This window comes from Aricia agestis, chromosome Z (assembly GCF_905147365.1).
Source record: "Aricia agestis chromosome Z, ilAriAges1.1, whole genome shotgun sequence".
NCBI lineage: Eukaryota > Metazoa > Arthropoda > Insecta > Lepidoptera > Lycaenidae > Aricia > Aricia agestis.
In genome coordinates this window covers 40,186,144-40,239,119 of record NC_056428.1, presented here as the reverse complement: position 1 = coordinate 40,239,119, position 52,976 = coordinate 40,186,144, and the positions used below count along the sequence as shown (strand labels likewise).

At 35.8% G+C, this 52,976-nt stretch overlaps 1 protein-coding gene across 2 annotated transcripts; it reads right to left on the bottom strand.

The window, feature by feature from the left end:
* Nucleotides 1–6,956: 6,956 nt before the first annotated feature.
* Nucleotides 6,957–52,675, bottom strand: LOC121738420 (proton-coupled amino acid transporter-like protein pathetic). Of its 2 annotated transcripts, XM_042130457.1 has the most exons (6): nt 52,443–52,675; nt 11,116–11,201; nt 9,602–9,742; nt 9,091–9,363; nt 8,368–8,925; nt 6,957–8,124 (listed from the first exon to the last, which is right to left on the bottom strand). In XM_042130457.1, exons 1-6 carry the CDS (start codon nt 52,500–52,502, stop codon nt 7,710–7,712), a joined length of 1,533 nt encoding a protein of 510 aa, XP_041986391.1. In that variant the 5' UTR covers nt 52,503–52,675; the 3' UTR covers nt 6,957–7,709. The 2 variants fall into 2 exon arrangements, with proteins under 2 accessions (XP_041986391.1, XP_041986392.1); XM_042130458.1 differs by lacking the exons at nt 11,116–11,201; nt 52,443–52,675 and adding an exon at nt 10,558–11,105.
* Nucleotides 52,676–52,976: the final 301 nt, after the last annotated feature.

Genomic DNA, 52,976 nt, shown 5'->3' with positions numbered 1-52,976 from the left:
GATTCATTTTTTATTGGAAAAACTTCATTAGCACTTTCTATCAAGACATCTGTAAAAACGAGAGCATCAATAGAGTCATCTTCATTTGGAAATATCTGTGACAGTTTTACATCAACTTTACTACTGAATTTCTTCCAACATTTATCGGTGACATTATTGAGGTTATACCTGGGAAATAATCTGACATTTTGAATAGGAGCCTGAGAATTATCAAAAGGAGGGGTAGTTAATATGGGGAAGTGATTGCTTCCAAAAGTGGATGATAGAACCGAAGATGTTAATTGTGTTACAAACTGTGGGGAGCAAATAGTCAAATCAACAACGCTTTTGCCTTCTGTTGGACTAGTGCTCTGGGCTCACCAGAATTTATAACACATAGATTATTCAGATCTAAAACACTTAGCAGCTTGTTGCAAATAAAATCTTTGAAATCTTTGAAAATCTTTGGATATCTTTAATGTACAGAATTGTCATTTCTACAGTTTTATTATATGTATAGATCACACACACAACAGGTAATGTAATCTTTGCCTACATTTCAATGGTAGCCGCCCCGCTTGACGCACCTTTCAGCTGCTAAAGTGTTATACAGGCTGTTCTTATTTTTAATGTTGTAATAGTATGAGTTACTTGCTATTAGATTCACTAGATAGTTCATCAGAAGATGATTCGAATTGTAATTTTGATGCGAGCATTGTTACATATTGTGCCAAAAACAGAATGATGTGGATTGAAGATATTTGATTGAAAATATAGGCTCTGGGGAACAGACTGCCTGCAGTACCTGCTGTGGAGTGCTGTGCTAAGGTGGCAAGTGGCAACACTGTGTGTATCTGTCTATCATACATATGTATATAATATAATCACAGAAATTTTTGAACACCCTATGAAGAGAAGAGATGTATCGTAATATACAGAAATATATTGAGATGTATTTAGATGTATCAAAATATAAATTATGTATATTTTCATATATCATAATTTATATTTTGATCGGTATCTTAAGATACGAAGATGTAAAAATATACATTATAGCTGCTGTGTGTGGTCTCCTGACGATATCTATAGGAAGATGTATTGAGATGTAGGTACTTTACATTACCTGCTCTGTGTGTGACAAGCTTTATCGTTTAGACAGATCCGAGACATTTCAATGACATTTAAAAATTCTTTCAAAATGGTTCAGCCCTTAGAGGGCGACTAAAGCAAAAAATCAAAATCTCTCTTCACACTCATTTCATATGCCAGGTGGAAAAGGACGACGCGGATTCATCGCCAAATTACTTTTTTCTCAATAACTCGATAATTAATACTCGTATACTTAGAACATTTAAAAAATCCGCTAGGTGAGCTAGGTCAGATTCTCAATGATAGAATTATAAACAACTAGCTGTTGCCTGCGACTTCGTTCGCGTGGACTTTAGTTTATAGTTGTTCCCGCACATCGATTGAGTCGTTTACGCGCAAATCAGAAAAGTATATTGTGTGGGCACCGCACATTTTTCCGGGACAAAAAACATTCCTTGTCCCAGATTCAAATTAGTATCTCCAATCTCCATGCCAAATTTCATGAAAATAGATTAAATAGTTTGGGCGAGAATCATTAAAGTTTATTGTGCGGGAACCGTATATTTTCCAGGATAAAAAGTATCCCTTGTCCTTTCCTGAGACTGAAAGTATTGCCATACCAAAATTCATTAAAATAGATTGAATAGTTTAGGCGATAATCATAAAAGTTTATTGTGCGGGAACCGTACATTTGCCGGGATAAAATTAGTACTTATTCCTTGTCCTTTCCCGAGACTCACAGTATCTCCATACCAAATTCCATCAAAATAGATTGAATAGTTTACGCGCAAATCATAAAAGTATATTGTGCAGTTACCGTACATTTTTCCGGGACAAAATGTACGATTATATTAATGTACGGTATCTTATGTTCTTTTCCGGGACTTAAAGTATCTTTATACCAAATTTCAGCAAAATGGGTGCATGCACGCCATGCAGATGTCGTGACCACGCGAAATATAACGTTCCACGCAGCTTATATAACCTATAGCCTTTTTCAACAAATGGGCTATATAACCATGAAAGAATTTTTCAAATCGGACCAGTAGTTCTTGAGATTAGCGCGTTCAAATAAGCACTTTCAAATAATGTCCCCCGTTTTTTCCACACTTTCCTGTATTTCTTCGCTCCTATTAGTATTAGCGTAATGAAATATAGCCTATAACCTTCCTCGATAAATAGGCTATCAAACACTGAAAGAATTTTTAAATCGAACCAGTAGTTCCTGAGATTAACGCGTTCAAATAAGCCCTTTCAAATAATTTCCTCCCGCTTTTTCCACACTTTCGTCTATTTCTTCGCTCCTATTAGTATAAGCGTGAGAAAATATAGCCTATAGCCTTCCTCGATAAATGGACTATCTAACATTGAAATAATTTTTCAAATCGGACCAGTAGTTCCTGAGATTAGCGCGTTCAAACAAACAAACTCTTCCCAATTATAATATTAGTATAGATGTGTTCAAATATTAACATAGTTTAATGTACGGTTATGGCAACATAAGAAAAATACGTGAAAATTAGATAAGTATATGCATCTTTTTGATTTTTTTCTATCGAGAAAATTTTAAGATAATATCGTGTTTTCGCTAGGTCGGATCCTCGGAAATATAATGTAGTATCTATGCTTGGAAAATGAAACAATTCGGGGCTTATTTTTAAGTATAAAAATGAATTATTAAACCGACAATTTAGAGTTAGTCGCCCCTTAAGGAGGAGTTCAGTGACGGACATACGTACAGTAGAATCACTTACTTACATTAGGATAGGAAAAAAAATTAAACTCCGCTAGTACCCTTATAACTGATATATTGTTATATTTTAATACTGTGACTAAACAATCACTACACCCTAAGGTATTTGGCATACCATAAAACAGCATCATTATAATTATTCATACTTAATAGGAATGATTTTCTTACAACAAGAAAACCTAGACACTCTTTCCATTTTAACTAAAAACATGATTTATTTCAAGAAAATAAATAGTTATTACAGTAAACATTTCCAAAATATCGTTATAAATTGACTCACAAAATCTTTCGCATAGTGGCAGTCAAATTTTTAAGAACAGTTTTTGTAAGTATACGAAAATAGAATATTCATTCAACCACTTTTAAGTTAAATTGCCAAAAGGGCTGATCTTGGAGTACTTGTGTTTACGTTTATTGTAGGTTTACTGATTGACAAAACATTTTTTTATATAAAAGTTTTGACTTAATCACAGCTGACATGTAACTTACTCTAAATTTATAATAAAATATCTAAGGCTACGAATAATAAAAACGATATTATTCGTAGGTCTAAGGTGTACTCAGGGAATCGAGACATTAGCGGTCATTGACTCTCTGTCAAAATACATTTTCTATAACCGCGATTGACAATGTAGTGTCAGATCACAGATGTTCCTCGATACTTTTAGTATTTTGCATACTCGATGTGAACTGAATAATATGAAGCATATCACTTCGAACTCTTAAGAAGTTGGAGTTTATCATTCTACGAGTTACCAAGAGGATTCCCGATGAATCTGTAATAATCTGTCTTTTTAGGAGGTCAATTTTATTCTTAAATATTCTAAAATATACAGTGCGAGCATTTTTCTTTTAGCGCCTAGACTAATAAGGTGAATGACCGCTACCGCCATGTTTCGCCGAGTACAGTATAGTTAGTAAAATTGAACAGAGCAAAGAGAAAAAGAGAAGGAACCACTTTCACGCATGTAACTAAAGTCTGACTGATTTTAATCATCTTTTTACCTAATATAAGTATTAATTAATTTTTGTAAGTCAAAATTCAAATAGCAATTCTTTTACGTTTTGATCGAGCAAGTCTAAAACCGCTTCCTTTTTTGAAAGTGGGAAAATTAAATCCGGTAGAGCCGTAAGTCTCTGACCATAAAAGTTATAATAATTATGTGTACTCTGAAGTATCTATCAATAATTGATGTTAACTTAATTTTTAAAATATGAAAAAATGACAAAAAATCTAAACTAAATTAATTGAACTAAGTAAGTAATTTTTAACTTTCCAAAACAACAGTTACTTAAAGGTATGTAGGGCAATTCCATATGTGACTGACTCTACATTTGATACGACTTGCGTTTTATTTTGTCATATATTATGGCTACTATCATGTAATTGTTAGTATCAATTTTAAGATGGCTTTGTAGCAGATAAAACAAGTTAACTTATGTAGAAAGAATGGTATACACTGTTGTTTTCAAATAGCATTTATTTAGTCAAACATAAACGTTACCGAAACTACATGCAAAAGGAAGTCGTTTCCGAGAGTGTTTGTAAACACCAATAATCTTCCTCTCTGTGTACTAAGTAACTCTACTTAGTATTTTTATCGAAAGTGCATGAAACAATCTGTTATAAAATGGTTACCTATAACCTGTAAGTTATTTAAAAAAATATTTATTAGCAAAAGAAATTGTGACCGACACTACAGCCCAAAACGTGACCGACACTACACAGATGTGCAGATAAAAGTCGGTAGTTTTACAATAAACTTTAAAATTTATGTATCTCAGCACGTACAGTACGAACTCTAAAAGTACCTATATAAAAGCTAATCAGTAGGTAATTAGTTAATTCATTAAAATGCTTTTTTGAACTTAAACGTCACAAAAACGAAATCACTAATAATTAGTCAAAAAATAACTCAACACGAAATCTTCTCAAAAACTATTACATAATGACCCAAGAGGCAGCGATAGGCAGACTTTCGTCGATTTTTTTAAGCTAAAAATTTTCCATTATATGAGCTCTATAGAGGTAAGAACGACCAGACACTATGGAGTTTCGGTCGCTATTACTTTAGAAGGTTTCCAGTTCTGCTGGTCTATCTTACGTTCAATAAAGTTTAAAAATCAATAATTTTATCTTATTTTCTTGCAATTACTTTAATAATCTCATATCCTACTGCCAGATTTTTGTGACAATTGCTTCCCATTTCCAGACATCGCATAATTTTGGATTTTATTTGACTTTGAGGTGGTCTGGCAGGTTCTCTCTCTGCTTTCTATAGCTGTTTTCGCCATCTATCAGAAAAAATAACAAACAAAACGCTACTTTTAGGCGTGATCGACTCTGTAATGTGACTGATACTACAAAAATATTTTTTAGAGTTTAGGTGCTATAAAAAAGATTACAAATTTTTAATGCCGGTATCATTTGAGTAACGGCGTCACGTAGGAAAGTTTTTAATTTTGTTGATGTAAAAGTATTTTTACTGTAGTTATAGACAAAAGTAATGATTTTTATGTGACCGACACTACAACTCGACACTGTGATCTTACAAGCCTATTATATCTTTATAAAAATGAATTTTCCCGAATTTAAAAGGCTATATCAGTATTTAACTGTGAGAACAATCAGTGTGTAACAAAATATGACAAGAATTTAAAATACATAACGTGAAAACTAAGTCAGAACTTCATCACGCAAAACCACACTCAGCCGAGCTCACGACATCATCTCATAAATGGCAGCTTTGCTAGAAAAGTAATGCTTAGAAATTGTTGCTTCTATAAAATCTTAATAGTTCCATAATGTTGTGACTATAATTAAGTATTTTTAATACCAAAATCAGGTATTTGTTTTTTTTAGTTTATGGTAGACTTTTACATGGAACTGCCCTGTAGATCATTTAACAATAATGTGATATGATTTTAATTCTTAAAAATAAGTGATTTGATATCTACGATCAAGTGGTCACAACAAAGTAGCGTTAAAACATACGTAAAGTATAACTTAAAACTTACGTTACGAAAAAAACGTACAATACTTAAAAATATATGTGTGGACAAAATTCTTTCTCGACCAGTTTCAAACCTATGAATGCGCGTTAAGGCACAGAATACATATTAGTTTAATAAAGGTTAAGGTTAATTTGTAAATACTAAGGGATACTGAAAGTATTCTTGAATTTAAATAAATTGGTATACCTATTAGGTACTTTGGAAACTTATGTCATGAGTTTAATGAATAAACAAAAATAGGAAATTAATAACTGCCCGTACCTCGCTACGCCCATGGTCTACAAGGCGTCTGGTCGAGAAAGAACTTTGCCAATAAAACTGTTCGCATAGCTTCTAGTAGCGTACCCAGATTGTTTAGGACAGACCTTTAAAACTAATTAAAAAATAATATAAACACGACAATATAAGTTCTTACTTCTAAATTAATGCTCGAATTCAAAATTTAACAAGCAGAAACCTTTAAACTTGTTATTAGCCAAATACTTAAAACAGGGGTACGCAGGTTTCTAATGTACTTTCATTTGTGACATTTTTAAGCATTTCGTCTAGGTATAATATTTAGCAGTACTTGTACCAGTTATAAAAATTATGGGGTCTTTAAATTACGGTTGCTTCCGAACCACACAACCACGTGTAAGATAAAGAGACCCCAAAAAGTTTTGATATCGCGCTCCCTACACCAGTACTTTTGAGACTACTTCTCAATGAGACTCCATGAAATACCTGAACGTACCCTTGTCTAGCCTCGTTAACTTAACGTGGCAGCCGTGCGGCTCGTTTTAGTATAGAAGTCGCGCGGCTGCCGCAATACTCGCGACTCAATGTGAAGGCAGCCTAAGAGTGAATCGTAGAAGGTACTCGAACGAGATTAGAGCATCTATGTCTTGTGGAATCCAGGCGACGCTACTAGTTTCTGTAGATTCACAGTCTAATACATAATATTAATTTGTATCTAATCAGAGGACAGCTTTGATAGGCAAAATGATAGAGACTTACGTAATAACTTACATACCTACATATCCAAATACCTATGGCGGATTTTATCGCGCCTCAACATAAAACTGAAATGCGATTCGATTTTGGGTATTTAATGGCGTCCACGCCAATATTAAACGCACTATAAAAATACACATTTTTAATGTATTCATAAATAGCATAAATATTAGATTACGTCCTCACTCAACATTCTAAAATAATCTTACTCAAGTACCTACCTAAATCACGAAGGTACGGTAAATGCCATTTTCCCAAACCTCGATATGGTTTAATACTATAAGCTGCTGTTATGTTTGGATACTGAAATGCCATCGTGTGCGAATCCCAAATATGGGCCGTTTCATTTACCAAAGATGTATTATGCCCAGTTTTTAAACCTTACGATGATTAAATGGCTTATTTTCCGATCATTATAATCTAACATTTTATCACATTTCAATAATGCACTAGAAATATTCTCACACTTGTAAAGATAGGAAGAAAGAGGCGGCATCTATCACGAACTATCACAAAACTTGCTTCTGCACAGGAAACAAAGCTTTGAACCAAAATTGGTTCAAGTTAATCGTCATTAAGGCCGCCTCCAAACAGATATACTTACATTATTACATATTATCTTACTATATTCCTTACGACTATAATATATTTAATGCAAATGTCTACGGAGATTCGGGGCTAAAGAAAATTCTAACAAAACAACCCGCGTCACACTCACTAGCTCGTTAATACTAATCTCAAACAAAAATATTTGAGCATTTTCAGAACTCAAAAAAAAATTAGGAATCTCTACTATTATAACAGTATAAAATGGTTATAAGTTATAACGATACCAAAAGCATAAATAGGCCTAAAATTGAGCCTCTGTCTAGTCTTTTGCTTAATCTTCACCCTTGATTATATCTAAGATACTGACGTATGAACCGGTTAGGAAGCCAACGATACCGAAGGCGATCAGGAAAATATTTTTACAGAGAACCCAGTTGAAGCGACCGAGTCCGTTGGGGCGGTCCCAGTAAGTGACAGTTTCGATGACAGCGGGGAAGATGAGTCCCAAAAACGAGAGACAGACGGCACCGACAAGGGAAATGAACGGTCCTAGATTTGGGATCGCGATAGCCGTACATAGGGTCATAATGATAATAGCAATTCTAATGCTGTATTCAGCGAGGTTCTTCTTAGCTCCGAACCAGTGGCGGACGTTCTTCCAGATAATTTCCATCGGGACGTAGAACTGGAGACTGTAGGTGAAGAAGATAGCGACCGCAATCATCAGCTTCACGCATTGACCCAACCTGAAAATTATATTGTACTCGCATTAATTTAGGCTAGATAAAAACAAGTAAACAGAATGATAAAACTATTAGCTTATAAAGATAGTTTGAAAGGTTTGGATCATGTTACCGAGGTAATAAAAATATTGCTTGACGGTAAGCGGTGTCTAAACCGCATTGCAATGAGTATTTTTTTCATATTTAACTTTTTTATTTTAACAAAGTTACATAAAGTATATGTATAGCTATAGCTAAGCGACTTACACTTCATCTTGAGGAAGATTTAGGGTAATACTGCCCGAAGTAGCGTCTCCATATTTAAGATAACCGAAGAATCCAACCAGCGCGTACAGGGAGACGACAAAGAACATTCCAGTGTTGAGTACACCAGGGCATCCGATAAAGTGGGTGGGAGTCTTCATGTTGTTCTCCAACGGCATGACCACGCCAATACCTTCCAAAGCGAAGATGGCCGTTCCGAAGAATGTGGGAAGGCGTGCAACTTCCGCCATCGGCTGTCTCTCGCTCAGGCTCGGAATATCTTGGAAGAGGTAGTACAAAGTGATACCCATGCCGGTTCCAACCAACAGGTTGGCGATCATTGAGAAAGGAGCCAAGTATTTGAGATTCCTGATCAGGTTCATAGCAATGAGGAATGGTAGGAGCACAGCCATGTATATCCGAAGATTCATATCATGAGGCAGCCATTCGCTCTCTTTGGCGTGGTAGTCCACGACTTGCTTCACGTTTCTGGCGACAAACACAATGTACACGCAGCAGCAGCCCAGGAGATCAATCACCAGGAACCAGTTGACCATAGCCCTGAAAATAAATAAAAATACATTGAATAATTGTAAAGATGCTGTATAAGTCAAATTGTTATTGTAGAGATAATTGCGAAAAATGTGTCATCTTGTTTAATTACTTTGTCGTATTATTGTACTACTTTGATGTTTCAATAGTCTTCAGCATTATAACAAAACTTACTTAGCAAGTCTAGAGAATTTGTGCACAGCTGGTGGTCCTGCGAGGAAAGCCGCTTCAGCAGTCTCGGCGAATCCCAGGGATGGCTTCTGTATCCTTCTGCAAAGCTCATGGGAGGTCTTCACTAGTACGTGGACGCAATAAGTACAGATGCCGCCTATGAGGAATGTCGCAACAAGACCGAAGTATAGACCGGCGTTCATAAACGCCATTGGCATAGCTAAGATACCGCTACCTAGTGAACCCTTAAGTAAATGGATAAGAGTGTCCATGTCCCTGGAATGAAGAAAAATTCGTTTTAATTTCAGATTTATCAGAGATATAAACTATAAAGCTGGATATATCGTGTGTCTTATGGGATTTGTCTATTGGAGGTCGTAAGAGACAAGAAGGTGACCAAGTTAAAAACAAAGTTTAAATCATGACCCACTTATGGGTGCATAATTCAATGTGAGTAGGTGTATCAAATGATAAAGGTAACTCTGTGATTAAAATGATAAAAGTGTCAACTTACGAAGTAGGATGAGCAAGTTTCCTGTGCTCAAATGGATTGTAATCCTCATCAGCCTCGATATCCCGGCCCGGGATCTCCATGAGGGGCAGGGTGGACCCCGCCTGTTGTTCCACAGGGATCTCATTGGGATCAACTTTGTATCTGAAAGTTTTGTCATAAACACTGTTATAGCGAGCGCCAACACCCAAAACAAACTAATGTATAATGTGGATGGTTTAAAAGGTGAGTGATCAAAGTGTTTTCAATCAAACGCTTTTTTCAAGCAAGAAAATGGTAGCCTATTGTGAATAAAGAAAGAAGCACATCAAAGCGGACTGGTGAAACGATTGTGACCCGATGTGTGCACGCGCGCGACTCTACATGTCTTTACTCTACTCTACTAACTAGTCTCATACTGAATTTACATCGTTATCAGTGTTAATATGTAAGTGTATTGAGTGAAGTGTGATACATTCATTATGGTCTCCAAAAATGTATAATTTTTTAAGTACGCTTCACTCTGTTAAGACTCGGCATTTACAAATGAGTGGCCCAATCTTAAAATTTAATGCAGCTTTACGTGGGAGTTACGGACGCGGACGTTTACTTGAAAATTTTGAAAACGATCGCTCATAGAGTAGATTTGTTTCTCTACGAACCGCCTGGGGTAGTAATATGATAATATCCCACCGAGGAGGTAGAATGTTTCGAAGTCTGCGAAATCGAATCTGTATTTAAAAAATTATAATCGAACGAGAATAAACATAAAGCTAGATCAAATTTGTACAAAACTTGAGATCGTGGGCCATCCCGAGCCTGAACAGAGATGGCGCGAGGAGGTCGCGGCAGCTGGGACCCACACGTCGCAGTTTGCGCCGCGGCCTCCGGAGGTTCGTAGACTAACTTAAATGTTACCAGAACCAACAAAATATAAAACAAAATAAACAAAATTGAAACCATAAAATGGAATGATGTACCGGTGTATGAGTCCATTGCAAGTTGATCAAGGTCGTCGTACGACTTTAATCTGGTGAAAGCAGCGCACGTCTTCCCGGATCGTCTCCGAAGGCTTCGAGCGATAATTATAGCTCGAAATAAGGAGCGAGTACTTAACAGTCAACATACAATATAAAATACCATTTTAACGACAAAATATAAATGTAAAATAGAAAAAGCCTGGGCCGAAGCGACCCCACGCTCTGTCGAGCGGTATTCAAAGCTCACGTTCTAAAGTAATGTCGTTTTACGTGAAACATTTTACTGTTAAACAACATTTTCTTTTCGAATTCCTGTTGAACAAAAATGTCATGATTATTAGTTTAAGGGCTTCGACATTGACACCACACAATTCAATTCAGCTTGCCAATTAAAGTGACGAAAAGCTGTGATACATGCTTATTGCTTATCATTATTTAAATAACTATGCAGTACAGAATGTTTGATGTGGTATCGAAACAAAATATTTATTAACACAACATTCAAAGCTGGTCGACTCGATGAAGGAGACGGTGAATATCGGAACATGTATCACTTACTTGACCATAACGACATCAGACAAGTCATTTTTGACTCCTTTTTTCCTGGGGTCATACTCGGCTATCATAGGCCGCATTTGAGGTTTCTGTAAAGAAGAAAAAAACTTTGTTAAAAATTGCTTAAAATAACGATTAAGAATTGCTTGAAATTCTAAAAATTGCTTTAATTTATCAATGAAATCGCACAGCAGATCATCGCAGTTAATTTTACAAATGTGTGACATCACATCAACAAACCGACCTCTTCCAACAACAAAAATGTTTTCAAACAAACGTGGAATGGCTAGCAAAATGTGCATTATCGCAAATACTTTGGCAAACCCTGAAGGTCGGTCTACAGGAAGAACTCCTCTGGCTGGACGTCACAAACTGGCAAGAATAGGGGCTCGCTAACCGCGTGATGGGCTATTTTTGGCAACAACACGCCTATAATGTGTTAGCAGTTTTCCTTTTCAATGTGTTTTGGCACATTACTTCCGAGACGCAAATGATTCTGGTATTTGTATCGGCAATGATTTATGATCAAATCGACTACAAGTTCTTGATACTGCTGTCATTTCTGGAGAGAGTTCGTTCGATCGTTTCGTTAGTTAGTATAAGGCCTCATGTAGACGTTCTAAAAGTGTTAACTTTGTAGACCTATTTAGAAATAAATATATATAAACAACTTTAACCTTAACTTTAACTTTAACCACGCCTCTGGTGCCACCCACCCTAAGACAGCTTTACTAATTATGACGCGTTAAGTACTTTATACTTAAGTAATTAGCGATCCATATAGGTATAAGTACCTTGATAGTGGGTGTGGCAGAAATGCTGAGGGAGGGTGAAATTGGGGCTCCGGGAAACACAGAAAAATAGTATTAAAGTATTGCGGTGATATTCTCCGTTTGTACTGTTCTTCTTTTTTTCATCTTCATTTAAAAATAAAGTAAGTACATACTTATTTGAAACTTAATGAGATATTTGTTTTTGCTAATCATCATGGTAATATATTTTTCATTAATATAGCGCAATAAAAAGCTTGCTGCTTGCGGTGCTAGCGTGGTGCTAGCACACCTTTAGCCAATCCATCGCAGGTGTTAGGGTACAACCCTTATGACTCACATGTTTGAATACCATTAAATTCCCCTTTACTCAACCCTAATGGAAATATTTTTAACAATTTTGAACTTTAAATTGAAGAGGTTAACGCATGTTGTCGACTGATCAATTGTACTGGAATGTTCTGGATCAAATCGGGAGCCAGTTATATCCAAGTCACAATTGTATTAGACTACAAGTACAATATACATTACACATTAGTCAATAGTCAATAGTATTTATTCCATTATTTGCAATATACAAAATTTGGACATGTCAAGATCATAAAATAAAATGAAAAAAAAACCAATAAAATACAAAATAAATATACAAAATTATAAAAATGACAAAATAATTATACTGTAGTAATTTTGAAGGCACATTTTTATTATCTACCAAGTGATATTGAAATTAGAATTAAAAACCGAGTGAAAAAGTGTTAAAAAACTATACAATAAAGTATATATATATATAGCTCATAATGCTAGAGTCTTGACTCTTGAGCCCACTGCGTTGGCCTCTTTCACTGCGCGACTTTACTACATAAAGATGTACTGTTGGAACCTGGATGTTAAATAGATTATGATTTCATATGTAATAGGAACTGTCTAGTTATAGTGTTGATAGTTTAAATACACTGACGTGTTGTTTGTATTTAAACGCGTTTAAATTGTCCCCCAAGGTTGCGTCTTCAAGACACACCTTCTATAGAGCGATCACGACTCTCACGACAAATCAACACACTACTAGAAATTATAAAACATATAAACATTATTTTCACTAGAAGTCACGAGGAACAGTGGTAACAAACTTTAGCAAGTGATTTTTTTAGCAAGATAACAGCTACGCTTATGGTCCAAAAGAACACACATTCGGTCATACAGGTCTGATGGTCTGACTTCCTATTACCTATACCTACTTATATATATTATAAATGCGAATATGTCCACCACTTCACGCCCAAACCGCTGAATCGATTTTGCTGAAAGTTATGAGATACTTTGAGCCCCGGGAAAGGACTTAGGATATGTACGGTTCCCCCGCGATAAACGTATTTTAGCGCAACGACGGAGTTTGTGGGCTTAATCGAGTTCAAAATATTTTTTATGACTCGCTTCGTAGTTTCGATCATAAGTAGTATACCTATCAGCTGTGTCCATAAAGAAGAGAAATCGACAAAAAAATCTAGCTTTGAGTTTAAAATAGACGGTAAAGGCGGAGGTCGGAGATGTTTATCTAATATAAGGCAACTGCTTTCTAGTGACCAATTCTTATAGGTACCTTGAAATTCGCTCATCCGCTCACTCGCATACCAATCTCTTTACGTCCCGGCCGCGGCCGCGGCACACCTGTGACTTGTGAGACAGACAGAGATGCGATATTCGAGTTAGAAGAATCGGGCCCCGGGGAGTTTAACAACTTAGGGTGGGTTGCACCAGAGGCGTGGTTGAAGTTAAAGTTGTGGTCAAAGTTATGGTTATAGTTAAGGCTAACTTTAACCTTCACTTTGACCACAGAATTTGACAGATGACAGCTGGTCCGACAAGGCTTCAAATGAACGTGGGCGGGGGTGCAGCTGGTAAAGAGGAACTGTCGAAAATGGCGTTTTTGTATGATGACAGCGTTAGTTCCTTATTTCGCCACGTTCATTTAAAGCCTTGTCGAACTTTATGGTTATGGTTAAATATTGCGTCCATTTTTGACTTTAAACAAAGATTTGACATTTTGTATTGTAATTATAGTTAAAGTTACAGTTATAGTTTAAGTAAGTTGGTGCAACCCACCCTTAAAGTTTTTAACATAAGTAATATCAATGTTTAAAACTTTAAATTGAACATAAGTTAAAAAAATTAAGTTAAACTTAAGTTAAAAAAAAAATAAGTTGAAACTACATTGTTATGTTAAGAAAGAAGTTAAAAAGATAGTTGTATAGTAGACGTGGCTACTAGGACAACACGAACTGTAGTCGCTTCGTTGGAGGATAAATCAATGTCTTGATAGTGCATGTATCGAATTGCATCATAAACAAAATGGAAAGTCACATGCGCATTGCAACCGCCACGTGGCTGAAGCTAGAGCGAAATATGTCTCTTTCTCTCTTACTTGTCTCTCTCTTCTTAAATCTGTCGTCTCTCTCTTGTTTAATGTTACCTATTAAAGATTAATTAAAAAACAAATCATACTTATTTCAGTTTAAAATCTTGTAACGTTTCATCTTCTTCAAAAACCCCATTACCCAAAATACTTGAAGCCGTTGCAAAGGAAACATTGTATTCAAAACTATGTTTTGAATAGTTTGAAAGTTTTGAATATTATTCAAAACTGTTTCATAAACCAATCAAAAATTCTGTTGAAAACTCGTTGAACAGATAAACTCCTGTCAAAAAATGTTTACTTCAAGACGTTTATTTTTTTATTTTTAATAAAAGGTTTTTTTGCGACCATTTTTTTTTCAAAAATATTTATTACTTCCACAATTATTTTTTTAAATATTTTTAAGTTCCTCACTGCTAAAGCCTTAATTTTTAACTACATTTAAATTAATTAAGGAATCGATAGCTATTTTATTGAGCGGAAAATAAATTTGAATACTAGGGGCGAAGGATTATGTAGGAGAAAGCTACTGCCAGATTCAATGTGCGCAGAAATCTAGACATGCGCTGTTGTGGTGACTTTCAGTCTAGACTATTGACTAGATTTAGCCTGGAGACACTAGGAGCTTATAAATCCTAAGATCAAGAAGTTAAAAAGTTTAAGATCGAAATTGGAACCATATAGATTTAAGAAAAGGTTTTTTTTTATTTCTAAGGTACTTAATTATTGAAAAATGGGAGCTTAAAACTTTTTCGCAGATTTTATTCAAAGCATAGACTCTAATTCAAATGATTATAATATTTTTATTGCCGCTGTAACTTTATTGGATTATATTGCCTAATATTGCCTAATATTGCCTATATTATTATATTTTATAAGTAGGTACTTACTTTGAGGGTAAATTAAACTATTTAGCTTCCTCATTGGCTGTCGTATCAGTTATCGCATGTTTAGTGTTTACGCGAAGTACGTCGCATCTTACAACTTAATGTTTCTTTGTTTTCAGAGACAATTAGGAGTTTCAGAATTCATTATTATGGCCATGCTAACTCGTGATGTCATGATGATAGTGCGAAGCTTCGGTCAGTGATACTGGAATGTTCTTGTAACGTATGTTGCCCTGGTATCAGCCAAGTCAAACGAGGACTAAACTAAGCATTCGTTAAGGATAGCAGGACTCAGGAACATTCTTGCCGATAGGTAGGTATATCATCTAAGTTGAATTAATATTATCTGATCGTTTTTTAATTTTGTTTGCGTAACACGGCATCAATTGGCACTGCTTTGCAGATTTATAAATGTGAATTATTGCTGTTATGGCTTATGAGTTTATGACAGAAAATAAAAAATGTAAAAATAATAAGTAGAAAACCGAGTTGGTGAAATATTTCAGTGAGAGCGTTACATTACTGATCAGTGGACAAAGCCGAAGTCTCAACTCCAGTCGGACAAATTACCCCTCAAACGTCACCAACTACATCGCCTGACTGAATTAACGCCAACTCCGCTTCAATCAGATTCAGTGACTGATTTAATAAGCGTACTCCCATTGCAAAATTGGTTAGTGTCAGTGAGCCGGATCATAGCGATTTGCCACTTACAGTAACCAGTCTGTGGGTAGGGGACAAGCAGTAGACTCAGAGAATGGACAGACCCTATCAAACTGTAAAGAAAATACGGGCAGAAAAGTGCGAGAGAGATAACCGGTGGCCGACGTCTTTGTCTAAAATTTACATGACACATGACACCCTCGTAGAGGCTTTTCATGGATACGGATTTACAAAACAGTATGTTAATATAGCGGTAGATAAGTCAAAAAGTATTAAATATGCTGTTATTAACGCTATATAATAACGCTGTTATTCTTTCTAGCGCGTGGCCAATTTAATTATCAGTCCATTCTCTAAGGGCCTGTCCACATGTCCACGTTACGATGTCGTCAACGTGGGACGATGCGGTAACGTGGCACGCCGCATGGTACGTTGTCATGACGTGAAAATTGTACGTCCCCATGCCTTGTAAAACTGCTGCATTATTCACTATTTATCTAGATATGGACCGTACAATACGTCGTATTCTGCTTCTGCTATTGTTAAGAAGACGGAGAGAGAGATTTAAGAAAAAAAAGATGTAAAATGTTGCGACAACGTGACTTGCATTTTCACGTTACACGCCACGTTACCGCATCGTTTCACGTTGACAACGTCGTGACGTGGAGATGTGGACAGGCCGTAAGTCGTAACTCTGGGACGCCACGTGCAACTGTTTAGGCATAGACGGACTCGGTAAGTCTGTACTAGGAACTCGTGAACAAGAAGCAATTAAAACTATAGTACCGTGAAATTAGTTGCTGATTGCTCGGAGAAAAGGCGACTTATGAACGGATTCTGTTTATTAGCCATTAACCGACTTACAAAAACGAGAATCTTAATTAATTTTGTTTGATTTTTATGATGGTTGCAGCGTACGTTAGTTGGTACTTAGTAGGTTTAGAACAGGGATGGGGAAACTACGGCCCGCGGGCTATCTCCGGCCCGCGAAGGTTTGAAATCCGGCCCGCGACCATCAAACAAAAACACCAAGAGAATATTTCGTATTGTTAGTTGTTAGTAAATAAAAGTTAATTTAATTACAATTTCTAATTTCTCTTTTATTCCAACAGTTATTTTGTAATATTTGCACAATAAATTAGTGTTTCAGAAAATACATATCAATATTTTTATTTCAGTACTTAATTAACATAGTCAAAAATGCAACAACTTGGCCCGCCATATATTTTGTTAGGATTATATTGGCACGCGAAGGAAAAAGTTTCCCCATCCCTGGTTTAGAATAAAGATTTTTCAAGAGCTTACGCACACATGCATAAAGCTTCGATATATCGTATATTATTATCTGTCTTTACTTCATTAAGTTGTAAGTACTTCATTACGTTGAAAATGAAGAATAACGTCTCTGAGTGCAGCTGTAAGTCACATTAAAAAAATAAAGAATTCCTAATTATAAGTTACTAGCTGTCCCGGTGAACTTCGTGTCACTTAAAAACCTTCCCTGGACTTCTACGAAAATTAGCCCAATCCGTTCAGTCGTTCTCGAGTTTTGCGCTTAGCAACACATTCAGCGACTCATTTCTATATTATAAGATACATCTGTACCTAACACTCTACCTGTACCTAAGTATTCCTACCAGTATTATTTATTATTTAAGTATCTTTTATGTGGAAATGTCTACAATCTACATCAATAACTACATGTGGTTAAATTTAGAGTGTGAACGATAAACTATAGTTGTCAACACACCGATCTGTCTTCCATCGTAAACACCGCCAAATCCCAAAATATAATGCGAAGTTTAGCTTCTTGTATAATAATAATCAGTGTGCAAATATTTTTATAAAGTACTTGAAGGTGACGCTGTTGCGGCAAGACACGTTTATCGCGAAGAACTATACTTAGATGATATTTCCGGGATAAAAAGTATACTTAAGTTATTATAATATAATATGTTAAAATATTATAAAATTTTATCAAAATCGGTTCAGTGCACGTAAAGTAATGGTACTTCATAGTGAATGACGCCACTTGGTGCAAAAAAAGGTTTGCATTAAGCATACTTACTGCCCCCTCTTTCTAATTTTATCACAATTGTTGAAGACAAAGATAGAGATAGATTTTGAAAAAAGCCTAACGCTACTAATATTTTTCAGTTGCGCATAAAATAGTCAATTAACTAAAAACTGATAGTCGGGAAACCAAAAATCTTCATTTAATTTATCTCTAATCTGTATATAGCATGAAATATGTCAAATTGTACCAGGAAGCCATAGCATTACAGCAGTTAAGAGATACAGGCACGATATAGGAGCCAATATTTTAAGAGCGAATACTCAATACAGGAGCCAAAACGAATAAAATGGTATCAGCTCATTAGATCTACTATCCGATACTATTTTGGGTTCCGAACGGACTTAAAATATGGGAAAGAAACAATCCTGATACGTCCTGATTCCTAAAGAAATGCCAACGAATTAGGTCTAAAGAAATTTTAATAAGTACTGAGCGTTTTATGGGTCAGTTTGCCCTGCAACGTGATGCGGTGATGCGCGGTGAATTTTTAAATAAGTCATTCAAATCAAAGAAGTTATAAAATATAATAAAAACCAAAAAAAAAGAGAGAAAGAGAGACAGATAGAGAGAGAAACACGCGCTACCGCACGGCTAAAACAACGATATCATTTTTGCTCTAGTTGTAAAATACCGACATTATCGACACTTTTGTGTCATGTCGTTACAACTTTTTCTGTCTAGCCCCCTTTCACATCGCGCGATAAAGAACTTCGTTCGAAAAAAATAATATTTTTTTAATTCAAAATTCACTAATATTTTCTCAAGAAGATACGCTTTTAATTGACTGACTTTCCTCTCACGACGGTGTCGCGCTGCCTAATCCAAGAATAGCTTTAATTATGAGGGAACGCTAACACTGTTTTTTCTATACAAACCTATTCCTCAATTTACTCCCTAGACAATACTTCTAGACAAATAATTTTTTATACAATTTAAGGATCTGTTAAGCTATGCCTCTACATTCGAATTTCTAAATTTACCTAAGTATAAATAAAAAAATATAACCCTTCAAAAATCTGTGATGATGATGATATTGTGATGGCAATAGTTTCTTCGTTTAAATTCTACTGCACCCGCGTTCCCTCTTAAGCCTATGAAATTGTTTCGCAACGGCCACGTTGCAATATCATGTATTTAACTATTGACCATAAGGGCCTTTCCACACGACGTATTTTTGCGCACTGACGACGCACGTCTCTGATGCGCTCGTCTTCTGCGCGTTTTCATCGCGTTTTGGCAGATATAAAGTTTAAAACGTGTCGGCTTCCTTCCGTTTGCTGAGCGTTCAACTTACGTTTGTATCGATACAAACGAGCGTAAAAAAAACGTCGTGTGGAAGGGGCAAGGGCCCTTAGACTATAACACTGTAATTATTATAGCATTATATATTTACCTATATCACACACGTCTCTCCTAAGTTATGATTTACGAGCTATAAGGACGCTATATGGTTTATAAGCGCGCGCGTTGGACGCCATTAAGCACATATATCGGAAATTTTCCCCAATCATAATACATAATATTAAATATGTAATACATTAATTTCGCTTGAGTGGTCATTTGAGTTAACTCTAATTGTTGTTTACTGTCGACTGCTCCTCGTTGCTTCCAGTAGTAACGTTCACTATATTAACAATGAAAATGTATGATCGGAGTTGTAACGATTAAACTATTATAAAACTAGACGTTCCACGCGGCTTCGCCCGCGTAAATTTAGATATTTCACAGACAAGCCTATGATCCATCACGTGGTCTACTTCTTATCTGTGCCAAATTACAGAAAAATTGCTCCAATAATTCGTGAGACAAGCCCTTTTAAATAATTTTCTCCGTTTTTCCACATTTTCCTCTATTTCTTTGCTCGTATTAGTCTTAGCGTGATAAAATATAGCCTATAGCCTTCCTCAATAAATGGGCTATCTAACAGTGAAAGAATTTTTTAATTAGGACTAGTGGTTCCTGAGATTAGCGCGTTCAAACAAACAAGTAAAATTCTTCGCTTTATAATATTAAAAAAAGTATAGATTTATACTGATTTAAGAAAATCTACAATGGCCCAAGTCACTAGGCGAGTTTCCATAACGACAGCCAGTAATAGGGATGATGACAAGGTCAAAGATTAGCGAATTTTGTTAATAAAATAAAGAAATCACGGTAAAAAATAAGTGCTCCCAAAATTTCAGTTCGATAGCATTTGTATTTTTTTTGTTATGCGCCTTCAAAGTTGGATAATCAAGTCGAATTTTTTTTCGTTTGAATTGTCATATCTTGGTGAATTTCTAAGCTATCAGAGTAATTCTTTCAGCGATGTTTCTTTTTTTTTAAGTAGTTTAAGTTTTAGTAAGCTGATTGCAGGCTATATCTTCCATAATTTTACTACTTGAATTTTTTTTATGAAACAATATGACTCGTTCTGTAGACCATACAACAACATAGCTTATAAAGTGTATGTTAATTTTAAACTTTAACTTTTGTTTTAAAATGGTTGTCGTCTTGTTTTGGAAGAAAGTTTCGAATTATAATATGACAGTGTAATATATATGTATTATACTGTGATTATATCATGCCGGCCTCTCAAAGGTGATGAACTCAAAATTAGCTTGTAAACATCGTTGTAAACACAGTTTAAATATAGAGAACAGAAGATAGCCGTGGAAAATGGCGAATCCGCGAGATGTGCCAAAACTCTATCACACATGATGTTGTAGGCTCAACTTATGTAATTATGTAGGTAAATTAGTTGGCAACGATATTATAGCAAAATATTTAGTATTTTAAGCTAACTATTTCCGAAAGTATTTCTTTGTCACTTTGTGTTTTTTTTTACTTTATGGATTGATTATATATATATATATATATATATATATATATATATATATATATATATATATATATATATATATATATATATATAGTACATATGTGGTATATTTTGTACTTAGGCACATTACTACTTCTACATAATGACATGACAGCATAATGACCTAATCAAGTTCAAGGGGCGTTTTCATGCGGATGATCTCTATGTGATTACAGTAATCCTGATACAAATCTGTCTGAGTGCTGTCGTCCGTTAGATCAAGGCTGGGAGCAGATAGCGTGACCAACCATTGTACCTCCAGGGTATTTGTTCCCCACTCGACCTTGTTCGAATTGATAGGATGTTTTTAACTAAATTGTTTTGGTCGAGACGTCATTTGAGATTCGAAATTCGAGCGTTGGCGCCATTGATTTGTTATGTTTTTTTTTTACTTTTTTATTGCTCCATGGTCAATTGATCGGCATACGCATTTGTTTTTTTTTCTACTTCGTCTTAACACGTTGAGTATCACCGACTTGCCCGGAGAGTTCACATAAATTTGATTCCAGTGCCGACGACTCGCCTGGCGAGTTCAGTGTTTTTCACTAATATTTCCAAAATGCATCCGCAAAAAAAACACGTTTGTTGTATGGGAGCCCCCCTTAAATATTTAATTTCTTCTGCTTTTAGTATATTTTGTTGTAAAGTTATAGCGGCAACAGATATACTGTATACACAATCTGTGAAAATTTTAGAAGTCTAGCTATAGTGGTTGTTGAGATACAGCCTGGAGACAGACAGACGGACAGACATCGAAGTCTTAATAAAAGGGTCCCGTTTTTACCCTTTGGGTACCTAAAAAGCGTTGTTTCAATTTGGCGTCGATGATTTTTTGCCGCACTCTAAAACATTAAATGATGATTTACTTACGAGTACTTAAGTTTGATTTAAAGATTTTGACATAATCTTCACACAACTTTATCTGTAAAAACTCTTTATTAAATTGAAGTTAAGTATTTACAATACTCTTTATTAAGAGGGCGACTAACCCCAAAAATCAAACTTCGTCCTTCTCTCTTCACAGTTCACACTCACGTCCGTCTTTCATATGCCAGGTGAAAAAGAACGACGCGGATTCATCGCCAAATTAGTTTTTTCTCAATAACTCGATAAATATACAAATTTTAAAAATCCGCTAGGTCGATCTCTCAATGACAGAATTTTATACAATGTATTAAAATATTAACTTAGTTAAATGCACGGTTATGGCAATAAATGAAAAATTCGTGAAAATTAGATGCATCTTTGTGATTTTTTTCTATCGATAAAATTTTAAGATATCGTGTTTTTGCTCAGATCGAATTCTCGGAAATATAATGTAGTATCTAATTTTAGAAACAATTCGGGGCTTACTTTCAAGTATAAAAATGAATTATAAAATCTACACTTTAGGGTTAGTCGCCCCCTTAAATTAAAGTTAAGTAATTACATATCTAGTAGAGATAACTCTGAGTGCAGCCGATATAATATGTGGACCATAGCGATTTGTAAATAAAAGGCCGATTCAACCTAGGGATATAAGTTAAAAATAACTAACTTATATTATAACTATCTAGAATTTGGAACAAGTGACATCTCGTACTATTTTCACGTGTTCGCGCCACAGACATATAATATTTCTGTGGTTCGCGCATATAAGCACGTCTAAGTAGGTAGGTATACATGCATTTCCTGGGTGACCTACACAGAATCGATTATGCATAAGAATTTTAAACAAACAATAATTACATTGTAGCATTACCTAACAAGTTATTTTAACCGACTTCCAAAAAGGAGGAGGTAATATTATGTTCGTCTGTTTTTTTTGTACGAGTATGTGTTCAACGATCACTTCGCCGTTTGTGGACCGATTTTCATTGCTTTGATAATAATTAAATAAACGCATAGTTTACGCTGTAAATTTACAAAAAAGTAAGTAATCCACACATACTTAAATCCACATTAATTATTCTCCCTGGAATGCCACTGAGCAAATTTTAATTATTATACCTACTAGGTAATTGGTAGTGACGTAGAGTCATTTTAGGGTTCCGTACCTAAAGGGTAAAAAACGGGACCTATTACCAGTCGCCAGGCTGTCTCTCAAGAATCGCTACAGCTAGATTTCTGAAATTTTCACAGATTGTGTATATCTGTTGCCGCTATATCAACAAATACTAAAAATCGGCCAAGTGCGAGTTGGACTCGCGCACGAAGGGTTCCGTACCGTTAAAGAGCAAAAATAGGCAAAAAATTGTGTTTTTTGTATGGGAGCCCCTTAATTTTTTATTTTATTTTAAAATTATTAATAATTAATAAACTAGACATACAATAGAGGCCTTCGTGAAAATAATATGTGCCTACCTGTTGCCATTACTGATATAGAGCAAAAAAGGCCGAAAAAATCACGTTAGTTGTATGGGGCCACCCTTAAATATTAATTTTATTTTGTTTTTAGTATTTGTTGTTAAAGCGGCAACCGAAATACAAAATTTGTGAAAATTTCGGAAGTCTAGCTATAGCGGTTCTTGAGTTACAGCCTGGAGACAGACAGGCGGACGGACTTTTTTGCTCAATATCAATAAGCCAACAGGTAGGCACTTGAAATTTTCACAAAGGCCTTTAATATATGTGTTCTTTAATAATTAATAATAATATTGTAATAAAATAAAAATTTAAGGGGGGCTCCCATACAAAAACACAATTTTTGGCATATTTTTGCTCTACAACGGTACAAGGTACCCTTCGTGCACGAGTCCGACTCGCACTTGGCCGATTACTTAGTTCTTAAAATAGGTAAAATCCGGTCAGCAGTGTCGTAAAGTATGGAAAAAATTATGTTTTTGTATGAGAGGATTGTGTGAAATTTCAAGTATCTACGTGTTACCATTATGGAGTACGAGCCAAAAAGGCAAAAAAATCACGTTCGTTGTATGAGAGCCCCCCTTTACCTAATATGAACTTTATTTTGTTTTTAGTATTTGTTGTTATAGCGGCACCAGAAATACACAATCTGTGAAAATTTCAGAAGTCTAGCTATAGCGGTTCTTGAGATACAGCCTGGAGACAGACAGACAGACAGACAGACAGACAGACAGACAGACAACCATACAGACAGACAGACATCGAAGTCTCAGTAATAGGGTCCCGTTTTTACCCTTTGGGTACGGACTCCTAAAATAAAAAAATTCTGATCTCACTTCCTCTTGGGCCGGGGCCCTTTTGGGTCGGGGGCTAGAGGCGTTTTGCCAGCCCTCCTACCCTATAGTTTCGCCACTGTCAGCAACAGCGTCACCCAGATGACTAAAATACTAGATTGGCGCTAAACTGCGGAAGGTACTCTAGATCACGACCTCTGATCACTTCCTACTCGCCAAGGCTATGAATCTGTGCAGATTCTGTTGACACCTAGCTATTTACAGATTTCTAATATTGGTTCAGAATGTATGTGTATTAATCCCAGAAAACGTTCAAAATCTTTCCATTAATAAATTTAAAAAAGTAGTCAAAGAGCGTTTGTGTGCTAAAGCCAGGCTAAAGCTTATTATTTGTGTGTGCGGGCTAGTAATTGTTGGGTTTGCTCTAGAGTCGGCTATGTTACAATTTCGGTTGAAACTGCCCGTTGTATTTCTGTGTGTGCCTGTGATTGTGTTGGCGCATGTATTTCTCCTGGCCTGTGGGTTGATGTGAAGTGTGTCTGTATGGACGTTGGGGTTTGTGAACACAACACACACGAAATCAAACACAACGCACACGGCGTTGTGTTTGATTTCGTGTGTGTTGTGTTGATGTGTTTGTTATTACTCGCCTTGGTGTATAGTTTAATTTGTTGTGGCCTGTGTATAACGTTGAGCCATTTGCTGTGGCTGCACTGGAGACAACTTTGCTAATGAATACCATCAACGGTTCTCTGGTGGCTTTTTCCTCCATGATGGTCAGGCAACCCTCCCTGGGTTGCCTGACTTAGCTCCATTTCCAGTTGTATTTCTAAGTCAGACCTGTTACTATCAAACCTTGGGCATTCAATGAGCAGGTGGAATATTGTCTCGTCCTTTGCGGGGTCACAAATGCAGGAGGGGCTGTCTTTAAGGTGGAAACGATACAAGCATGCTGCGAATCCTCCATGACCGGTCATGGCTTGTACGTGTGTAGGCGTTATTGTAACGTGCCTTAGTATTTCCCACGCCTTTTTAACAGTGGGGAAAAAAACTTTTGTGACCGATCCGGTTGAGGAGGATTGGTATCTTTCCTGACACTTAACTATTGTCCCCTCCCTTATTTTTCTCCGTATATAGGACATTGGCACTCTGTTGTAATCTGAGGCCGTGTTTATGGTAAGTGCAGCCTTTTTTGCCAGTTCATCCGCTCTTTCGTTTCCTGGAGTACCCACGTGCGCTTTTAGCCAGAATAGCCGCACTTTTCTGCCTTCCTCTTTATAGCTCTTAGGTCTTTTTTCATTTTGATCGCAAGTGGGTGAGTCACCAAAGGATTTCTCAGCATATTTAGTGACGATCTGGAGTCACTCATGATGTTAATTAAGCTTTCCTTTGATGTCCTTGCCAATTGGATCGCTCTATAGAGTGCATTGGAAGACTGTATTGTGCGGTTCTAGGTGGAAAGTGGAGTGTCTGGTTTCCCGGCCGTTATTTCACCACGTTAAAGCAGCTCCGGTTTTCCCCTCTATTTTACTTCCATCCGTGTATATTTGGGGGCCGGTTATTTGGTGTTCCTCGGCGGGGCTTTGGCTTACGTCTTCCAGGCATTCGTACTCAGTTATGATGAGTTGCGATGGATGTGGGTTTTGAAGTGGTCCCACTTTAGCTTCCATTTCCCTGTTTGGTGGTAGGTATTCTTGTGAGTACCCTTTTTTTATTTTAAATAGGGTTGCCGCTTCCTGGATTCTCAGGTCGTTTTTTCATTTTCATTAGTGCCGAGGTCAGAGATACCGTACGGTACGACTTACAGATTTTTTAGGCGTAACCTCTTTGCAGTGCATTCAGTTGTTTTTTTTTTTACAACTTTTCTACCGCAGGGGCCCACGCACATGCTGCGTAAAGCACGATTGGTTCGACCACTGACACATATATGGTTCTGATTATCTCCTTGTTTAGACCCCAGTTTATCCTCTCTGCACAGGCCAGCTGTTTGTATATGTCAGCTGCTTATACAAACAGCTGGCGTGTGCAGAGAGGATAAACTGGGAGAGGATGAACAGATATTTTATTGTTATACCATCTTGTAGATTTTTCATTTAGAAGAAGACTGCACTGAACCATATCGAAAAAGTAAAAATTATACATTAGCAGATTCGTCCTACAGTTTAGTTTTCGTTTAGTGTTCCTTTGCCAAGGCTTTTTGCATTGATGAAGTCAAAATAAAACATAGAATAATCGCCCAAGTGCGAGTCGGACTCGCGCACGAAGGGTTCCGAACCGGTATAGAGGAAAAATACGCCAAAAATAGCGGTTCTTGAGATACAGCCTGGAGAAACACAGACGGCCAGAGATCGAAGTCTTAGTAATAGGGTCCCGTTTTTACCCTTTGGGTACGGAACCCTAAAAATGACATAATACTTTGATCCTGGTATTTTTAGATGAACTTCAGTGTCTTCAGAGTTCAGTGCAATATTTAGCAGGTTTATAACATTTGCTTTTAGCTTATTAGTTACAGTTTAGAAGCGATAGGTATTTAGTTTTTCTGCACGTACTTTGTTGCAAGTACAAAATTACAGAGTGTCTAAATATAGAGACGACAAATTGGCATTAGTGCATAATTCACTTATGCATATTATGATATCGGATGCAACTCGTTTATGTAATAAGACAAACCTACAATCATTATCAACACTATTCAGTTATAACAGTACAAACAAATTTAAAAATGTTTAACCTAAGAAAGATAAAAGCAGACGGTGGTTTATAAACTTGTCTAGTTGCAACCAAAATGTTTGCTTGACCCGGAAAAACCATAATTATAATAAAAGCGAAATGTGTCAGTCTGTCTGTCTTTCTGTTATCTTCTCATGCTTAATTCACTCAACCGATATTGACGAATTTTGGTAAGTAGATACTTTGTGTCCTGTGACAGGACATACAATATGTAGTATCAATTTCTTTTAGGAAAATTTACGGTTCCCACACTTTGATAGCCACAATATGTTGACGATACAATAAACCTTATTTTATCTAAACTTACATTATAATGTTTTATAATAACTAAATTGATAAGGTTGTCCAACGTCATTTAATGGAAGGATTTGCTTCGGAGGAAATTAAAACAATAGCCATGTCGTAAAGACGTCATGTTTATGACATTATTGTCGTATATTTGTGAAGTTATACAATTAGGATAATAATAAGTGTCATTCACGAAGTCGGAGGCAAGTTACGCAGAATAAATGGAGACAGAAGACAAAAACTACGCCCTAAACAACGCTTCGGCCTGACAAACACAAGCCTTATTTCAGAACAAAATGTTATGTTTATAACTAATGTAAAAGAAATGTTTTAATGTATAATAATAAAAATTTATTTTACATTACGTTGTGGTTTTTTACATAACAAAGCAAATAAAAGCTGAATATATCTACTAAATAATAAATAGGAAAATAGGTTAAGATACATAATATTATTATTATTTAAAGAAAACCCCGACTCTGATTTACCCAATGTCACTCTCATGACTAAGACAAAATATTATGTTAGTTGTAAAGGTCCTAAAGCCAAAGAAACATATTATACAACACAACTATACAGAATTTTAGATAACAACCCTCCTGGCGCAAATCGATAATGACGAGAAGTGAGCTGGAAAAATAAGTTTTCCTTCTGTATATGTGTATTATGTGCAAGCGACGCAACAGCCAAACGCCATTGCTGGCGCCTGGGAAGGTCACCCTGGAGCTAACGGGAACTTCAGTCTCTATTGCTGCGTTAGTCTGTACTCTGTGCTAAACAGCCAACCTAATTTTAACCCTATTATTACTGAAATAAGCTTGAGTTAGATTAGTAGGCTAGTAGCTTCTTTTTTTTAAGGTAAATATTGGTCTCTAATGTCTAACTAAGTACCATAATGGAAGAGTAGGTGATTAAAAAATCGGTCAAGTGCGAGTCGGACTCGCGCACGATGGGTTCCGTGCAATTTAAGAGCAAAAATAGGCAAAAAAAATATTTTTGTATGGGCCCTTTAATATTTATTTTATTTTAATTTTATTATTAATTATTAATGTTCTAATACAATTTAGTATTTTGTGAATATTTCAAGTGCCTACGTGTACCCATTTTTCATATAAAGCAAAAAATGCCAAAAAAATAGTTTTTTGTATGGGAGCCCCCCTTAAATATTTAATTTTTAGTAATTTGTTGTTATAGCGGCAACAGAAATACATAATCTGTGAAGATTTCAAGACTCTAGCTATTACCGTTCTTGAGATACAGCCTGGAGACAGACAGACGGACAGACAGACATTGAAGTTAATATCCCTATTAATATTATGTAAGGGATAGTAATTTTTATTGCAACGAGGCGAAGCGATATGACAGGCAGCCTAACACCAGCACTTGGCAGCATGACATGTTCTCCCCGAAAATAAAGTACCTAATCACTGTCGGGGGTAGCCCCCCCCCCCCCCCCCCCCTAATTTCAGACTGGAACCGCGTCTGGCCTGAAAATTCCCCTTTTAACACGAAACCCAGACTTACATTATATTTTTCCCAAAGGCCGGCTCCTGGCCTCGTACATTGGCCTATATCTGGCCCAGAATAAGACGTCCTGGCGGATTCGTAAGTTAGCATTGATTTCACGACTTATTTGGCCTCGCTCTAGTTATCGTTCGCGTTTTCCGAATTATCCAACTGCTTCAGCTTGATATACTAGTGTTTTTACGTGGTGAGGTACTGAACCGATTCAGATGAATATTGGCAAAAAGTGAGAAAATAAATTGACTCTAGCAATACCGGGGTAATAGGAATAAAACATTTTAATCCTTTTTTTCCTTTAGCGGCTTATTCTATGTGTGAAACATGTAAATATAAAAATTTATCGAAGGATCAAGGATATTTTTTGAAAATCTGCCATCAAAAGCCATCAGATTCTGGTAGGAAATGCACGGTTCACGCCATGGAAATAAATTGACAATTATTTTCATCTAAGAAAACTTCGTAAAAGCAGATCGGCCTACTCGTTAGTTCTGTTTACTCTGGTAATATACAGAGTGAGAAATTAGAATATACTTAATTAAATTGTAATGACTCATGACTAAAGAGAGCCCAGTACCTTACGAAATCGAATTATTAGTAATCTATAAACACTTCCAAGTAAAATTCTACTTGTTACTGTTGCGTACAAAAAATCATCAGATAATAATTAGCCGACTGACGAGCAAAAAATGACAATTGGACAAAACCAATAATTGATCTCTATTACGTCTACAAACAATATATTATTCTCTAACTAGATGACGCCCGCAACTCCGTTGCGACAAAATCCGTTTATCGCGCGGGAACCGCACATTTTTCCTGGTAAAAAACTATCCTATGTCTTTTCCCGGACTCAAAGTATCCCCATGCTCAATTTCAGCAAAATCGGTTCTGCGGTTTAAGCGTGATGGGGTAACAGACCGACAGATGGACAGAAAGACAGACACACATTCGTATTTATAATATTAGTATAGAAGTATGGATAGGGAACGTGTGCAACTAACGGCCATTCCCAATATTTGATCTATCTCTGGTTTTGTCCTACTAGAGATAGGAATAGCTCATAATTGACATAAATGCTAATGTCTAATGTGAGTTAATCCTATCTCTAGTAAGGCAAAACCAGAGATAGATCAAATATTGGGAACGGCCGTAAGTAGCTGCGAACTGGCGCCTTCATTCTATAATTTATTTGATTTGTGCTGCCACCTATTGATTTTTATCGTTCTCTTATACGAATAAAGCTCTGCCTTCTGCTTTACAAATCTGAAAAGTGCCACCTTCACAGCCCCGGATTTCTAAATAGGCTGTACAGGCCGCGGCCTAGGGCCGGCAGATTTCGTACGTGCGGAGCGGCGGAAATAAAATGGCCTACACTCATAAAAATATAAATTCGGCACTGCCTACCACTTAATGCACATTCTCTATATATAAAATATAACTCGTTTGTACTAGCTTGTGCTGTATTATTTACTTGACTGGTGCTGCCACATGTAGTTGCAGCGCGTTCCCTATACTCTGTTTACGAACAAAAACACATACGGACAATTAAATTCTTATCTCCATCATGGCCACTTTAGTATTCAGACTTCACGGTCAAGATGCGTCATTTTATAGGACTCATAAAGATTATCGTCAAAATTTATACTCGGTTTGATTAGGGACTTGCAATGAGTATCTGCACAGATAACATCGTTTGTGTGTGTATTGGACATTTTATATGACCAGCAGATAACTTCAGCACAACTATATAATATTTAAAGATGGGATTCCCTTACAAACGATGTAAGTTTTAGGGCTCTGTACCCAAAGGGCAAAAAAAGGGGACCCCATTACTAAGACTTCGTTGTCTCTCTGTCTATTTGACTGTATCCTCTCATCCAGGCTCTTTTTTAAGAACTACTACAGTTGTTAAACTTCGGATTTTTTTACAGATTGTGTGTTTCTATTGCCGCTTTAGCAACAAATACCAACATCAGAATAAAATAAAAAATTTAGGGGGCTGCAATACATCAAACGTGATTTTTTGCTCGATATCAATAATGACAACAAGTAGGCACTTGTAATAATTTAAGAAAATAAAATAAATATTTAAGGCCTATTTTTGCTCGTAGCGGTACGGAACCCTTCATCCGACTCGCATTTGGACGATTTTTCCTATTTTTCCTTTAATGGAACGGAATCTTTCGTGCGTGATTCCGTCTCGCACTTGTCCGATTATTATTATTTAATAGACATTTCTTTCGAGGTTTTTGAACTGAAGTTTATCTCTCCAATAGAGGTTTTTCCTAGCGTCAAAATATTAACCAATCAACAATGGTTAAACTTCCGTCAAAAAGCCTCAGAAACGAGAATAAGGTTCTGTTTCACCACTTACTGATAAGTGCCGGATAGTCTATCCACAACTTAACTTGACAGATAGGTAAAGTATGGAGAATTTGTCAAATAAGTAGTGGATAGCCGATCCGGCACATTATCAGGAAGTGGTAAAACAGACCCTTAGAAATGTAGTTACAATAATTATTACTTAGTGCAAGTAACTGGTGTTAACAGCCGTGATAATAATTGCTAACAGACTTCTCGCGTGAAATTAGTCTAGACTCTAGAGTTTTGCTCGCGCTTATGCTAACAATTTTTGCGAAGGCAAGAAGTAAGAACCCATGTTTGATTTCAATAGTTTCGCTGAAAAAACTATAAAGCTAAAAACCATGTAACAACCTTCAAGTCTTTTTTGATACGTCAAAAATTCACATGACAGACAGAAACAGCAGACAAACAAACAGCAGACAAGTTTATGCAGCAGACCATAAACTTATAATTGCATTATAAGTTATTGTATTGCAGACCTATGTATTTATATTTTTAGTAAAAGCTAAAATTATCCCTTTTACTTTTTTGCTTTGAAAACTATCCCTTTTACCACAGTTAAAGGGATAGTTTCCAATATCTTCGGCCTCTGAAAAATACGACCTTTAAAAAACTAAAACAGTTGAACAATGAACTAATAAACAATTGATAAAATGATAAAGTGATAAAGTTTAGTCATAACAGGAACGTACAGTGTACACAAACAAGCATAGGGGGAAAATTCCACCATGACCTCGTCCGAAGCTGAAGTGTATTATGAATAATGATTTGACTGACTGCGAATTTGGAAACCCAACACAGAATGTTGAGTGTAAAATCCATAAATGTCAATTATGCTTGTAACAATTTTTGATGAAACAGTACCAAGTACTTAAAGTTAATTTTTAAGTTATACTCGCGGGCGGGCAAGAAATTCCGTAAAAAAAACCTAACACCCCCCACTTAGTTTATAATAAAGCTTTACCGTGGCAGTCCCCGTGTGCCACACATATTTTTTTGTACTATTTTAGAGGTTTACAAACCTATCTAGGTAGGCGCTTTACTTAACTCGATTATTATTATTGACTTATATCTTCTAGATAAAACAATATATTTTGTCATAAACTAACATTGTTTAAAACCGACAAAGACATTGCATGTATTTAATCCGTTTCCATTCTTGTAAGACTGTTCTTTATACTATTGTACAACGAAAATCAAAAATATTTGAATCCTTAAACAGAGTAGTTAATGGTTGATTATAATTTTCCGTCAATATTTTCACCAATTTTCCCATTTTAACATTCTTGAAAATTTTAATATCAAACGCGGGTTCCTTAATTCTTAAGCGCTCATTAAATTAAGGGGTACTCAAGTGTCTTTGTTGTGCAACTTATCAAAGTCGGCATATTTAATGTCTTCTGTCGATAGTGGCAGAAAAGTCAAAAGAAGAATTATTGCAATTAAATCTAAACTGTGAGAATCTATAGGCTCTTCTCTATTTTATGGTTGTCCCACCTTAGGAGCCCTAAACTGGTGTACCAAATTGAAAGCTCTTTATTTACTGCAGTAACGTAATAACTCTAGGTCGCTATACCTCAAGAGATTCCAGTTCTATTTCCATCCTACACCCTTTGAGGACAGTAGAGTCAACACAGCTTGCAGCTTTCTCGCGAGTTTCTGACCGTCACATAAAAGGTACGGCGATTGGCGAGATGATTACAGCGAGCAATCTTTAAAATTACAGTGTACGTAATGACGGCAGTATAATTTGCACCTTCCTCGCACACCCGGAAATGTAGTGATTCTGTTATAACGACCCTGTAATGACCGCAAGATTTTTTGCATTTCATTCCCCATAAATAAAACGTAATTGTGTCACAGACTTACAAGGATCAAAAGTCAATATCCTTGTAAGTCTGTGACACACCGCACACAACCGCACACACAATACCAATGTATGGAGGGGGCAATGAGAAGAGGGAATATTACGCAAAGGAGCAGAGGGTGATACTAGCACATATCAGAACATAGACAGAAAGGTTGTCAAACTTTTTGTTTATTGTCTATGTTGGTGCTGCCTCCACCGTGAAAACATCGCAGTAGCATATCCAATTAGCCAATAAAGCTGTCAATCAAAATGATGTTGGCATTTTAATTGGCAGCTCGTTAAGGCACCTCTTCACAATGATCCATGCTGGCCCACTGCAAGCCAACGCCATTGTGGGGACGCGAGACGGGCTAATGGTGTATGATGGCGGACGATGGCCAGTGGATTGCCAGGTAGTAATGACCCATGCGCCATTGTGTTTAACACCATGCAGTGGTCTACAGTACACAATGATTATGGCCCAGGATGGCTATGTAGCCAACTTAACTTTAGTTTTCATTTTTGCAAAATGAGTATGCCCGCCCTGTCAGATGACATCATAGTTTAAAATCATACTCTTTGGGGGTGAATGAAATTGAAATGAAATTGAAATTGAAAAAATGAATTGTGAGTGAATGAAATTTACAATTATATGGCGGTGTGATCCTGATTTTATAATTTTATAATTAGTTGTAAAAGTTCATCTTTCTATACGCCTAATTAGTGATTATCTAGGACACAGATGGCACAAAATAGCATTGACTTATGGGACAATTGTCAATTAAGGGGACGCCCCGAGTAGCGTTTTCCTTTTCCGAGATTTTCTTACGGAGAATAATATTATGACGAATTTTATGTCTCTGCCATTGAAAAAGCTCTTTATTTATATCAGTAATAATCAGTTCATGTTCATGTTCATCTGTTGGTTAGCGCTTCATTGATTTTGGTTTAAAGCTTGACTATTTAAAATGTTTTAGTTCGCTTTGTTAAATCTTGCTCTTATAATGTCCACTTGTCATGATTCAGAGTTTTAACCAGGATATATTTAAAACTTTAGTTAAACTATATATAAACATTATGTTATTTCTCTCCGTTCCCAAAAGCAAAAATAAAGAAAAGCATGGTACTCAGAGATATTTAATGATTATTAAACTATAATTAAATGAAAAGTTTGACTAATTATAATGAAAACATGGGGCTTATGTCAAATTCTTCATTTAATTACATTTAAGTAATGTTCGTCTCCGAGTTCGACAGTTAAAGTAGGCCTAAGTCCAGTTATATAATATATAATATTGTTTATTTTCCTGGCTTAAGCACGATCAAGTTCGTAGCCATTCACAATGTTATGGCGTCAAATGACCAATGCCAAGAGCACATCACCAAATACAGAAAACTCAAGGTCTATGTCTTAACAATGTCTCCGTTAACGTATCTTAGGAGCAGAAGCAGTGCCTGTGCAGTTGTTTGCCTTCAGCGCCCCTTTTTATCCGGCGCCCTGGGCGCTCGCCCAGCGAAGGTTAAATGATATATCCTCAAATGATATTTGGTTTATTTCTTCATTTTTATTTTATGGTTATAGATAAAACAGCCAATCTATTAGGTACTAAATATAAATATGTATCTATGAAAAAAAAAACGGAAAATGCAACTCCCACTATTTCAACAAACATTACTGATGTTGGATCTGACTGAATGAATCTCTCTGATCGAATCATCTAATGACTGACATCAAAAGTAAATTAGAATCGTCAGCAAAGTAAAAAATGTGTGATCGTGATATCCCGCACTAAAGAACCACGTGCGATGCGCGTGCGCAAGTCAGTAGAATTTACCTGCATATACGCTTAAAGGAAATTGAACCATAAATTCAGAGGTGTATAGTTCAAATTGACCAGTCCAATCAGTAGGCACAGTACGTGGCTTTGATGTATAGCTGATAAGCCTACCTGCACCTATAGCACAGTATAGCAATATTATATATAGGCTGCCTATAGGTTGTTTAGTTATTTGAGCCTATAGTCAAAAGGCCTACTAGATGGATTCACAGAAAAGTTTACGCGCCACAAAAATATTCTCCTTGAATCAGATTTTTATACAATAAGACCATTATGAGCAAACGGCTGTATGGCAAAAATATTTACAGCCGAACATTTAACATTTATGTAACCTCCTCCTGTAACCTCCCATTTGGAAGTCGATTAAAAGTGATTAAAAGTAGCTGCTGCAAAGGAATTCCAAGAAGGATCATATCTAATATCCTTGGGCAATGACGATGACGAATGATTACAATGAAAGTATAATATTTTCTAACCGCAATTACTCAATAACATATTGTAATAATAGCGGAGGCAAGGCCGCCGTACGTCATCCATTGTTCAAGACTACTGACTCTCCTACGCTGTTACAAAACTCAGGAAAGACATCCTTTTTGACCCTGTTCTAGTATAAGTTTAGTATGATTCAAATACATAATATTATAACTATGGCGAACGGCGTAGCGAGGGTTTGCCCAAATATGAAGGTTTGTCACATTAAACGCAAAAGAAACTGAGAAGTGTTAGATCTGATCTTCGAAAGCTAGGCTCTATCTACCTATTTGGAACTTATATGAGACGATGCATTTATTTCTAACATTTACTAACGAATATCGAATGCAAGTTGGGTGAGTTTGTGATCGAAACGTGATACATTCGAAGATTATAATATTATAATCGTCTAGATATGATGCGTAGAGCTGACTCTACATTTGTAGTAAAAGTACACCAATAAATTACCTAACATAATAATACAGTTTATATGTAACTATCATGAAATAAAAATTATCGGTAAAACGTGATTTATCACGAGTTTATTGCATAATAAAATATTATACATAGTTGTAAAGGTTGTAACCAATGAAATTAAAGGAAAATGTCACAAACATGAAATGAAACGCATAATACAATTTCTTTAGGGAGATCGCAGACGACAGACTTTTCGTGCGGTCGAATCTGTCGTCTGCGATTTTCCTTATCAGTTTACGTCGTATCAAAAGTTGTATTTTAGGAGCAGAGAAACATGCAGAGCAAATTAAGAACCTCCTTTTATATAGACGGTGTAAAATGGTATCAGATTTCACAAGCTCGTTAATTTTAAAGGGAGTCAAAGCACTGTTGAAAGTTTTCAACTTTTTCTGACTGAAATCTGTACAACTAATTTGAATGAAAACATGTAGAAAATATACCAACATTTTCTAAACGTTTGTCCTAATAAAAAAATCATTGAAAATTTTATTCAAGAAGGTAACAAAACAAAAGAAGACACCATAATGTTAAAATTCAAAATAAATAAAAAAATACTAATGAACAAACCCACAAAATATTCTAGAAGGAAACGAAGACGCCATGTTTGAATTCAAAATTAGAATAAATTAAAACCTCTATGGTATTGAAAGTGGAGCGATCACGTCCTCTTTTCAGCCGGCCACAATTGCCCACTCATTGTTTAAGTAATTGTTAAGACCCTCTCGAGTCTCAATAGACCACGTGCGAGCATTACTTTGAATATTTTAACGATAAACTAACAAAAGGTAAAAGTATTTAAATTTTCCGAGTTGGAGTTAATATTTAAGTTTTTCATGAATCAGGAAATGGGCAGACGAATCGCCTGATGGTAATTTATCTGTTGCCCATGGAATAACTTTGAGAAATGCCTCTATTTTGGCAAAATTCCTGCTAATAGTTTTCTATATTTAAAAATAGCCATTTTGTTGGTATTTTATTGAGTTAGTATCTGGTATATACCCATAAAGATATTGACATTTAAGCTTTTTCCAGTTAAAAAAATTATAATTAACTTGACAAACTTAGAGCGAGTTGCAACTATCGTTTTTCACGCGGAAATGCTAGTTAGCAAGACAAGCTTCGGGCCCTAACTCTCGTACTTTCGAATGTCGCGGTCGCTTCGATCGGAGGCTGCCTCACGGAAGCACGATTCCGCCTAATTTACGTCAATAAAAGACAGAAAATAAAGATAAAAAGGATATAAGGAAAAAAGAGCAAGGGACATGAAATTTGACCTTGATATATTTTTATTATGGTACAAAATTGATGTAATATCAATTACAACACACGAGACATACATCCAACCTTGACATACAATGATATACAACAATATACTTGTCTCAAATTAATGTGACATATTGGTCCACCGTCCATGGGCCGTGCTGCGTGCATCATTATTGATCTTTGAACTCAAATTTAAAATATTATGGTTTTACTACTCAAATGTAAAACATATCAAAATGAAGTATACCTAGGTATACTAAATGTTATAAATGCAAAAGAGTGTTATCTTCACGCTTTTACCGACTAAGAATCAATTTAGTATGAAAAACCTCAAGAGTTATGGGAAGGACATAATATTAGTACGTACCATACGTTTTTATTTAGAAAAAATATGCTTTTTTCGCGATATTTAAGAGCAACAATCTAGATAAGCCATAAAGACGAACATTTTTTTTAAATACAAAACTAGAGAATTATGTCTTCACAATCTGAAAAATTCGCTAGCGTTTCATATCGAAATCAAAGTGAAACTAAAATATTTTCAGAACCTAAACTCTCAGAGTCGGCCTACTCAATTAGTTCTGTTTACTCTGACTCTAGGTGTTGTAGTCAACATAAACTAGTTAAATCTAGATTAACCCATCAAGCCCCATAAGCTCACTGGTGAGCGAGCCACAATAGATTACCAAGAATTCACGATCGAAGGATTAAAAGATATAATTGTAAATTAAAAAAATGAAAACAACCGCCAATTCAAAAATTTTAAGTAGATCCAACTAAAATTTTTCAGCACTGAGCGGGTTGATGATGATGATCTAAGTATAGGTAAGAACATGCTCGATAATGTCAGTTATCAAACAAAAATCGGTCCACACTCCACCCGTCTAGATGCTACGATGCCACGGACAGACACACCACACACAGACAGACAGACAGACACGTCAAACTTGTAATACCCCTCTTTTTGTCGGGGGTTAAAAACTACTTTAATACTATTATATCGATTCATACACAAATATTATCGAAAAATCCGCTAACGAGCGCCATGGCTAAACGATTCCTAGCTGATAAGGATGTGCTAATTTTAATACAACATTACCTCAATGTTGACACAATGAGTCGAAGTTGCACCGCGCCGGGTGACTAAATCACAAGATTAGACGTAGTAAATTGGTTTTTCTATTTTATAAGTAACGTTAAAGTAAAAAAAAACAACGTGCGAATTGGACTCGCGCACGAAGGTCTGGCTATAGCGGTTCTTGAGATACAGCCTGGAGACAGACACACTGACAGACAGACCAGACTAACGGACAGAAATCGACGTTTTAGTAATATGGCGGGATTTTTTATCTTCTGGGTACGAAAGTCTGAACCCTAAAAATAGCCAACTTCGTGCATTCGAGATTTAAAGGTTTGCTGCGGTATAAAGATGAACGCAAAAAACGCACAAACTTATCGAAAGTCTACTTGCAAAGAAGTGAAAATAATTGCACCCTCCCTTCTCTTTCTTATTATTAGATTGCTATCATAATAATTACTCATTACAGCTTTACTAAAGAATAAAGTAAAGATATACCTAGATCTAAAGATACATCTCTTTTGAGAAACAAAGACTACGAGAACGTCATATTAATTTAGACAATTCTAAACTATTTATAGCACATATTGAATTGTTGATTGATGCAAGGAAAGTGAAATTGAGAGAACTGCCAATCAGCTGTGCCAAATGATTCATACGGGAATTAAAATGATATCAATCAACTCAATTTATCTCATTATGTCAATTGAAAATAGTTTTAAAGTGCATATAAATCATCATTAGATTTACCAAGTACTTACTTAAATCTAATCGGTAATTTCTAGTTTATTGATAACTAGATGATGCCGTCAACATCGCTTATCGCCAAAAACCGTGCATTTTTCCAGGATAAAATACTTTTTATCCTGGCAAAATGTATGGTTTTTGACGGTAGACTACTATCTTATGTCCTTTCCCGGAACACAAAGTATCTCCATGCCAAATTTAGGCAAAATCGTTTTAACGGTTTGGGCATTAAGAGGTAACAGACAGAATTTATAATATTAAGGATGGATAATACATAGTTTGTGCAAATGCTATCTCTTTCAAAATTCAATGTAACGAGAGAGACCAAAGACTGAAAGTGAAGCAAAAGTTGCTTAAATGGCCATTCAATGTTGCTAACATTCAAGTTTTTTTCTGCCCACAGACCAGGTAGAGAGATAACAATAAAGCGCCAGGCAACAAAAAACTCAGTGGTGGGGCAACACAAAAAATCAGCCAAGTGCGAGTCGGACTCGCGCACGAAGGGTTCCGTATCGTTATAGAGCAAAAGTAAGCCACAAATTGTGTTTTTTGTATGGAGCCTCCCCTAACATTTTTTTATTTTATTTTAATATTATTATTAATTGTTAAAGTACACATATAATAAAGGATTTTATAAAAATTTAAAGTGACTAATTATTGAAATCAAAAGAAAAAAAACCATTATTGAAATCGAGCAAAAAAGGCCAAAAAATCACGTTTCTTGTATGGAAGCCTCCCTTCATTATTAATTTTATTTTCTTTTTAGTATTTGTTTTTATAGCGGCAACAAAAATACACAGTCTGTGAAAATTTCAGAAGACAGACAACGAAGTCTTAGTAATAGGGTCAAATTTTTACCCTTTGGGTCCGGAACCCTAAAAACGAGAACCATTTCTGCCAATTTAGCCTGGAACCGTTACATTCTAATCGCCGTACACGAATTGGTTCTAGAACCTACGAGAACTGTGTTTATGACAAAAGAACCATGTTTAGTAAGAGCCATAATAGAAAACAATGCTCTTTGAATACAAGAAATTACTTTTAACAGACAATGGACCTGCTGCCAACATAAGACAAATATTTCAGAGTAGTTTTGACAATTTGTGGCACCGAAAGAGATTTTAAGCTATTGCACAGCTTTTAGGGCCTTATCACACTGGCGATTAGCAAGCGATTTGAAAGCAACGCGACTGCGAAGCGCACACGCCGCGATGACGCCGCGATTGCGCGGCGTGCACGCAGCTTGCCTTCGGCATTTTGGACACTCAGCAGCAAAATGGATTCTGATGTCACTCCCTAGACGAGTCTAATATATATATAATAATAATCTGTGTAGACGAGTGTACAAAATGGCGTGCACGCCGCGCAATCGCGGCGTGTGCGCTGCGCAGTCGCGTCGCTTTCAAATCGCTCGCTAATCGCCAGTGTGATAAGGCACTTATCGCGGGCTTTGAACGCAGTTATCGAATCAAGAAAGCCCGGGAGTCCGTTTCTACGCAGTATGGCAGTGGTAGCTGGGTCGATGCTCTGAACCCCTCTACTTGCATCGTCACGGCAAATTTTGGTGGGTTTTCCTGCAGCAGTGACATGCGCGATGGCCTGGTATATGTACCAGTGTTGAAAGAGATTGTGCTCTTAAGAAATTCCATAGCGAAAAAACCTAACACATCCCATTCCGCGTCTGTGCGACTAGACGTATGCGAATTATAATTGTATAAGTTGATAAAAAATGCTATGCAATTTTTATCAACTTATGCAATTATATTATATACCGCGGATGTCAACGAGTGCCATACATTTTTGTAGTTTACACGGAGAATACTACATTATCGAAATCATCAAAAAAGTCGAAACCGAGTGTTAAGTCAAAACGTATATATAATATATACCAGTTTCGATAGCGAATTTAGATGTCAAAGATATAATTTTGCGCCATGTCAAATGATCAACTGCCATACATTTTTGACTTACTAATTATATACTCTATTTTATACTGCTTTAGCAGAAAAGTTTTGCAGAACCAACCTACAGTCAAGATGTGCGGACTGCGGGGCGGGCGCAAAATTAGAGAGCACAGTACAATTTCTATAACCCAGTGTTTGTCAACCTGTGGGTCGCGACCAACTGGAGGGTCGCAAAGCTTCTGTCGGTCGCCAGAAGTCGAGAGAACTACTTCAGTAAAAACAATAAAGATTGATGTTATAATAAGTACGACAATTTTAACAACGAGACATTCATCAACATACATGATAAATAATCGGCCAAGTGCGAGTTAGACTCGCACACGAATTTCCGTACCATTAAAGAGCAACAATAGTAAAAAATTGTGTTTTTTGTATGGGAGCCCCCCTTAATTATTTATTTTATTTAAATTTTATTATTAATTATTAAAGTATAAATACAGCTGAGTATTTTGAGTACATTTCAAGTACCTAACTGTTGTTATCATTGACACTGAGCAAAAAATGTTTGTAAAATCACGTTTGTTGTATGGCAGCCCCCCTTAAATATTTAATTTATTTTGTTTTTAGTATTTGTTGTTATAACGGCAACAGAAATACATGATCTGTAAAAATTTCAACTCTCTTGCTATTACCGTTCTTGAGTTACAGCCTGGAGACAGACGGACAGACGGACAGACAGACAGACATCGAAGTCTCAGTAATAGAGTCCCGTTTTAAACCTTTGGGTACGGAAACCTAAAAAGCAAAGGAAGGTCGCGAAATATTATTTTTCACACCATGACGGGTCGCGTCACAAAAAAGGTTGAAAAACACTGGTATAACCCATGTGTTCATGTCGCTGTAAGCCCGCGGTGTGCCCGCGGATTCTATTTATAGACAGACCGACAGACCAACGACCCGAGAGATTTACGACTCTGTGTTTAGAATAATAAAGTCTTCCTCAAACCGCGGTTGAAATCATGAAAAATGTAACTGGAAGTTGAGAATCGAGTTCTTAGTGAACTACCGGGTTCAGGGTTGGCTTTAGTTTTTATGGACTTGTAGACATAATACGAGTACGTATACTCAGCTCTGGATTTATGTATATAAGCAGTATAGGCCATGGCATATGGGGCAGCGTCCTAGGATTGCGGCAGAGTTTACACTTTACACATAGGGGCGGCAAAATTAAAGAGGCCTATACTCATAAAAAATATAAATGCAGCCCTGTGTACACTACCACTAGATTTATTTTTTTATGAAATAAGGGGGCAAACGAGCAAACGGGTCACCTGATGGAAAGCAACGTCCGTCGCCCATGGACACTCGCAGCATCAGAAGAGCTGCAAGTGCGTTGCCGGCCTTTTAAGAGAGAATAGGGTAATACGGGAGGGTAGGGAAGGGAAGGGAAGGGAATAGTTGAGGGTAGGGAAGGGAATATTATGTTATATACTCTATTTTGTACCCATTTTATGCCCAGACAGTTCTGATGACTGGAGGTACTCTATTTTCATCTAAAACGGGTAGAGATTTGTGAAATCTTAGGAGACTATATTATAAATCTTTAACATTTTTAAAGGTTTGCGTTACATAAACTAGATAATATACAACATACAGTTAGTAAAAAAGTATGAAGCAAGAACTTCTTAAATTCTTGTTTTGTTCTCTTTACTTATATTGTAGGGAAGCCGTAGAACCATTTTTTTTATTACTATCAAGCTAATTTTTTTGTGAGTAGCTAGGTTAATAGTTATCTAATTTAAGAGTAACATTGTCCTACAAATAGAACGATCCATATTTTAGGATCATCCATTAGCATGAAATCCTCTCTATATCGTTAGCTACCACTTTCAAGATTTTTCGCAGATAAAAATGTTGTTCGTCTTATCAAAATAGACGCTACTCACAAAAAATTGACTTGATAGTAATAAAAAAAAATTCTTCTAGGGCTCCCGTACTTTCCTCAGAGTGGAAATTAAGAAACTTAGAGCTTCAGCTAACCTGCAGTGCAGAAGCAATTATAGACAAATTCTTCAATCTTTATAAAGGACTTGCATAATGACCGTTTAAAGAGAGCTAGGGAAACCCATTTAAGAGGATATATCTAGCTTTACTCAAACGGACCGAAACAAAAATAATTTTCACAAATAACAAACTAAATATATCAAGTGCGTGTGGGTATGTTTGAAATATTGCCAATCTTTGTAAACAATAAACATTAAAGTTCGCTTTGAGCAAGTCTTGTCATATGAACTATACAGAACCAGTATATAAACTCCATAGACTTTTCTTTAATCGAAACACTACTTTTACGTTAAAAAATCTACTCGCTGAAACGAAGGCTCTTGCTCTAAAATCTTAAGTTAAATTCTAGTTTATTGCTTGTGTCTTATTTAATAGAGCTCCATTTGGCAATAGAGATCAGAGTTAGCAAGCAAAAAAGGAACATAACCGAGAAGCTATCATTCAGTCAACCAGAAAGTCTTTTGCTCTTACAGAGGCATAGCTAACATAATTAGAGGGTTCAATAGCACAGGGCTCCAAACGCGATTGACAAAACGGTCACTCAGGCTAGTTGACGAAAACAACCCACTAAGGCATTACTACGCTACATAAACACTGTTAGATTTTGTTGTGATAATATGTAAAACGTAATATTTCAACGTCATAAATACATAATATAAAATTGCCAGCACTTTAAAGAGTAAATTGTTCTTCACCTAAAGCTAAAACTTTTATCCTTTTAAAACTTTACACTCCGTGAACCAGATAGATAAATCGATGTATGGAGATCTAATCTGATTAGAATACAGCGGTGTATAGCAAAACGAGCTCTATTACGAGTGCATTAGATTTGTAAATCGCACTTCACGATAACGATTCGACCTGAAACAAGGAGTGGCTGGACTCTACGACGCCAGTGTCCCGCTTTATGGCCGAATAAAATATTCCGAATATGTACATGAAAATACGGGTAGGTTCCGAAATAAAACCCAGTACACTACTTTAGTTGCTATAGTTTGCCACTAGGGGCGCTGTTTGTAATTACATATTGACAAAAATTGACACTCAGCCTCCTGTAAGTTCTGAAATATAGTGGTCAGTGGTTATGGCGTCAGAAATCTACGTCATAATGTTGATTGGTTCAGAAATATTATACAGTCTAATACATTGACTAATATATAACTTTGTTTTGATATTATTGTGCAAATAATACATTTTCTACCAATACGTCATACGTTAACTCATCCAGTATATTATGGCGTCAATATGGCGTCGGGCTCATGACACCACAAGCAGTGGCCAGTATACTGGGTTATACTTTGGAACTTGCGATACATTAAGTCAAGTGGGATCCCCCTTTAACCCCTCTGTGACGTCATAAGGACGAGGTTGAAAAGTGAAACTTGAAGGAACTAGGCAAAGACAATAATCCTCAAATACATTACTCTGATTCAGATTCTAACAACTGTATCAATCAGCAAAGGTTTTAGATCGATCGGCAAAATTTAAAACACTATAGACGCATGAATACTCAAAAATTGGCCAAGTGCGAGTCGGACTCGCGCATGGAGGGTTTCGTACCATTATTGAGCGAAAATTGGCAAAATATTGTGGTTTTTGTATGGGAGCCCCCTTAAATATTTATTTTATTTTAATTTTATTATTAAATAAGTATAAATATAATTAATAATATTGTGAGTATTTCAAGAGCCTACCTGCTACCATTATTGATTAAGAGTAAAAAAGGCCAAAAAAATCACGTTTGTTGTATGGGAGCCTTAAATATTTATTTTATTTTGTTTTTAGTACTTGTTTTTATAGCAGCAACAGAAATACACAATCTGTAAAAATTTCAGAAGTCTAGCTATAGCGGTTCTTGAGCTACAGCCTGGAGACAGACAGACAGACGGACAGACATTGATGTTTCAGTAATAGCATAGAGTAATAAATATACCTGGTCTCAGGTAATAGGGTCCCGTTTGGATACGAGTACGGAACCTTAAAAAGCACAAAAACTACCAATAACTTGTCACCGTCTAATCTCTATTTATCTCCTTATTTCCTCCTCTTTCGAAGTAGGTATATCCTGGCTAATACATTCCTCATTCCCCCATGCCATGTATCATGTTATCATAAGCAAATAACTTTTGTCGTATCTAGCTGTTATCTTATCACCATAATCGATGGCATGAACTCGTGAAAGAGGTGGCTGAAATACATCATCCATTAAATCCATCCACCAGTCATTCTATCCATACACTATCCATTCTATCCATCCACCGTCCATTTTAGTTTCAGTCCTAAATGTGGAAGATCAGTTATATGATGCCCGCAACTCCGTTGCACCGAATTTTGGAAAAAAAGTGTTTTTCCGGGGAAAAATAGTTTCCTATGTCCTTCCCTGGGACTCAAAGTATCCCATACCATATTTCAGCAAAATCGGTTCAGCGCGGCAGCGGTTAGGACGTGATAGTAACAGACAGACAGACACACTTTCGCATTTATAATATTAGTATAGATATGGATTTTTATTATAAACAGGAACGTAATCGGAGATTAAATAAACAGTAATGTGCGTAAGTTTCTACGAACGCTGAATATTATTATGAAGTAGGTCATACGAAAACTGATTATTGTGTTGTATTCAGTAATACTGAAAATGTATTTACATGTAAAATGCAAATGTCATGAAACATTGGAATCAAGTTGCAACCCCAGGGAGGTGTGATAATGTGAAGCCACAAGGAATTAAAATAGGATTGTTGTAAAACCTAAAGATGACAATGAGATGAGAAAATTTTAACAAAATACGTATTGTGTCGTTCATATTAATAATTTAAATGCAAAAGTGTGTCTGTCTGTCTGTCTTAGATCTCTTTCCTCTTCTTCTGGGCGTGAACCGCTAAACCGATCTTGCTGAAATTTGGTATTTAGATACTTTGAGTCCCGGGAAAGGACATAGGATACTTTGTATCCGAAGAAATGTACGGTTCCAGCGCGATAAAGAAGTTTTAGCGCAAAGGATTCCGGGCATCATCTAGTAAAGTATAATCGGCGTGCCTCAAGCACAAGACTGCAATAATATCTCAAAAGTGTACAATTATGTGCATCTTTCTCCGCCTAAAATTTCTCGGAGGTGCCACTCAGTGTTCAAGATATGATACAGGAAGCTTATAAGCTTTTTTAGGGTTTAGGTGCCTTTCACACTGATTGCGTTCCTGCACGGAGCTAAGGTAGAGCTCGGGCGAGCCATAATTTTTGGAACGAAGTTCCTTATCCCGCGTTCGGCGTAAATCTGAAGGCTAGACAGAACGACATTTGACCTTGATTTGACCTCGACGCTTTTTTATTAGTACCTGCATGTTAGGGGCAGATGGCGCCGATAATAAGTATTCCTGTGCGTCAACTAGATGGCGTTATTTTAATATTTTTTTAATATTATGTGTACAGACTACAGTTTTTTTGAACATAAATGAATAACTTCGTTCCATTCGGGTGTCCCTTGACACCTCCCAAGTTTTTTTTAAATATACATATATATATATATTATGTAAGTAAGTATATCATTTTTTTAAATAATTTTATTTACTTTATTGCAAAATAAACTGAAATCATATTTTTAAAAATTATCATTTAGCGTTCAGCGTAATGTATCAGCGTTCTCTACATTTTATCCGAATTTGTTTGAGATTTGAAGAGAGTTTTTTTTTGATAAATCTATTACATTCATTCATTCTTTACAGAAGTAGTACCTCTGTATTATAATAGATATTGATAACGATTGACTTAAAATATACTTAAAATATATTTGTATTTGTACTTATTAGGAAAAAAATCATTCTTATTATTGTTTTATTCAACGACTCTGCCATAATTGATAAGATTTAATTACGGAACCGTTGAACGGAGCATTATGGTTAATTATTACTTTTCCTCAAACGCCAAATTGCCTGTACACACTAACTTTACTTCAATTACTTTCAACAGCTTAATCGCAGCCATTTCAAGTGTGAAGTGACGTAAGAGTTAGGAGATACAACATATTTTCGAATTTCGACCATAAGCGCGGGCGCATACATAGACTTTAGCGGGCGCAAACAGACGCAGCGAACTCATACACAGACGCAGTGGACTCATACACAGGCTTAAGCGGGCGACACACACGGACAGAGGACGTATTCACAGACGTTAGCGGACGCTCGCGCTTGCGTGTGTGCGTGCACCACCAGTAGGGCAACGCGGGGGGAGAGGGGTGCGGGCGCGGGCGACGCGCTAGCGGCCAGTGGAAATTTCCGTCGCCCAAGCTGACTGGAGCGCGGACTCGCTCCGCGCATAACTCGAGACATGGCATAGCAACCGCCAAGCACAATCTACTTTCTTGACCGTAAATACAGATTTCGGACAGAGGCGCATCCGATAACTACCTTTGGTTTTTAATAAAATAAAATCTGATTTAATTGTAAGTAATTAACAATAATTGATGAATATGCGCCAAGCTTTTTAATCAGTTCGATGTACCTAATAATATTTTATTACGAGTAATTAAGTTACAATTCACCCTCGTATATTGTAGGTACCTAGGTATAATGTATTTTATTTTTAGTTACTGTTAAAACGCTACCAGCTTAGGCAATTGCCAAATATTATGCACATTGGAAAAAAAAATACGTGATTGAGTTGGCAAAAAAATTATGTATGGTGGGTACTACGTTACTTATGAAAATACACTTAAACTTTTAAGTAATACAATATGTGTAAACAAAATGAGATGTATTAGTTAGTTTGTTTTTAAGAATATGTATAAGTTATTAAAACCTAAAACATTTGCTTGTACGCCTCTAGTCTCTACATTTTGCATTTCTTGACAAAAGATACCAACGCGCGCGGAGGTACGATATTCAGTCAATATATTACTATTTCTTTCTTATTCGTAATGTGTGAGTGAGAAGGTATATGTAATGTTTTCAGTGCCAGTTTTGTAATAAATTCATGTTTTCTTGCCGTCTGAATTCAATTAAGTAAGTATATTTCGAAAAAATTGTTTACTTGCAAAAAACCGAACTCTACATGAAAAATGTTTACTTTTAAGTACTACTACTTAAGTACTAATTATATTAATTTGTAATTTAGTAATTTATATAAACATAATTAAATAGTTCACCAAATCTTATAATCTATGATATTATATTCTTTGGAAATACAAAAATAAACTTAAAACGAAAAATAAGTAGGTGACAATGTTAATTCGCATTTCAACATTCAAGGCATAATTTTATTATGTTAGGTATGTAATATCTAAGTATTACACATATAGATAGTAGAAAGATTCATAACAGTTTTTTCTATCTGTATTTTTTTTTTGGAATGTACCCATTTACCCAAGTAATATCAAAAATTGCAAAAGAATAAATGCGTTACATACGTAAAAAAGTTTTTAAATAGCAATAAAAAACTGGCAACAAATTGACAACTAAAACAATTAAGACTAAAACTAAGACTTTGGTAGTAGTTTGGGTTCAATTTGCCGCGTAATTGTCTTAACACAGTAGGCCGAAAATACGCGGCCGAAGTTCGGCATGAATACACCAGCAATGCGCTACGCATACAATACGACGTACTTTCCGCATGATGTGTTAATTATTTGTAATTTAAAATACATTGCAGGCGTAAAGTGTAAACATGCCGAGCTTCGACCGCGTATTTTCGGCCAAGTGTGTTTAGACACATAATATATTACGATCGTGGTAAATGGTACGTATCTTTACTACCTTGAATATTTTTGAGTAATCAAATGATTTAAGTTCACATTTTTGGTGACTACTCTGAAATCTACACTTAATATTATAAAGTTGAAAAGTTTGTTTGCTCGAAGGAGCTTATCTCAGGAACTTGAACTTCTGGTCTGATACGAAAAATTCTTCAAGTGTTAGATAGCCAATTTATCGACGAAGGCTATAGTCTATATAATACGGTCTACCTAACCTTATGAAACTCCATAGTCGCTGGTCGTTTTTACCTCTAATAGGGGTCATGAACAAAAAAAACTTTCAGCTCTTATGAAATCACGAATGTCTGGCTAACGTTGACTCTCTATAGAGTATAGTTCATACGTATAATGTTGTATGTAACATGTCAATCTAAATTCTAAAGGCTATTGTTTGAAAAATTAGCATTCGCATAATAAACTTCTGTATCATAGTACTGACATATTGTTACTAATGTTTATTAGCTGCAAAATATGATTTTAAACTCTACTCTTACTAGATAAACTAGCTCTGAGTAAAAAAAAAAAACAAAAAAAAGGCCAAGTGCGGGTCTAACTCGCCTACGAAGGGTACTGTACCGTTATAGAGCGAAAGTAGGAAAAAGTTTGGGGTTATAATATGGAAGCCCTCCTAAAATATTTATTTTATTTTATTTTTAGTATTTTTTTTTCATAGCGACAACAGAAATACATAATCTGTGAAAATTTCAGAAGTCTAGCTATAGCGGTTCTTGAGTTACAGCCTGGAGACAGACAGACAGACGGACGGACAAACAGACGGACAGACATCGAATTCTCAGTAAGAGGGTCCTGTTTTTACCCTTTGGGTACGGAACCCTAAAAAAGGTTATTTAAAATTTCGATATAGTATACATACATACTTGTCAGGCCATACATGGCCTGACAAGAACACAATATGCAATATTCTATCGTAATCTCTACATTTTTACCGACTTCCAAAAAGGAGGAGGTAAAACGTTCGGCTGTATATGTATCTTTTTTTTTGTAAACAATTCGTCAACATCAAGTTAGGATACATTTCCTTAATCATTTGTGGGATATTTTGTAACACAAGCGCTTTTTAAGCCTTTATAACATTAAAAACCCACCTACCTTATTTACTCATCTTCCTTATATTTACCAAACAAATTGTGCAGTATTTGCCAATTTGTTAGCAAAAATGGTTCAAATAACCGACGCATTGTCACGTTGTTGTGAAATTCAACGTCATACACTTGATATGGTTAGCTGACGTCAGCTCAGTTAAATATAAGTGCCACTTTAGATTTAATTTTTCCAGCTAATGTAATAGAAATATGTATTTATAGCTTACGAATTCCAGCAAACTATAACTCTGTTAACTTATTTCAATAATGTGCAAAATTAAATTAAGTCTGAGTTTATTTTAATTTAATGTAAAAACTTTGAAACAAAACTTTGTATTTTTTAATTATTCCGTTTAATTACGTAAGCTACTATAAAGCTACCAATCCGGGAGTTGACAGTATGTTTAAAATTTTAAAATATATATTATATTTTATAGATTTATTGATAAAAACTCTAAAACAATACAAATATCGAAAAAATAATTATTGATTTATTTTATTTTACATTGAAAAAAATTAGATTTATTAACTGTAAGTCACGTGATTGGAAACGCCAATCTGAAGCAGTGACGTCATCGTTCAGTGGCAAACGAAATTGACGTTTGTTAGGCTAAACACTTACTCACTTTTGCTCTGTCTACGGTTGTTTTGTTTCATGAACGATGACGTCACACGTCACGTGACCATAATGCCGCTTTTTTGTAACATATTTTGAATTCAGTATTTAAAATAACTTTTAACTCATTCTAGGGCATAATAATGAATAAAATATTAATTTACAGGTATTATTGTAAACAACTGAAGCGCTTGAAACTATTTTTTAAAAGTTGTCAACTCCCGGATTTATGTAACTTAAACCAATACTGAACAGTGAGCTTGGTTTACTTTTTATTAAAAAGCTATATACATACCTATATATATACAAAGCTATATACATACTCTAATATCATTCACTTAAGTATTTTTTTTTTCAATTAATGGCTCGGGAAACATAACATAAACATTCAATATTTTCATTATTAGGTACTCACATAAACCTTCCTTAAAAATATTATTAATGTAGTCGCCTTTTTTTACACCCAACTCGATTTCAAAAACATGGCCATTGTTCGTAATAAGAACTGAACACGATTACAAAATGTCCCACAGGTTTCTCAGAAGTCTTTTATTCTGGTAACCCCTTTTGGATGTATAGTTCTGATAAAAATCAGGTTTTACTAACAATATACCCGCATTGAAGAGTCCCCTTTTTAGCAATATAAATATTGCTAAAGTAATAGATGTTGCACGTGCAATTCGTTTGTAGTGTGAAAACCGTATGAAAGCTATCCTTTGGTATTTTCCAAATTCTTAAAGTATGTATCTTCGAATTCAGCTAAGTCGTTCAGCAGTTTACTTGTGGGAGGTCGGATAATATAATAATAAAATAAGAATATTATATCTACATTCTCGCATATGACTACTTTTCAGTTATTTCAGCCTCCAAAAGCTTGAATATTTCTTATAACTGTAATTGAAAAATTATTGCGTGGTTGTAATGTGCGAAATTATATTTATTTTTGTGTGAGAATAATAATTATAATTTGAACGATATGTGACAAAACGAATTGACTATAATTTTATTTTAAAATTTAAATTGTAAGTACCTACTTATATTTTTTTCAACAAAAAATGCTATTGGCGACTTACTACTTAAAAATGCTATTATATTGTGTACACAGAGCTACATAACCATCTTGATGATTATGTATTGCGACACATTGCGAGCAAAAAATCTCAACATGATTGATATAGTCAAGGACACATCTGAAAGTTAATGATGGTTAAACTACTGCGCAATTTTCAGAACGTTAAATCCGCGTCATCAATTTCTAAGTCATAAATTAGTTGGAGTACTTCCATAAAATACTTCCATAAAGTACTTTCAATGATACCTATTGGTTATGAGAATCATAATATAGTATTTAAAGTTTCAGAACAGTGTTATGCAAAGTCAAATAATCAAATGGGAAAGAAACTTATGGGTTTTCGAACATTGCAATAACTATGTGTAAATAAAAAATTAAAATAATGTAGTACTCAATTAAGGTTGTTATTTTTAAAGAATATTCGGATGTAATTTCAGCATCTCATATAAATCTCGAACCTACCAACGGAAAGTGAGTTTGGGCAATTTTTTTGACTTTCCTCAGACTTGTGTCGAAACAACATCTGGCGAGTCGCCAGGTGTCTTTGATACTCTGCATGTACTCTATCAGTGTTCATTCAGCGTCTATTTTCATATTACATGTTGATAAATATCGACATACGAGCTTCGCTATTTTATCCTAAAAGCTATTGGAAATCCTTTTATTATTACGAGTAAATCCGGCGCCGAACATAGAACCTATTTTCTTTTAGTAGTCGGTTAAAAACTGCGTATTGAAAAAATTGAAAATATGGCCTTTATGCCTTAAATTCATTAACCATCATATTTTATCTCTATTCTCTACCGACTCAGCGCTGAACTCTACCAAGGTGATGTTTTCAGAGATAATTTAAAGACGGTGGTCTCGGCTTCAGGGTCGTGATGATGATCACCGAGGACTTCAAATATTGAGGCTCGCGTTTGCACGATTAGAAAGCGTGAACTGCGAATACTAAGGCAGCATGACTTTAATGTAGGTAACTTAAACCTACAATATTATATTACAGTTTCACGTGTTTATGCGGTCTTGGTCGTTTCCGTGAAAACTATAGGATGTATTGGTATATAAATATACCAATACATCCTATGATGTATTAGTGTATGTATTTAAATTTTATTTAATTGAGTTTAATCATACATACACATACATAAATAGGCAGATTCTTTTATTTCACTAGCTAATCCACGGTAAAAGGAGAATACACTAGGAACACGGTTAGGCTCAGCTAATTCATAAATAATTACAATCGCACAGCAGGAAACTCTACCTAAAACTATCATAGGAACTTGCCTAGCCAATTGAGGAAAACCTAGCGGTCAAAACGTGAAACAGGAAAGTAGCGCAAAGCTGCAATAGGAAATTCGGAATAAATTAGGAAAAAACTAAACTTACCTTAAACACCGCTGGCGCCAGCGGTATAGCAGCTTGGTTGTGCAGATGTTTTTTCGACATTTTCGCCGCGTCCCGAAGCTAGAGGAGATGGTTGATTTTCCGAAGGAATAGAATATATTTTTTGGTATCCGTCTTGATTACAAAAGTTGGATTGGCACTGTTATCGTAGTAAGTTCGCGGCAGCGCGCGCACGTGTTGCCAGTGCTGCGGGTGAGTCGGCAATGAGCGCCGCTGGCCGCGGCCCGCGACCGAGCGGCAGACGGCGCCGCAGGAAGCTAGGGTCACCACACCACCCATTGTAGCCACACCTTTCTTTAATACCTGGGGCTAGCCTTTATTACTTTAATCGCGCAAGACGTTTTGTTTTTGAAGTTGTAGAGTATTAGGTAGGGTTTAAAGAAATAGGCAAAAAATATGTAGAGATTAACTTTGCTGAAAAATAATTTATTTAATACCATACTATTTACCCAAACTTTTGCATAATTAATAATAGGCATTTTTATAAAAGGCACTACAAGTGCCCAGCAATATAAT

Bases quoted from the DNA above. Each gene is read 5' to 3' on its own strand.
- LOC121738420 (XM_042130457.1), bottom strand. From the start codon at position 52,502: ATGTCGAAAAAACATCTGCACAACCAAGCTGCTATACCGCTGGCGCCA. The intron at 9,743-11,115 runs GTAAGTGATACA...CAAAACTTTCAG, and splicing joins TCTGATGTCGTTATGGTCAA to ATACAAAGTTGATCCCAATG. The intron at 8,125-8,367 runs GTAAGTCGCTTA...TATAATTTTCAG, and splicing joins AATCTTCCTCAAGATGAAGT to GTTGGGTCAATGCGTGAAGC.